This window comes from Candoia aspera, chromosome 2 (genome assembly GCF_035149785.1).
Source record: "Candoia aspera isolate rCanAsp1 chromosome 2, rCanAsp1.hap2, whole genome shotgun sequence".
NCBI lineage: Eukaryota > Metazoa > Chordata > Lepidosauria > Squamata > Boidae > Candoia > Candoia aspera.
In genome coordinates, this window is record NC_086154.1 from 17,690,435 (window position 1) to 17,762,156 (window position 71,722).

Consider the following 71,722-nt stretch of genomic DNA (forward strand, 5'->3'; position numbering starts at 1 on the left):
TTCAGTTGAATATTTGAGACCTGTCTCTAATCTGTCACCCACCTGGAAGGAGGTCTCCTGGCCCTGTAGGGCAAAGCTTGCTGCTTCATCAAAGTCACAAAAGTGGTAATGTTTATCACTTGCATACTGTAATGACACCTCCATAGATGACACACTCTCCAGTTGAACCAATAATTGCAGTGATGGTCACCCCTTCCCTCAATTGGTCTGTCAAATCAAAAATACTGAAAAAAGATTCCAGAGTGGTCCAGGTGCTCTATAGGTATCCTGTTTTTAAACTTTATTTCCAATATGCTTTATGTCTCTACCCCTGAGCCATGATAGCTCTTCATGGTAGTTCCATGTCTTTTTCATAGAAATTAAACACGTGATGGGATATTATTATGGTAGGTGGGATTGGATTTCTGGCTCTACAAACTATGCTTATCTTTTTTGTAGTCTCTCATCCTCCATGATTAATTTATATGAAAAAGAGATTCTCTTTTTCTGGAAATAGCACTCTTTTGCTTGTCCAAAGCACAAGGACAAAAATATGACAGAACATGGACCAGGATGTCACAGTACAAATCCTGCTGTTTTGTACTTGTGTGCTGACATCACGTGGTTCTGTTTTGTCATTTGCCACCTTTGCTGACTCCCACACCCACCCATCTCAAGTTGTCCTCTCCCCTCTTTGGAAATGTCTGGTTTCTTCTCTTCTTTGCTCATAGCTGGAAAATATACCTTGAGAAAGGGATAACATCTTCTACCAGAAGTCTCATGAACTCTGAAATGGTTTTGCTACTGCAGCTGCAAAAATGACAGCTATTCCCTGTGAGTGCATGGCATCAGAACCTTTGCCTTCCAGAATAGAACTCCAGGGCATTGCTTGGAGAGAGAGGTGGGCTTCAGTTCCAGAATGTGTGCTTGGGAGTGATAAGACCCACATGGGGGCAGGGAAAGAAGCCAATCACCCGGGGCGCTTAGTCCGTTTATGGAAGAAGGGGGTGGGAAGATGGGAGCCACAGGGTTGGACAGTTAAACATTGGCTGGTTTCATATTTAACCAGGATGTGGTTTGTTTAGTGGAGGTAGTTGTTAAACACACACCTTGTGTGACTCCAAGCTGTGTGGTTTGCAATTCACGACTTACAGCTTAATGCAAGGGTTCTTAACCTTCTTGTTCCATGGACCCCTTTGAGAGTTTGATGAAACCGACAGACATCTCAGAAAAATGGATCTACAGTAAATGCATAAATCGGTATTGTATTACAAAGAAAGCTAATCAGGTAAAATAGTAATATATGTGAAAATAAAGTTGTAATTTCTTCATAGACCCCCTGAAATCTATCCACAGAACCACAAAGTTAAGAACCCCTGGCTTAATGTGATGTATGAATTAACTGGGGTTAATTCAGAAGCCATAATTTAACCTGTTATATGAATATAGTCACAGTTTCATATGGGAAATATTGTGATGGGGGTCACATCAGACTTAATCCTATTACAGAATCTCAAATTTGAAAGAAGCTAGAAATTAATCCAGCCATTGTGGTCTATAAACCATGGATTACGTCTGTACTGTTGCAGTTTATAAACTATGGTTTATACAGTAGATTGTATTGTGGCTTAGTACAATGTGTGGGCCCAGCCACTCAAACAAAAAACCTTGAAACTGTATGAGAGCAGAAAGGAAAAAGGGAAATAGAATCATAGGGTTAGAAGGCTCAGCCCAATCCCAATTTACAGCCAGCCCAATTCCATCCTCCTTTGCTACTTACAGTTCCCACTAGAAAAAAGATGACTGAAGATCCTGCATTGAGACAGGCAGAAGTGATCCATCCAGTGAATGCTGAGATCTTCTCAGTTGCTCCATCACACAGAGCAGTGAGGTCAGCTAGTATTATTGCTACCATACAGGACTGAGATTGAGTGAACTCCACCCAACAAGTTGCATCCTCCAGAGCTCACATCCTACATCCTGGTCCTTGGAAAAAGAGTCCATGAATCAAAGGAAAACGATTCTCCTTGAAAGGACATTATAAGGGGAAACCACAGGGAGACATTCCAGAAGAGGCATCTAGGGCTTTCCATGCAATACTAATCAATCATGAACTAAACCTTTATAGCAAATGGATGATCCCAGAATCAGGAATGAATGTGGACTGGTTTTACTGTTTTGTTGAGATAGCCAGACTCAGAATGACTCCTTCATACAGATATATGCATAAGCATTTTTCATCCATAAGGCAGGGTTTCTCAGCCTTGGCAACTTGAAGATGTGTGGACTTCAACTCCCAGAATTCCCCAGCCAGCATAGTCCACACATCTTCAAGTTGCCAAGGTTGAGAAACCCTGCCATGAGGGTGCATTTGTCCTCAGTCTGGCACAAAATGAGGCATCACAAAAAGCCCTGCTTATAATTTAGGAGCAAATTTCTATTCTTCCTGATGTCAGTAAATTCTTCTGAACTAGAGTATACTGGGTATTCTAATCAGGGGAAGGAAAAAAACAGCATCATGCCCCTGCCTCGTTCTTGATTACCAGGGCTGCATGATTTTTGCTAAGTGCCTTTTTTTTTTGTTCAACTATAGAATGCTGAATCCTGGGAAACCTTTTATTTTAAAGCAGCCAAAAAATCTAGTCCGTACAATGGGATTGGCACGAAATCTTAGAAAAGACAGATTTCTCTACAAGTGGCACAAGAAACATTACATCAAGTTGAAGACACCATTACTCAGTTGTAACAAAATTAATTTTGTCCCTTAAATAAACCTGCATACATTGATTTACATATGAGAATAGTCTTAAAGGCACACTTTTCTTTTCTTTTTTAGGGAATGCTTTAGATTGCACCAGAAGAGGCATTCCTCTCCCGCAACATGATGCTTGGCACAATTTTGTACTAAATTTTTAGTTCTAATCCACTGACTGATTGGCCAGAATACTTTTTGAGTGGAGGCGTGCAAAATTTTTCAGTCCCCAAATGATCTGAGTTCAAAATAGGATGCTCTTGCTGCAGAGGAAGCCTTTTGAAACATTTCAGATTCAAAATATTTTGTGCACCTCTATTTATTTATTTTTCAAATTTCTACCACTGCCCAGGTCCCCCGAAAAGGGGGCTCTGAGCGGTTTACAATAAAATCTATATAAATAAATGCCAATTTAAAATGGAGGCTGCAAACCTGTGGTGCCTAGGAGGGTGTTCTAGCATTTGCCCAGATTCCTCTGAGTTGAGAGGAAGGGCACTGACCTCTAAGAGGGAAATCTAACTTCAAAAAGGGCAACAGAGGCTACAGTTGTCCTAGCTTGCAAAAAAGCCAAGAAGTTGTAGCACCACCCTCGTTTCAATGCTGCAATATTCATTGCAAACATGCCCCCCCACCCCCAGTCAACGGAGCTCTCAAATTCTCTGTCCATCCCCTAGCAGCAAATTGTGATCAGTTGCAGCCCTTAACAGACCAACTTGCATCGTTTTTTTTAATCCATTCAATCGTGTCTGATTCTTGGAGACTGCCTGGAAAGTCCCTGCAGTTTTCTTGGCAAGGTTTTTCAGACATGGTTTGCCATTGTCTCCTTCCTAGGGCTGTGTGTGTGTGACTGGCCCAAGGTCACCCAGCTGGCTTTTACAAAGTTTCAATCTTTTCAGCATGAATTTGGGTGATGGAGACATAGACTCATGTTTAAATTACATTTAATCTTCTGTGTTTTTTAAGCATACACAGTTCAGGATATAATTTCCCACCAGGTGCCTTTTTTAAAAAAACATTTCTGTGTCTTTCCTTGGTTCATCTCTTTTTTCTTTTCCTTGTGTTACAAGCCTGAATCAGGGAAGCTGAATAAATTTGAATGTACACAGTATGCTTGAGTTATAGGACTAGTTTTGATTGCAAACTTTCTGGCTTTCTAGAATGGAATTTTCAAATTATTTCCTCCTTTTAGGATTTAGTATACCTCACCCCACTATGACCTGTCCCTTCTCATTTGTTTTTATATGGCAAGGTTCCAAGTCTATTAACAAAGGATTAGTAATTGAGGAGTATCAGCTTTTCATACAAATGCTTCCTTGCTCGTATGTCTCTGAGAATAATTCCTCCTTTGCATCCATCAGCTTGTTAGACAAAGAAAATGCATGCAATAGGTGACCCAGGGAACTGTAGTATTAAAGAAAAGGGAGGAATTCAGTTTACTGACTTCTGCATTTCTGCATATTTACCAACTCAAAATCATGTGGGCAGCACTTTTTTGCCTCTGTGGGAACCTAAAAGAAATCCCGTTTTTCTCTCAGTCTGGTTTGGTGGGCAACGTACTGTAGTTGTGGTTCACAAACCATTACTTCTAGCTTTACATAATGTACTAGGCCCAAGCAAAGCACACCATATTTAGCTTCATGGGCAGATTTAGGACTGAATAACCAACCATAGGATCTTCTCTGAACATCCATGACACATTTTGCAGTGCTACGTATTGAAAACTGTGCAGACAGGTAGTCCTCACTTAATGACCTTTAATGGTGGTTCAGACTTACAACAGTGCTGAAAAATCTGACTTACAATTGGTGCTCACACTTACGACTGTCACAGCATCCCATGATCATGTGATCACCATTTTCAACCTTCCTGGCCAGCTTCTGGCAAGCAAAATTAATGGGGAACCATGTAATTTGCTTAACCGCGTGGTTCACTTAATGACCACAGTGATTTGCTTAATGACCATCGCAAAAAGGTCATAAAATCTGGTTGGATTCATTTAAAGACTGCCTTGCTTAGCAACCAAAATTCCAGTCTCAATTGTGGTCATTAAGTGAGGACTACCTGTACTCTCTCTCTACTATTCTCCTTGAAATATGCACAGATGTATTTTCACAATGGCTTTTTTAACTGGAACCTCAAATCGGAGGATTTTTCCACCTCTCCGCTCACGATCTTTCAGAAACTACTTCCTTGAAATTGTATTTCAAATTCTTGGGGCCTGAAAAGTAACTGCATTATCTGAGCTTTTTCTAGGATTGTTCTTTTATTTTCAAAGGTTTGGCCAGTCAGGTGAAGCATCTCTTGACACACACACAGAAGATCCATGGAATGGTTTAAAAGAGCAGCCCAAATAAATGTCAGAGTGCAACTGCCAATAGCGTATCACTTTTTCCTACATACACATGTGGATGTGCATCACTTTCCCAAAGGAACCAGTATTCCAACCATCAGCTCCCGCAGCCCCAAGCAGCATCACTGTTCTTTCCAGGTGCCAAGATAGCTGTATCCCAACAAATTGGGAAGGCTGGGGAAGGCAGTTTGATTCTGGCCCCACTCAAGCTTAGTTCACAACTTGATCTGACCCTCTATTAGCACATGGGTTGATTTTTAATATGGCTCTTATACAGACTTTGCTCTTTCAAGATGTTTGTCTATTTCTGCTTTGTTTGGCAGACTGTAAGCCAGTTATCCCAGTTACCGAATGGAAAGGCAGGGCACAGAGATTGTTGTAAGAAAAACCATTCAGGAACCTGACCATCCTTTGCCTCTGAGTCATCATTTTTCTCTCTTTGAAAAGAAAATGAACCAACCCCAAAATGAATAAACAGGCTGTAACTGCTGTAAATCCAGTTTTAGAGTCCGACTTGCTGTGGTTCCTAACCTAGCAATCAGTAGGGTAAGGAGCAGTCCCAACCCACCTGGAGAGTCCCAGGTTGGAGAAGTGGACTGAAGGGTAGACTAGGACTCAGTTGGTTATGAAGGCTCCAGAGCAGTGTTTCTCAACCTTGGCAACTTTAAGATGTGCAGACAACTCCCAGAATTCCCCAGCCAGCATGCTGGCTGGGGAATTCTGGGAGTTGAAGTTCGCACATCTTAAAGTTGCCACGGTTTAGAAACACTGTTCCAGAGGAAGCTCCAGTCTACCCCCTCAGCATAATTCACAGGGTTGTTCTGATGATTAAATGGCATTACACTGGTTCCCTTAAGAAATGTTCAGGGAGAGCTGGATTTTAAAAATTAATAAAAATCTTTCCATCATCCAGAGAGATTTAAGCACCACCCCCTATTTTTAACACACACCAACCACAGAAGGTGCAGCTTAACCTTAATGGCAGCCAAAGAGCTCTAAAGTTGAAGGAAGCCAGTTAGCTTTTAGAACCTCTAGGATCTCCCTTAAAATATTAAAAACTACCCGGGAACAGAATGTGGGTTAGCAGTTCAGCTCAGCAGGGTCTGGACCTTGTAAATTAGATACACTTTCCACCATGTTGTCCTTTTTAGGGTTTGGGGGGTTTTTTTTAGTGCTTGAAAATCTGATCCTGCAAACTTGGGAAGCAAACACTGTCTGGATGAGAAGTTGTCTACCCAAACTTACTGTTTTGAGTTTTAAAGATTTTTTTTTTCTGAGGTTGTCCTCCCATGCAGCCCCGAAGGACTGACCCAACTCAGGTGACCTCCCAGCACTGCTAAGACAGCCCCAACTTTACTCTTTCTCCCAGGTATTTTTTTTCAACCAGATTTTCTCACCAGGTTCAAAGTCTGAAGGAATGGCTGCCAACTTGGCTGGGAATGTACTTAAATCTCCTAATCTGCCATATGATTTAGCACAAGATCCCTGCTGGATCAGACCATAGTTCCAGCTAGACCAATTCCCCCATTCCCACAAGGAATACGCAGATGCTTCTGGAAAGCCCAGACATGAGGTACAAGGCAACACTACTCCATCACCCAATTCCCTCCATAACTTTGGGATTCAGCAAGATAAATGAGATGGCTTACAGCTTCCAATCCTCAGTGAAACTGTCTAGGTCATTTTAAAGCCACCAAAGGCTAGAGACCATCACACTGTATGGCAGCTGGTCTTGATTTTGCTGGTCTTGAATCTACAAGCCACTGGTTTGAACACAAGACTTTTGGTTTGAGGGGGGCAAAAGTCTGGGGAAGGACTCTTTCTCCCACCCTGTCCCATCTTATAAATCTTTTTCCATACCCCAATTAATTGTTTTCCTTTTCAATTAAAAAGCCATCTATCCTTTAGCCCAGCTGTTTGAACCTGATGCCTTCCATAAATGTCAGGACTACAGCTCCCTGAACAGGCCAGGCAACATGTTGGCTGGGATTTCTGGAAGTCCTAATTCCAAAAAGAAACTCCGATTTAACCAAAGTGAGCATTTTGGAGCTGGCTTCTAAACTCTGCATAGTAGTTACATTGCTGCGGGAACTCACCCTGGTATAAGCCAGGTGATACTATTCCTGTCCCGAATTTCCTCTGAAAACATCCAGCACAGCCTGCTGAAATGATAGAAGTAAACCTCAGAGTATAGCATATAGTGGAAAAACCAGACCTCCATAAACTACATTTTTTTTTACTTGATTACTCCTAACCATCAACAAAGAAAGTCAGAGATTAGAAACTCTTTTATCTCTATTAGTCAGTTGGGGAAAGGGGTCCTAAAACAGAAAGATGCTTGCTTACTTGAGACAAAAACAAGAAAGAGGTTTCAGGGGAAAGGGACAAGAACAAAATCAAGCATATGATATCAAACAGGTACCCCAAAGCAATAAAGCAAATAAACTTCTGAAGGAAACACGATAGCATAGCAAAGGAGATCAGTTGGGAACACAGGCAGACAGGGCGAGAAAGAAACTGGATTACAGAGACCTTATACTAAAACATCAGGGCTCATCCATCTACTTTAATCCTCTGATTTGGTGTTTCAAAGAGTGTGGTGGAAGCATGTTTACAGTAACGGTGAACTCTCCCCAAGGCCAGGCTTCCATTCCTCTGTGGGCATCTCTTCTGTAAGCGTGCCACGGAGGGTGAAGGGCAAGATGGGTTCTTCCACCCTGTCATCTGGAACATGGACCTGAGGTAGGATCTGAGGAAAGTACAACAGCTGGGCAAATAACAATTCATCACCTCAGCACCTGGGAAGACAACCCTCCCTTTCCTTTTCATCATAGCCTTACAGACTTAGGGTGGCCTTCACTGGCCATCAGAACTCAAGAGTGGATTTGGTTGAGCGCCCTCCAATCCATTCCCCGTGGCTATAATCCTCCCTGATGCACAGTTCAACTTTTCGTAGCCTCAGTGAGCAATAAGCACTCACCTACCTTCCCAAGCATGTTCTCTCAAACCCCAAACTGCTTCAGGTTTCAGCAAGGCCTTTTTCCGTATCTCCTCCTCAACTCCAGTGGTAAATCCTAGACCAGTGTTTCTCAACCTTGGCAACTTGAAGATGTGTGGACTTCAACTCCCAGAATTCCCCAGCCAGCATGGCTGGCTAGAGAATTCTGGGAGTTGAAGTCCACACATCTTCAAGTTGAGAAACACTGTCCTAGAGGTTAAACCCACACAGCCCAGTGGCTGTCCTCTTCCTCCCATTGAGTTTTGTGTCGCTTTCATTACATTTCTAGCCTGCTTTTCTCCAGATTAAACTCATGTTCTGCTTCTTTCCCCCTTTGACACTGGCATAATCCAAGATATCTGAGCATCCGTTTTCCTTTCCTTGTTATAGCACAAGGCGCTGTTTGTCAAGGTCTCCTGCATATGCCCTTCATAAAGTCACTCCTAATTCTGAAACAAAAATTACACAGCTGTCACAGGACCAGTTCCTGAAACCAGCTTCTAACCTTCTTGAAAAAGACTGGCACCTCTGAACTCTGACTTCTCCCACCATCCATAGACCGCCCACAAATGTGTTCCTCATTCCCATATCTGGATCTTTTTGGAACCTACCTATTTTCTATCCCTCCATACTTTGCACCCTTTGGCATTCCCATCCCCAACTGTACTGACTTCCCCCATGAATCCCTTGGTTAAGCAGATCCCACTTCCCTACATGTGCACCCTTGTGATCAATCTATCAAGAACTCCCAAGGTTAAAGCACCAAAACCAAGTGTATGCAAGTGGACTGGGGCTCATTAAGCCAACCCTCCCCATTTGCTAATGCAGGGTCGAGTGTTTCCATTCTCTAGTTAACGTTGGAAAGGAAATCCAGGTGTTTCTGGGTATAGATGACATCTTCTCTCCAAACTAGTTAAGCAGAAACTAAACAGCTAGGATTCCAAGAACCAAGAAAAAAATAGGGAGGGTTTTTACCCATGTAGCCCCCCACAGGGCATCAAGAATGCAATAGTCTGATATTAAGATAGTCTCTGGGTATTCAGGTACCACAGTACCATCTAATCTTTATGATATTCACTAAAATACAATTGGCCAGCACAGGGCCTCGGATGTTTAGGTTCTTTAAGGTAAGTCAATAAAGCTTTTTCTCCACATTCAAGAGGCTTTAAAAAAAGGTTCATTTTTCAGCCCCCGTGCAGACTTCCACAGCATTTACTAAAGTCTCAGTCAGGCCTATTAGGGTCTGGAGGTCAGTCTTCAGCATCTGTTAAAGCTTCATTATCCAGAGTTTCAAAATAAAAAGGATTGTGGGGGGAAAGAATTAGTCTATCTGAGGCAAGGCTTCCAATGTATAATGGAAAGATGAACAGTAAATAAAGCTCTTTCCCCAAACTCGGGGCATATTTATATGTACAGTATCAACTAAATGTGAAATAAAGTCATCTACATGGACTCTAAATCAGGATCCTCATTACCGATGGACATGGTTATTATGGTCACCTCAACAGATCTTCTTTCACGTGCTGGTGTCAGCCATACCTCTCCACCAAGACTTTCCCATGAGCTTCCTACTGTCCTGGGCGTTTCCTAAAACATTCCTCTCTCCTACCACGTTCATAGCCTCTGGTCCTGTCGCAAGAGCTGAGCAAGTACTGGAGTTTCCATAACCTCAGAACATTGCAACAGCCTTCTCCTGCATGGACTCTCGATTACTAAATACTGGAGAACCCATCCCTTCACATTTTGGTTCAATTAAATGTTCCTTAGGGGAGTCCTTCACATGGCTCCTTTGATGCTTGAGCAGGTTGGCTCGACGGGTGAACCCCTTCCCACAGCTGGAGCACCGGAAGGGCTTGGCCCCAAAGTGGGTCCGCTGATGGATGAGGACTTCCAGGGTGGTGCTGAAGCTGCGCCCACATTCGCTGCACTTGTAGGGCCTCTTGCCTAGGTGGCTGCGCTGATGCTTGAAGAGCTGGGATGTCTGGCTAAAGTGCTCAGGACAATCGGGGCATTTGTAGGGCTTCTCTCCTGTGTGGATACGCTGATGCCTTTCCAAGTGGGAGCTCCAGGCAAAGCTTTTGGAGCAATACTGGCACTTGTGGTTCTTCTCCATGGCATGGCCCCGCTGATGAGCTAGGAAAGCAGAGCTGTCCCCAAAGCATTTGTCACAGTCCCCACATTTATACGGCCGGGCATGAGAGTGAGTCTTGTTGTGATGAAGGAGATGGACCTTCTGGGCAAACTTCTCCCCGCAGATGGGGCAGGGGAACGGGCGCTCCCCAGTGTGCACGCGGCGGTGGCGCTCCAGGTGAGAAGCCCACACGAACCCCTTCCCACATTCTTCACAAAGATGGGTGCGTTCACGGTGGTGTCCCCGCTGGTGTCGCATCAGCGTCTGCCGACTCCGGTAGACCTTGCCGCAGTCCTCGCAGCCCAGGTGGGTCTTCTTGTGCTCCTCCAGCTCAGAGATCTGAGCGAAGCTTCTCCAGCAGGCAGGGCAGTTGTAAGGGCGCTCGCCCATGTGGTTACGCCGGTGCTTGGCCAAGTGCGCACTCTGGCTATACGACTCCCCACACTCAGGGCACTTGAAAGGCCTCTCTCCGGTATGGACCCGCCGGTGCCTCTCCAGGTGGGAAGCCCAGATGAAGCATTTCCCACAGTCCGAGCACTTGTGGGGCTTCTCCGCTGTGTGACCCTTCTGATGGTTCTCCAGGGCTGAGCTCTGGGCAAAGCGCTTCCCGCACTCAGGACACTTGAAGGGCTTTTCAATCAGCTGGGCGCAGCTGTGCTGCAGGAGGTGGAAGTTCTGGCTGTAGGCCTCCCCACAGTTGAGACATTTGAAGGGCTTTTCTCCAGTGTGCATCCGCCTGTGACGCTCCAGATGGGAGCTCCATATGAAGCATTTCCCGCAGTCGGTACACTGGAACGGCTTCTCCCGAGCAGCGTTTGCTTCGCTCCGCTGGCGGCCCCTGCCGGTGGAATGAAGGGTTCTCGTACAATCCGAGCAACGTCTCTCGAGGCTTTTCTTCAGGGCGTGACCACGCTGGGTGGCTTTGTCCTTCTTCACCACTGGGATGATTTTCGGCTGCTTGGGAGCTACCCGTCTCGTCAAGGGCTTGACCCTTCGGGGCGCGCTTTGAGACGTCCCTGGCCGCAACTCCTCCGGGCCTTCAGACTCCTCTTCATCTTCATCCTCATCCTCATGGTTACTGTTGTTTAGCAATTGATTAGCTGCTAAGACAAAGGCAACATAAATTAAAATTCTGGCCAACATCTCATCCAACCCATGTCACTCCAACTCTTTTAATTTGTTGTTTATTCATTTAGATATCCAAATTTCTGGCAAATGTAGTAAGTGTCACTTTATTTTTTTAAAAGCTGACTGTATTAGTTAGTCCTCGCTTAACGACCACAATTGGAACAGAAATTTAGGCTGCTGAACAATGCAGTCATTAAGTGAATCCCAACCAAATTTTAAAACTGTTTTTGCAGTAGTCATTAAGCGAACCACATGGTCATTAAGCAAACCACGTGGTTCCCTATTGATTTTGCTTACCAGAAGCCAGCTGGGAAGGTTGAAATGGAGATCACGTGACCGTGGGATACTGCAACCGTTGTAAATGCATGATGGTTGCCAAGCGCCCAAATCATGATCACATGACCATGGGGATGCTGCAGCAGTTGTACATGCAAGGAACATGTAAGTGTAAGTCAGTTTTTCCAGCACTGTCATAACTCCAGACAGTTGCTAAAGGAACGGTCATTAAGCAAAGACTACCTATTTGGTCCAATGTCTTTCTTTCAAAGCAGCTTCACTATTTCTGAAAGCAATGTATAAATGATAACTCTAAAAATTAACAGGTCAGAATATTTAAAATAAGAATATAGAAAACAGTCCCTCCTTTTATTCCCCCACCTACCCAGAAACCATTTGAAATTTACAAAGAGCAAAATGGCTGTTTTCAATTTTGCTTGTCATGGATTGACTTACAGTATTTTAGGAGCAACATCAAAAACGAACGGGCACATTTGGCAAATGCACACACCAGTCTTCCCCAACCTGGTGCTCTCCAGATGTGTTGGACTACAGTTTCTACCATATCCTTAGCAGGTCTCCCAAACTGGCTAGCGAATCACTGCTGTTATAGCCCAACACAACTAGAGGGCACTAAACTGGAGGAGGTTACCATAAGAATGGAGCAACATACCCAATGCCATGCTGGCCAACTACTGTAATACCTAATTACAATGACCACCATTATATCCTCCCCTCCCCCACTCAACACACACCCAGACCAGCCTTCCCTTTTACCCTTCATTTAACAAATGAGAGCGGTTTTGAATGCATATGGAGTAACTTTCCTGGACCCACAGAGTAGGAGTAAAATTTCTACCACCTCCAATCCCTTCCCACCAAGCAGCAGATACACCAACCAGACTAAAAATCAAGGGCCAAGTTCTTTGGATACTCCATACGAATTAAAAGGCTTGAAGCAAGGTGGCTGAAATGGGATTTGCGAGGAGAAAGAGAATCTGGAGAAATGGATTGAGAAGGAAACAGGGTTTGGGCAAACTCCAAGAATGAACCCTTAACATGGGGGGCAAAGAGGTGGAACGGGGGGAGCCAACCCAGAAGGGAGACTTAGGATGGTGGCAGAAAAAGAAAAGGGGCTTCTGGAGGAAGAAAGGAAAAAGATACAAGGGGGAAGATGGAAGGGGCAGGGCACAGGGAAGGCAATTTCAAAGCATCATTCTTGGGGCAGAAATATAGTAACAACGCAGGACTGGAGCAGCAAGCAGCTACTGGGGTGGAGGAAGTGAAGGTACCAGCAGAAAACCAAGGAGTAGCCTTTCCAAGAAAAAAAAGCACCTCTAATATAAGCTGTCCCACCTGTCCTACTTCTCTCCTTCCTTCCTTCCTTCTCTGACCAGGGATCCTGACCAGGATCAGTAAGCAGCCGGAAAAGAGCTTGCTGGGCAGCTATTCTCGCTCTCCTACTCTCTGCCATCAGATGAATCTTTATTCCCCTCTTCCCTGTAGGAAGGCAACCAAGGAAAGACCTTTAAAAGAGCCTTTAGGGCTGGAAAAGGCTACTGGTCTAGTGGGCGGAGCCCATCTGAGAGGGAGCCCCCTCCCTTGGAGGAAATGGGAGGAGTCCAAAACTCAGAGATGGAGGGAGGATGCAGGGGAGGAATGGAAGAGCTTTCAAGTTCCTTGTCCTACCCTACCACCCACCAAGGCAAGTTTTCCAAAATCTCTGCAGTTTTTTCAAAGAGTGCTTTGAGAGGATCCCAAGAATTTAAAACTCTACTGCTTTTTTGACCTCTGGAAAAAACCAAGACCTTTGCACTGCACTGTCAGAAGGAAAGCAAGTTAACTTTCCAGAAATGAGCCCAGCATTCAACTTCAATGAGAAACTTGCTTTCCTGCTACCAAGAGATGCTAATTGGCTCCAGGTGCAACAAGGGCCAGCCAAGGCTTTCCCATAAAGGGTTAAATGGCTTATCTTTTTTCCCCTGGCTTTCAGCACCCAAGGAGCAGCTCTACCTCTCTGTGTAAAGCTAAGTAAAGAATGCTTGGTTTAGTGTAGATTTTACTCAAATTCACTAAGCAATAAAACTCTTCCCAGCAACTTGTAAAAATATTAAAGTCTGCGTGAAAGCCAACATACTACAAAAGTTAAAGTCTTCCAACTGAAGTTCTGGGCAAAACACAAAGACTCTTTAAATGGAAAGTCTGGCTAATTCACAACTAGCCAACCAGACTTCTCCCTAGTGTGTTGTCAGAACCCAGCCTGTGCTTCAGTGTTAACTGAGTAAGTCGTGGTTTATTTCACCATGAATGAATCTGCCATAAGGTCACAGTCAGACTTTCTTAAGACTTGACCATGATGGGCCTGAAAAGCCCTAGGAAGAAGGCACTCCATAGGGGTGACTGTGGCAGTAAAGCCCCTCTCTCTTGATTTTGGCAGTTTAGCAGCCCTCAGAGGAAGGCAACAAAAAAGCACCTCTTTTCTAGATCTTCACAGGCAGCCAGGAGAATCTTTTTAAAGAGAACAAGATCATGGCAACAGTTTTAGACAGCGGGCTTGTGTTGTCTTGATCTGAAAGTATGTCCCTAAACCCATAAGCCATCTTTTGTCCTCATTTCCCAACCTGCAGCCTCTCATCAGCCATGCTGGCCGGGGATGATGGAAGTTGTAGTATAGGTTATCTGGAGGGTGCCATGTTGAGAAAAGATTAGCTTCTAGGCCAGTGTTTCTCAGCCTTGGCAACTTTAAGATGTGTGGACTTCAACTCCCAGAATTCCCCAGCCAGTCATGCTGGGTGTTGAAGTCTACACATCTTAAAAGTTGCCAAGGCTGAGAAACACTGCTCTAGACAATGTAGGTTTCCTAAGCCTAGCTTTTATTCCCCTCAAGTCAGTGCTCACATTTTCCCCTTCTAAAAAACAGTCCTACCCTACTTTGTAAGCTATGCCTACAACATGCTAAAGAAGTTAGGCTTGAGAAAGTTTGGGTTAAAAATTAGTGTAATTTTAATTTTTGTTTTCTAGCATTTGTATTCAGTTTCTTCGCCCTCTTGAATGCTTGCTTGAGTAGAAAGGTGGCGTGTAAATCAACAGATTAAATATAGAAATCAGTGGTACAGGAATTCAGTTCCATCTTTGTTTTGGCCAAACATCAATTACAGCTGCTAGTCCAAACACTGTTTGTTTGGAACCTACTTCCAAGTAAAGAAAGTGGCATCTGAACTGTAAAGGCAGGAGGAAGCTTCACTGCCTTACTTGCGAGAGTTCTCTGAATCTATTTGATCCACAAGTTCCTTTTCTATGGAGCACCAACTTTCCGTATGGGGGCTGAATGTGCAGACTGCTTGATAGATGGCCCTGCTTTCAGTAAAGTCCAACAAGTGTTTTTAGGCCTCCTTTTCAACCTTATTTACTCAAGCAAGTAGAGAAATTAGGGTGTAGCAGAAATCAAGAGAAATATAAATACATTATAGCATCCAATTTGCATTTATGTAGATCTTGCAACAACTTTTTGTCCAGTCTGATATTGCAATCAAGGGTTCCAGTATTTACAAATGTGAGCCCTGCTCAGGACAGGATTAGAAGTCTAGGCACTGAGAAACTGACAGTCCAAGGCTATACTGAGGGAGCTTATGTGACCGCAGTGCAGAAAACTGCCTTGTTCTCTGTAAAGTGGGATGTTAGATAGGGTAGAATGAAGGGAGCCAAGATCCATCTGGCTGTTTGCAAGAACTCTGTCCCGTCTCAGCTCCGGAACTAACCAGGCAAGGGATGGGCTGAACTCCAAACATTTAAGTTCCTCAACCTTCCTCCTCAGGAAAAACCTAGCAGCTGTAACTATAGGAGCTGGAACCTTGCATTTGGAAGGGAGGAACACAACCACACATAGCCAACATTACCCACCCAAGGAGAACACCTTGTATTTTACTGACCGCAGATTATGCAGACGAGACAGGATTAGGAGCTGCTGGTAAGATTCAGGGAAATTCCTGAACTGTGCGGCTTTAAAAGAAAAGTTAAAGCATCATGTTCTGAACCAATGAAATGGTCCACTTTTTCCCTAATTCACCATCATATTTTCTATCCTGTCCTTGCCACCTTCTCACAGCAAAGAGCAGTCAGGACAGAGGTCCATATATGGACACACTCCGCTATCACCAGGGCCAGGGCCTCACACCACCTGCCTGCTACTGCTGAGTTCATTTGGCACATGGAGGTATCAGGTACCTCCTCCAACACGTGATTGAAGAATGCTGGTACTCATAGGCATCTGATACAAACTATAGTGACAAAACAGGCGTTGTGACATTATGATGTAAATTCTAACCTTTCCTACTTGCATCCTGATGTTGTATGCAAGTGCAGAAGTTCATGGCAGGTATCACAGCAAACATTTCATCATTCCCCTCCCTCCCGGAACCTATGTTGGTTTGCTCAAATGCCCTCAGATTTCAGGCTTTGCCATAATGTAAGTACAAAATCTGTCAACCCTGGGGAAATCATCAGTGGGGCAAGAAGCTCTGGGAAGCTGGCAAGTGGGTCCTTCTGAACATCTGGATCTGCTAGCAGGTGACCTCATTACTCCAGGTCTGAAAAGTACTGAAGGTCACTCCATTGCCTCCAGAGTCTTCAGCACAACTTTCTCTTCTCCTGAGGAAATCTGCCCTTTCAAATGCTTGTGACCTTTTGGATCCATTTCCTTGCATGTACAGATTTACCCTGTATTAGACCACTTGCCTCATAATTTCAAACAAGCCCCCCAGAAATAGACAGATCTATAGCATGTCATGCTCAAAACATTGAGTGCTTATGGTGGGAAAGTCCAAAACCTTTAATTTGGACAGCAGAGGAATCTTGCAGGCACCTGCATTTACATTTTGAATGATGGGGGACACCTGAAAGGTTGGTGAGTATTACATCAACTCGGATTAAAGGTCAGTACATACATGAATCTCACTCACTCAACCCCATACACGTTTCATTAAACGCTATCCCTGCCTAATGCAGCTCAGCATCTTACCTTCCATCAGGAGCCACTCATATCCTCAGGAAATGTCTGAAGGCCAGTTCTTCTTTGCAATGGGCAATTTCTCCTCTCTGCTAGGGTCACCAGATCTAGGCTCAGAAATCCAGCTAACCAGAGATGGCAGTAAAGAAGCACACAAAACCTACTGCTGCTATCTAGTGGCAATCTGGATTTCTGCAGCCCAGATTAACAGCCCTACTTTCTGCTACTTCGGTGGAATAACTTTGTCTAACTTTACCTCCAGCTGTTCTAGAAGTACAACACTTGGAATTCCGCAGCCACCATGATCACATCTGAACACCAACACACCGAGGTAGATGATCTAAGTGGGGGAAGGAAGGACTACCAGATGTGAAGAGCTGGCCAACTCCCGTCTGAGTCATGAAAGGTACAAATTCTGTCATGAGTAAGGATGGCGAGCAGGGGGCTCCCATTCAGACTGTTAAGCGCATGCGTAGCACTGAGGAATTAGGTAGCCATTCAAAGAGACAGAGATCGGGACCGCCTTAACCTTTGGGGTTTATATGGCTGAGGTTTTCCCACGCTCCTTCAGTTTGTTAGGATTCCTGTTATGTACAAGCAATAAGACATTAGAGACCAGTTCCTTGTCTCAGCGTGGTTCCTGGCAGTTAGGACAAATTCTTTACCCTTCTCATTACTACCCCCAAGTAAACCAAACCCGATGTGCAGAAGCAATGTACACATATTTGGACTTAGGTTTCTTGCTCAACAGGTCTGAGAACTGCTTGGACTGCAACCTCTTCAGCACAGGCATCCTAAGACAGAATGGTGTACACAATGCTTTATGCATGCAAAAGAAGTACCCTGGATTCTGGCCAAAGCCTCAGACAAGACTGGAAAAATTCTGTCCAAAAGCCACTCCAGGACGTAGATATTTGATACTGGAATTGTCCAATTAAACCTTAGCTGTGCTGATGCTTAAGAAGTCTGATTCTTTTGGAAAGCATATGCGCTTGCTTCCTTTCAACCAGGCTCTTAACTATTCAGAGACTTGGGAATGTACATGTTCCTACCATGACTATACATAAAATTATGAAAATAAAGGTGATCCAAGACATAGATGGTTTACTGCTCTCCTCATAAGTCCACTAAGTGGGCAGAGCACAACCCCCATCACTCAGCTCATTCCCATCTAGGACATAGGGAGCTGAATAAAATAGATTTACTTCTTCAACATGTCTAAGAAAGCTCATAAAGAACTTCAGTACAGAAATTTAATGCATTATTATGATGTTGGCTGAGTTGATCCATGGGATCAACCGCCATTTTTTTCAGTTGCAGAAGAAGTGGGGAAGAAGAGACCTCTTATGTCATACTCCCAATGCAGTAGCTGTTTTAAGAAGCTGCCCTTTCTTCTGCAGAATCCTGAGACAAAGCGAAGCAACATTCGGCCTGAAGCCTTCTGATATACACAGAAGACTTGGAGGAATAGCCCTGGACAATTGGCTTGTCTGAAGCTATGCCATCCTTCAACACAAATATTAGGGCCTCTACCAAATCCCAGTTTTCTATGAGTCCCTCTTATTCTTGTAACATCCTTATGAGGCTAAACAGAGAGAGAGGCAAGATCATCCAGCTCGCTTTATACTGAGCAGAGATCTGAACCTGATTCTGTCCAATCCATTGACCATTGTGGGGGAGGGTGAGAGAGACTGTTTCTTTAAATACTTTCCTTGGGAGATCCACGCCACTTTTTGCCTTTTCTCAAGTACAGTGAAAAGACTCAGCCCGTTCCCTGAATGTCTCATCAGTTAAATGCTACTGATGGCAGATGAGAAGAGACTGCCTTTATTAGACCTAAGAAATCAAATACAAAAATAAGCAAGCAGAACATTGACCATGACACAGAAGAAACAGGAAGGCACGTTCTTACCAAGAGACATTAGTGTCTCATAGCTTTCTTGCATAACATCTCGATACAGAGCCTTCTGACGCTGGTCTAGATACACCCATGGCTCCATGATAGAGGGTCTTTTCGGAGGTTCACCAGCACCTGCCAACAACAAGTTAAATGCACTTGGTTTCACTGAAGTAGACTTCCCTTACCTGGAGCCCTCCAAGCATACTGGGGTTAGAGCTACAGAATCTCTGGTTAGCGGCATATAACTTACGTGTCATGCTAAGTCTAAAGCAGCAACAGTAGATTAAGGTCTCCTGCTAGACTTCTGGATTATTTGCAGTAGATCAACAAAGATTTTTAATCCCATTTTTTTAACAGTAGCAGCAACCAGCAAGTTCCCTTTCCTGACCTTCACAAAGGGTTTGGCTGCAGCAACGATCAACCAATGGCTTTGAAGAAAAAATAGGATTTGTGTGAGAAACTACTACAAAGCCCCATTACAGTTCAGTAAACCACTTTGAGATTTTTAAAATAGAAAGCAGTATGCAACTATCTGAAATAAGTCAGTAAAATAAATTCCTGAATGAGCATACGCTCAGAGGCATCCTTGTTCCATGTTTCCAAGGCTAAAATCTTAAACGTGTTACCGGGAACTTCCAAATAAATATTCCTAGGACACCGAATGATTCTCCCAGCTACTGCCTCAAGAAGCAGACTTGGGAAAGGTAATGAAAGGAAAAGCAGATCCTGTTAACTCAAGCTGCTCCCAATACAGGGCAAGGAAAAGATGGGGAGGAGGGCACTCAGGAGTTACCGTAGCCTGCTCCTTGAAGAAGTGCACAGCTCATTAACAAAATTGCAATACTGTCTATCAGGGCTTCTCAACCGGGGTTCCATGGCACCCTTGGGTTCCACAAGAGGTCACTAGGGGTTCCCTGGGAGATCACAATTTATTTATTTTTTTCAAATTCAGGCAACTTCACATTACAGAAGTCAGTTTCATTCTTTATTTTCAGTTTAAGAACACTGTCCATGCATATAGACAGGCCTACCCATGAAACGAATATAACGATTTTGTAACTTCTGGCCTGTATTTGAGCCTGAATGTGCAGGGGTTCCCTGAGGGCTGAAAAATATTTCAAGCGTTCTTCCAGGGTCAGAAGGTTGAGAATGGCTGCTGTATCTCTTTCTAGCCCTCATCATCAGACTGGATTAAAGATGATGTCATTCCCAGGCTAAATAAGATTTCCTGCTATATGGGAAGATTCCCTTGTTTCACAAAAATCTAAATTTCTACATTGGGAGAAGCAGTTTGTTAACTTTTTAATGTTATTATATAATACACCCAATTTGTTTTAAACCCACTATATTAATATTTGGATTCCCCAGCAACTGTAAGGACAAAAGGTCCCCTTTTCCAACTGAAATCAGAAAATTATTAGTCAACAGTCATTTAATGGACAACTGAGAAACGTGGACACGAATGGTGTTCAAATCGTGTTGAAAAATGCACTGTTGAATGATTTTTCAACACGATTTTCAGGGCCACAGACAAGGAGAAGCCATCCATTCCATCAGCTGTTTAGTTCTGCTGATAAAGGGACAGCATTATTGCCTTTTCAAACTGCACTTATCCATAGTCTAGTAAATAAGCCTGAATTGGCTGAAATCACACCAAATCAAACAAACTGGATTATAGCTTAGTACAGTGTCTGAACCCAGCCATTCCCACAATCAAAGCCTTTACCATTGGATTTCTTTTATAGGTTTGCAGCTTCTGTGGGTATGCTACAAACAGTGTTTCTCAACCCTGGCAACTTGATGTGTGGACTTCAACTCCCAGAATTCCCCAGCCAGCCATCTTAAAGTTGCCAAGGTTGAGAAACACTGTGCGACTGTTTAAACGTTCCTTCCTTCCTGAAGTGTGGTTCACCGTGCCATAGTGGATATAAATGCTATCAGTACAGTGTGTTCCAAGCAGCCCATTGAAGGACCAGAACCACTAGGAGTCTCCATAGTACAATGACAAAAATGGGCAAAATTCTTGCCAAGGTCTCTCCAATCTATGTATTTCTCATCATTAAAATCGAAATACACATTAATTTTTCCATAAAATCACAGAATTCCAGCACGGAAGCAAACCAAACTGGAGATGTACACCTCCATGAATTATCAGTCCCAAACATATGCAAAGTTCCTCATTTAAAAATTAACTTAATTTTATGCTTTCGTAACTTTGAACACATTACTTATTGCTCAATACATAACACTGTGATATTTGGCATAATTGCATTATTTCGTATATTCATTAAATTTGCTCAGAAGCAAGATGCGTTTTGTTCTGTCAAACTTATATCCAGGTAAGCATGCATAAGAATGAATCCGTAAGAACAAAGGTGTCTTTATTTTACAAACTGAATACACCCAATCTTAGACAGAGGAAGTGGTGCCTTGTACCATCAGGTATACGTATGCTTATTAGATCTGAATTTTTTACAACTGTACACAGGTATTATACCCCTCTAGAATTTTATTTTATTTTTGGTACACTTCACCTAATGAAAACACAATGAAGTTTTGCATCCCAGCTGCATTTTTTCACATCTTTGAACCAGTCTATCATACTTGTAGCCATGATTGCATCTGATCTGATTGATGGTAACAGAATATTCACGAGCATAAAGAATATTTTATCTGAGGGTGCAAGAGCTTCCAGCTTGTCTGATTTTAGGGCAGGACAGAAGGAATAATGGCCTCTCCATGCGAATCAAACTCACAATCATAAAGAAAGAGAGAGAATGAGAGCGAGCATGAGCTTTCCCTTACAACCAGAAGCAGCATTTCCCACACAAAGGCCCCAGGGCCAAAGCCCATTTGAAGTGCTTTTCAAGCACCAGCCTCTTGCAGGCATCTGGGGACCAGGCTGCTGCTCCTGGTTTCCATGGCTGCCAGTTTCAATACAGAAAAGGTTTCACAGGCCTTTAAGGATGTTTACCCTGGATGCTGTCCTTCCAAGGGCATAAGGGGGCGGACTCCCAAGAATCCTCAGGATTTTTGCAAAAGCAGGATCTGCTAGACTTTTCCAGGAGCGGGGAAGCTGAGCCAATCCTCTCAATTTGCCCAGGCAGTTTAGTGTAGTGATTAAGGCATCAGGCTAGAAACCGGGAGACCGTGAGTTCTAGTTCCACCTTAGGCACAAAGCCAGCTGGGTGACCTTGGGCCAGTCCCTCTCTCTCAGCCCTGGGAAGGAGGCAATGGCAAACCACTTCTGAAATCTTGCCAAGAAAACTGCAGGGACTAGTCCAGGAGTCAAAACTGACTTGAAGGCACAAAGCAAAATTCATTTCACTAGGACTACCACTGGTGATTTCTGATCTTTTTTTAACATTCATCACAACTTTCCTTTTTCAGCTTAGCTAATTTAATCTCTTGCCCCTCAGAGGCAGCTTAAGGAAATATTTATTTTACAAAATCTACCCAGCAGTTCAGTAGCAGCAGGATCTGCATCTCCCTCCTCGGAGAAAAGGAGCTCCGCTAATTATATATGTGAAGCTGATGGCTGTTTCAACCTGCCCTTCTGTCCTTGCAGATCCATGCAGCAGAGAAGCTGGCTTTGCGAGCCTTTTTCACAAGCTGCCTGACCAGCTCGTGGGCTGCAGTCAGCAGGTTCCCAAGCAATGCCTTGCTATAAACCTGAATTCTCCCATATCAAAGTTCATTCCCAAACCAATGCTAAATAATGGGTAAACTCAACTTGCCCTGTCTGATACACTCTGGAATGGTTTGGAAAGAGACAAAATCTAGAGTGCCATTCTGACTTTGAAATTGTACCTCTGGGCTTTTATAATCCTCTTGATACGGAACAGGTCCGCCTTTGTATCATAAACTGCTGCAAGAAAACCAGTAGCTTTGCAAGGGGGCTAAGAAATATATTTAAAAAGAAAGAAATTCATTCAGCCCTGGAAGGAAGCTTTAACTTTTTAAGCCATTCTGTACAATCTTATGCAAGTCTATTCAGAGATTAGTCCTATTGAATCCAGGGGTACTTAACCTCCAGATAAATGCACACAGAAATGCAGCCTCTTTGCAAGGCTTCTTTCATTATTAAACACAAAAGGTGTTTTTTTTTTACTGATCACACCTTACTGCGGTCATTTGTCCCAAACAAAGCCCTTTATTAACTCAGCTTCTTCAACATAGCCAGGTGACCCTGTCATTTTTAGAGCAGATCTGCGCAAGGGTAACTGTCCAATTTCATCAACAGTTGCAACGTTTGTACACGATGGTATTTGTAATCATTACAGCTCAGTTTATTGATTTGATAAGCCACCCAGATTTAAGCAGCAAGATGAAATATCTTCATACAAGAGATGGACATCCCCAGAAGCAGCAGGAAGATGAGAGAATAAGGGAGAAAACAAATGTTCTTCTGAACGCGATTAGTTCAAAAACAGGCCAATGCTGTTTATTTCATTTCACATTAAGCACCCCAAATAAGCAGCTATGGTCTGGAATATACACCGAAAGATACCACCGTCTTCTTGATCAAGAGGCGACCAGAATACGGACGCCCCGAAAATTAATTAGGGGGGTATGCGACTGCAACATATGACCCCCATCCGGAAGCAGCAAATCGGGCCCAAATCGGATCGGCCTATGCAAAAAGGCTCTGAAACCGGTCCTTTAACTGGGGGGACAATTCGATGCAGCGATTGATCTTTTAAAAAAAAGAAAAGTCTCCCGTCTCAGTGCAGCTCTTCCTCCGCCCCCCGCCTCAAGGGCCCATGTCACCCCGCCCTCGCCCCCTTCCCCATCCCACCGCCCCCTGCAGCCCAAGGGTGTCCCACCGAGACTCAATCGGCGCTCTCTTCCCTCCCACTCGCCCACCCCACCCCCCGGCCTGGCGTTAGCTTTATTTCGATCAATGGCTCCCTCCCCGCTCCCATTCAACAAAAAAACAAGGCGGGGGGAGGCGGGGGCACCAGGGCCAATTCATGCAAAAACGCCTCCAGGCCCAGATGCCAGCGGCCCCTCCCTCTCCTGCAGGGCTTGCCTTTAATCACCTACAATCAGCCCGCGGTGCGGCTCCAGCAAGTTTGCAGCTGGGGGGCGGGGGGGATCCCTCGACTGCGGGGATCGGCGGCGGCCACAGCAGCAACCACTTAAGATTAATCCGGATGTTCAGCGGCGACTGACTCGGGAAACTCCGCCTCTGTAGTCGGGGCTGCCGAGCGACGGCCGCGGCAGAGAAAGGAGTAGCTTCCCCTTCTGAACAGGAAGAGGAGCCCTCTGGCGGGCACAGCCCACCTCAGGGACCCCCGAAGGACGAGTCACCGCCGCGGCTCTGGAAGGGGCTGAAGCCCGGGTCGGGATTAATTGGTTGGGATTAGGAATACGGCCAGATATCCCAGATCCGCAAATCCACCGTAACCCGGGATTCTGGGTGCGCACGACTTGCTGCATCCTCAGCTGTCCACCCTGGTTAGGATTGTGACACGTTCCAGCCTAAAATGGGGTTGCTTTGGGGTTCAGCATGCCCTGCGGGTACAACCTTTAAGGCAGTGTTTCTCAACCTTGGCCGCCTGAAGATGTGTGGACTTCAACTCCCAGAATTCCCCAGCCAGCTTCAATTTCTGGGAGTTGAAGTCCACACATCTTCAGGCGGCCAAGGTTGAGAAACACTGCTTTAAGGATATGAATCTGCGTCCTTTCTTGGCAATAAATGAAACTGTTGTCAGCAGAATTGCTTCTTAGGCATATTGTACCTAAAGAGGATCAGAAGATGCAAATATTTGGAAATTTCACCCCGTGCATGTGGGTTCCCAAATGCATAAAAGCTACGAGGTGCAAAGGGGTGTCAGCCCCACACCCCTGTGTGCACCATGCCCACCCAAAGATGGTGGCTTTGGATTTACTTGAGTGCAAGAACCAGGGGATCTCTGCAGGGAGGGGGTAAAAAAAAACAACCATGGTGGTGACCACAGCGATACAATCAAGGCCCTGCCCTTTTTTAAAATGTGTTGCCACCTTGATTTTTTTGACCTCCAGGCCCCTTTTGACAAGGTCTCTGTGGGACTAAGATCCTTATAAAGCAGAGTTCCTGATCATATTGCTGGTTTGTGAATTTAGGATCCATTGCCAGGATGAATAAGAATAGAGTCTGGACTTTTTTGTGAAGGTAATGACATTATTCAAGACCAGAAAAAGAGGTAATTGGGACAAACAGTTTAAGAACCACTGAAAAGAGAGACAGAAGGCATTTCTATTCCCTACTTCCAGTTTTAAATTTTGCTCATTTAGCGGGTTGTGGATACTGTCTCTGGTTTAAGTACATTGCAAGTCACTGTTAACTATTTTCTTACCAGCAAATGCTTTGGCAATTGCAAGTTATTAAAAAAGATACATCAAATTGGTTAGCTGCTTAAATATTTTCCCCTCTGAAAAAGGAATGAATTTGGTAATACAAGGGAGAGAAATTTCAGACATAAAAAATATAAAGTCATCAATTTACAGACTTCTTTTGCTGCTTAATGGCAGACCCATTTCTTCTCAGCCAGTGGAATAAAAGTGGTTTAGGTGTTGCATTAGGAATATTGAGAGCCAGTTTGGTCTAGTGGTCAAGGTTCTGGGCTAGAAACCAGGAGTCAGAGTTCTAGTCCCACCTTAGGCACGAAAGCCAGCTGGGTGACCTTGGACTCGCTCAGCCCAGCTCGGTGCAATGTAGACTAGCCTCTTTGTGGTGCACACCGGGCAATGTGGCTTGTCATTGCTAAATAGTTTACGCATCTGGCTGCTGGATCTCACAAGGATTTCCCAGCAAGAAAAAAGCAGCATGAATACCAAACTGCTATGCCATATGATTTTAAAAAAAGTAGGTATATTAAAGCCAAATTCAAGTGTTCACTTCACCATGGAAGTTACTGGGACTCTCAGTCCAACCTACTTCACAGGGTTGTTGTGGGGACACAAAGATGGAAGACACTCCCTCCCACATGTAATGCTGTCTTGAGCAGCCAGAGGAAAAACACTGTATGCAGCAAATCACACAATTCTGGATACAAATGACTTTCTGGTAATAATGGTCTCTTTATTTTATTAATTGCAGGTTTATAAAAATTAAAACCTAGTTTCAGTCCTGTAAGTGTTTATTTTCATGGCTCCTTTTATGTAGTACCTTCTCATAGGTCATTTTTTAATCAAGTTTGGGGTGTTGCATTAGATTAGTGTTTCTCAACCTTGGTAACTTCAAGCTGTATGGACTTCAACTCCCAGGATTCCCTTCCATTCCCAGCATGGAAGTTGCCAAGGTTGAGAAACACAGCATTAGATCATATTTCAGTCTTTGCAGCATGCCTTTGAGCACTCTTTAGTAGATCTAATTATCTTTAATGAAGCAGTAGAAAAACTAGTAGAACATATACAGAGAATACAATATGCTTTCCTATAATTATGTTTATCTTTCCAAAAACAGTCCTCTATTACTCTTCAGACAAGCCTTGGCTTCCAGTACAATACTTCTACTCAATCTGGAATATTTTATTTCAAAAAATGGATTTCATCCTCCTGAAAACTACATCATTCCTTCAAAAACCTAAGTGACTAGACTGTTCTTGCAGTCTGCATTTGTAATGCAACTGAGTAGAGGAAAAAGCAGAGACAATTTAGTCCAACATGCTTTTTTCAACAAGGGCTGCATACTTTGAGACTGAAGTCATTTTAAAACAGGATTACATTGCAGTCAATGTCCTGATGAAAATGTTTAAGAATAAGGACAGATAGGAGGGAAACCTCCGCTAACTTGCAAATGGCATTTTCAGATCATAAAGAAACTTGGTTGCCTTAACTCATGCTGGAATTCAGTACCCAGTATCCACATGAAATCTGGCAAAATGTAGGGGGAAAAAAACAGCATTGTTCTACTTTTAATCTCTGCTTGGCACCTGCTTTAGTTTTCTCAGATCTCTCACAAAGAATTCCAGCTTTTTTTAAATAACCAACTAAACTTTATTGCAAAATCTATAAAGTGTACAAAGCTTGGTCAGAAGGATATGTGGTACTTTTTATATTGGCTAGCAGCATTGGCTTCTCCAGCAGAATCAATAGTTCAAAATAATAATAATAATAATAATAATAATAATAATAATAATAATAATGTGTCTCCCCCCACCCTTCCCTTTTCTGGACTGAAGTGAAGACTTTGAAACCAAATCCTTGGCCTATTTTTTCTCTTACCGCCCAGCAAGGTTCCAGTGATTAACCCCTTAGTCATCAGATTTTCTAGGATAAGATTGAGTAGAAAATACATTTGTACAAATTATCTTTTTCCCAAACACTTTCTCATTCATTTGTTGGGGGATCAGCTGACAAATCCCTCCTTAGCTTTTGGTTGAACCACACCTATACAAAATAGTCTTCCACACACCTGTATAGCTCTCCCTTCCTTTCAGAAAGGCACATATTAGGATTGTTGCCTAATTTTATTTTCTCAGCAGGCCTTACCTGATATAGGTAAAGTAGACATTGCATTACCAAGAAGAATTTAAGGAGGCTTAAGAATAGACTTTTAGTGTGCAATGATCCTGCTTCATTTGTGGAATTTTACAATGGCATCTTCCATTTGTACTACTGTCCCATCACAACTTTTGCCTTTTTTGCATAATATACAACAGTCTGTTTCACCATGCTCTGCTCTGTCTGGTGTATGGCTTCCTCACTTGTATATAGGTTTCACACGAGGACAGTGAGATGCTCTGGGATTCCCACTTTTCTAAGGACATGCCACAGCTTGACATGGTAGGTCTTTGACAGGCCTTTCTATAATGAAGGAAGTACACGCTGACTTGTCTTTCCCAATTTTCCAGCATGCATCAGCAATAATGTCCTTTGTTCCTCTGCCTTTTCTAAAGCCAGCTTGAAAACAACCCTCCTTGCTGTTGTCTCGAAAATCTATCTGCAGGCAAAAACAACGGAGCTTGGATTCCTAGAAGAGTCCAGAAATTGAGAAGGAAATAGGCTGTCTTCCTGTCCTTTCCTTTTTTCCTTCCCCAGCTCTTGATTTCACTAAGAAATTAGTTCTTGGAGGCTCAGCTGCCCTGCAATTGGGGGTGGGGGGTGGGGGTGGGAGCTGAGGCGAGAGTGGACTGTGATTTCAGAGGCTTGTCTGCTCGTGCAAGAATGAACATCTGGCTGAGTTGCTGAGAAGGCAAAGGCTTCTGGAGAGGCAGCCCTGCTTCAGAGCCAGGATTGGCTCAGCTCGTTCATGCACACCCCGTCCCAGCTGAGGTTCAGAATGGGGTGTAGGAAGAGAAGGAACTACACACTCACACCCCTACAAGTCATCTCAAGGTGCTTAAGAAATTCAAACTTAGCACTTCTTGCAAATGCATAGCTGTGTTACAGTATTACCTAAACAGGTTTGTGTAGCCCTGCTGGTCAACTCGAATGAGGAGTGGAGCACCTCACCCTCTGCTGTTTGAACAGAAGCCGCCAGCGACTAAGCCCTGGATTTACTCTATGCCGAACAGATAAGCAAACCAGGGGCCAACATTGCAAGCTGGCTGTAGACATGTTGAGCTGTTTTCAGAGATCAAGAGGGCTGGTGCGCTGAGCCAACCCATTGTTTCATCTTTCCCATTATGGTGTAATGCGGAACCCTATTCAGGTGCTGTGCTCAGGAGTGCGCCGCCAGCGTTCTTCAACCTGGTGGCTTCCAAGTGAGTTAGAACTAGCACACCCAGAATCCCCTGCCATGGCAGGACTTTTCAAAGACCCTTAGAGTCCCAGGACAGAGTGCTCATTTGAGTGACCTCCCCTTTCTTCTGCTTTGTACCTTCTGTCAACATAAATATCTCCTTTGCTTTATATCCACTGAAGTAAATGGCCCAGGAAATGGGAATGTGGGGGCAGAATAACATTTCAGAAATACTGAAAAAAATGCTTGGGATTATATTTTAATATGCTCATTTTAAGTATTTGGGTGGGTTTCGTTCTATGCAAGCAGCCTGTGGTGATTGCCCTATCATTTTGATTGGGAATTCTGGAAGGCTGATTCCCCATTAGTGACTTCATAACATCATCAGTTGTTGAGGTAATCAAAATCCTTGTTAATGTTATTTTGGCATCATGTTGGATGACTCCAAAAGATGCTACAACTTCCTGGTAAGGAATTATTATTGTTGTTTTTATTGTTACCCTTTGACTAAGGCACACTATATAACAAAAGGACAATAATTACAAATTAATCCAATAAAAAGTAACAGCAACCTAGGAAGCAAATTTTAACCTTAGAACAACCACAAAACTATCAGGAGTTCTAGTTCCAGCACATCTGGAGGACACCAAGTTGCAGCACAGAGCTATAAGTGTACAAAAGCAGGACTGTCCTCTCTTTTTCCTGCACTGATGAAGGGATTGGTCTTGATGGTGTAAAGCAGGATAACCCTTGTTATCTCCCATATAGACTACTGCAATGCGCTCTACATGGGGCTACCCTTGAAGAGTATCCGGAAGCTTCAGCTGGTCCAGAATGCGGCCACACGGGCTATTTTTGGCGCCCCTAGAAGGGCGCACGTAACACCTTTGCTACATGAGCTGCATTGGATACCAGTTTGCTTCCAGGTCCAATTCAAGGTGTTGGTTATCACCTTTAAAGCCCTACATGGCATGGGACCGGGTTACCTGAGGGACCGCCTCTTCCCCGTATCATCAGCCCATCCCACCCAATCATGCAGAGAGGGCATGCTACAGACCCCGTCGATAAGAGAATTCCATCTGGCGGGGTCCAGGAGGCGGGCCTTCTCGGCAGTAGCACCCGCCCTTTGGAACATCTTGCCCCTGGAGGTGAGATTAGCCCCATCACTCCTGGCCTTCTGGAGGAAGTTGAAGACCTGGCTCTGCCAGCTGGCCTGGGGAGGAGAGGAGTCATGCCTGGGTTGGCTAGTGCCTTGAAGCATCCCTTCCACATGAAGGCTGAATGAGATATAGCCATCTGGATTTTATTTTTATCTATATTATTAATAATATGTAATTTTATAATGTATTTTATATATTTATTGTTTTATTGAGGATTTTGTTGTAAACCGCCCAGAGTCCCTCCAGTGGGAGGAGTTGGGCGGTGACAAATTTGATAGATAGATAAACAAACAAACAAACAACCCACAGGATGAAAGGGGTTATTCAGCCTTAGCCCGATGCCGCCTTTGGATCTGCACTTCCAAGTACAAGGGACTCAGCCTCAGGCACAAGTTCTCCCTCAACAACCTCATGCAACCCAGCTAACCTGATCTCACCATGCTGAACTGAGGAATCATATACTTTTAACTGTGTTTATTTGAAAGTGAGATGCTTTGCACAGCTGAAAACTCAGAGAAAGGAAAATGATGCAGTGTTAAGAGCAAAGTAAGGATGTCAGTCGTGGAAATCTGAACTCAAGATAGAATTTTCCAGTGATAAGCTGCTAAAAGGAAGAGATTTAATTACTGGATTCACAGAACATACTAAGCCAAAACCTAACAAAGCATGGCAATCCTTTATTGCAGTTGTATGTTTCTAGCAAAACAAAGATATAGACCATGAAAGAAGGGGTGAAAAGGGAGAGACAACCCTTTAGCGGGCTCAGAAATAATTGTTCAAGGTTGCCCAGGGAGCTTTGAGTCTGAACAGGGATTTAAATTAAAATAATTCATTTATGCTCTTTTTGAGATAGTATTTAGGCATGAATGCTGCTGACTTAGGAACGTGGTTATTTATACATCTTTCCCAGAACTGTGTGTGCCATTGTGGTAATAGCTGTATAGATATTTTGTAGAGAGAGTTCACATTTCTACCCAAAATCATGGCTATTTTTGTAGGGTGTGTGCTTTTTGTGCTAATTAAAAACTGGATTTTGCTGGCAGCTGCAGGAAAACAGACGGCAATAGAAATGCAAGAGCCAACAGAGCTAATCACAAATGAAATACTGGAAAAAGGTGAAAGAGATCATCCTGTTCTTCCAGCTGAAATAACTCAAGAGGCTAAGCACAGCCTAGAAGAGACCATTCCACAAAAGATTTGGTAAAGCCCTGGTGCCACTGTCCAAAAGAGACTAGGCAGAGAGCTCACAAAGAATTACAGCCACAGGGTTTTCATAAAGCTGTGAAGTCTTTGCAGATTTCCATGGCTTCCTTTCACACTGGGGAAGAGAGTAGAGTGAAAGTAGTTCTTTGGCCAGCACCCCCAAAGTAAAGCTGCCCTCCCCATGAATAAAGTGCCCCCTGCCTTGCCCTGGGTATCCAGGGAAGGGGAAGGATAGCGATGGACAGTAGCTCTTTTAGGGCCAATTCTCCAATCCCATGGAGTGATCGCTGGCAGTAGAAAACTGACAGTAGGCCTACTTCCCCTTGTCTCCCCTCCCATAAAGCTTCCACCAGGATTAGACACTGGGCGTGTGTCAAAAAGTGCACCCGTCCAGCCCCGTAAGGCTGAATGGACAGCTTACTCTTGGGGGTGGCAGCTAGAGTTTCCTCCCCCATACTTCCTTTCTCCAACAGTTCTCCAATCCCATGAGAGAGAGAACCTCTGTGAGATAGAATAACCCTGGGATAGAAGAATGGCTGCTTTCCCCACACACACCCCATGTTGACCTTGCCAGGCTTCCAAGTTGGGATTAATTGACAGATGTGGTAGGGATTGGCAAGAGAAGCAGGAGAGCAGCCTCAAGTAAGAGACCCCTGACTTTCTTGCTCCAAATATGAATGACCCTGAAAAACTGGCCTGGGAGTAGGGGGTTTGTGCCCTCAGCTGGCTTAGGGAGCCAATAGAAGCAGGGCAGTTCTCCACCCCTAAACTTACCTTGCTATGAGAAACTGAATCATCCAAACTGCAAGGCTTGTGTTGACTGAAGGTGGGAAACACCACTTGAAAACTGGAGAGGAAAAGAAGAATGCTTGTTGCCTTCACAGTGGGTCAGAGGTGAATCTATTTATTATTTATTTATTATTCAAACTTTGCTACCGCCCATCTCCCCCAAAAGAGGGACTCTGGGTGGTTTACAATAAAATTGTAATTGTAAATTACATTTTGAAGATAACATCACCCAATTGTGTCTTCCTGGAGCAGTTAACAAGGCATCTTCTTGCTGTGGTTAGGCTTCATATAGGAATCTCGAAGTGTCAAGCCTGGAACTTTCACGTCGCTCTGCATTCCACATAATTTTGCATTATATTGGTAAACCTGCTTGGAAATGACTTGCAAAGAAAGCAGTGTCCGGCAACCCTCCACTGATAGTCTCATGGCATTCCCCACCCCCACCCCCTGGGTTTGCAGCCCACACTTAAGAAACGCTCTTAATGCAGTAAAAAAGGGTTGAGAAATAAATGAAGCTCAATATAAGAGCAGATTAAGTGTACTTTAAATGCTTCTACAACATAAGTAGCCAAGCTGCTTGAAATACTTCAAAGTTATACTGTTGAGGACGCCTCTTTTCTAAGGGGCCTGAATGTGAAACTTTTCTGCAGAGAGCTTTGCTCTGTATGAAAGCATATTCAAGAAGCCAAAGTAGGACATGTCATCAAAAATAGTTATGGAGGAAAATATAGCCACACCTGTGAATGCTAGAAGCCAACAGGTAGGAGTTAAAGTTCTTGATGCAAAATGTGAAAACTGGTGGAATGGAGAGATCAATGGTAAACAATTATTCCTGAATATAAATGCAAGACAGCGCAAGGAACAGCAGTTGTTAAGAAGTTGCCCTAGGACCATGAGACCCAGGTTTGTTTGCTTATTTTCTATCCCACCTTTATTATTTTTATAAATAACTCAAGGCAGGGAACATACCTAATACTCCTTCCTCCTCCTATTTTCCTCACAACAACAACCCCATGAGATGAGTTGGGCTGAGAGAGAGGGACTGGCCCAAGGTCACCCAGCTGGCTTTCATGCCTAAAGGGGGACTAGAACTCACATCCTCCCAGTTTCTAGCCCATTGCCTTAACCACTAGACCAAACTGGCTCTCAGTTTGAGTTTGAGAGCTCTCAGCTCTCTTAAGTTCAGAAGCTGCCTGGGTGACTTTAGGGCCAGTGACTTTCACCCAGCCCCACTGGGTGATCATTGTGAAGAATTACTGAAGAAGGGAATGCTATGAATGCCACCTTGAGGCCCTAGGCTGCTTCTAAAGGCCACCTGCTGAACAACCAGTGAGCTTCCTTGTGCAGTTGGTTGGCCACCTGAGAACAGACTAGATGAGCCAGGGGTCTGACCCAGCAGGACCCTGCTTACGTTCTTAGAGGAAATGCAGGATATAAATCTAATAAATAGTGGGTGTAGTGCAACTATGGTACATAAGACAAAACAATTCTCCTGCAATCCTATAAGATACCTGGATGTGTTTCTGACTAAACTCAGTGAAACTTACTTCTGGATAGAGATGCACAGGACTGTGCTGCAACAAGCCACTCCAAGAATTTGTGACATACAAACATCAGGCTCAGCTTCCGACATTTTGAAGGCCTCAGGTTAAGCCAGTGTGGAGGTTGCCTCTTGGGCAGCATCAAGGTCTTGCTGTGCGTATATGTGCAACCACTTCACAAATGCTTAGAGAGCAGAAAGTGCCAGAAACAATGAAAGCTGCTGCAAAGCAGTTCGTAGAAATCTTCAGCTTGCAATACTCCATTTAAATAAGAATTATTCCCAAAAATGAAATTGGATTCTCCCATATACACATGCAAAGCAGGGGCAGGACAGTGAGTTGCCCCTTGTGCCCTTGCCCCTTTCCTAACACCAAGGGACCCAAGAATAGGAACAGGCATCATTTTCATAATAAAGGACACATTTAGACCAGTCAAAGCTTTCCCCACCAGGTCTGCCCTATCCAGCCAGACTGCCTGGTGGGGGAGATGCAGTAATTATAGCAGTTTCTCTCAACCTTGGCAACTTTAAGGTGTGTGGACTTCAACTCCCAGAATTCCCTGAGCCAGCATGGCTGGTTAGGGAATCTTGGGAGCTGAAGTCCACACAGCTTGAAGTTGCCAAGGTTGAGAAACACTGAATTATAGCCTTCAGCTGGCATTTGTTGCCACCACCTTCTTTTCACCTCCTCAGTGGGAATTACAGAAGCAAGATTTACTTGCTGACATCCAGATACGGTAGTCCTAACCTGAATATCTGAGGTAGAGAGAAATGGCTCAAGAAATGGCATTAAGTAATCAGACTTGAGCATCAAGATAATGCCAGGTTTTTCCTACATTGGAAATTACTGGAAGCTGCTTCATTACACAGATTCCCTTCAGATACACATTCTCCAGGGGAATGGGGGGGGTCAATTTGCCCAAGGCTTTTGGGAAATTAATAATGAGTTTCTTCAGGTAATGCAAGTTTTAAAATTATGGAGTATCTCTTTCTATTGATTTTCTCTACAGCATGCAAAACTTTAAAACCCTTCATTATTTTTATGTCTCTCTAGAACTAAACACAGGAAACAACCATCACATTTCTACTCTGCTATGCTGTTAGAAATGTTTGTATAGATAAATTTTGAGTCCCCTAATGTTTGCAAGAACAGGATTTTTTTTTTTTTTTTGAAATAGTAGAAATTCTAAGAGTCTGTTCTAAGTACTTTCACATAATGATGAGTTAAGTTCTCCCATCTGGCAAGTGATGACGGGCGACCTGCAAGATGACAAGACTTCTCAACAGCAAATTCTAAATCGTATTATCCCTGAGGGGAGAAAACTCGGCAATCCTTACAAAGGAAAATCATTTGCTTCCTTTTTTTTTTTTTACCAGATTCTACTATAGTACGCATTTTAATGGCTGGGTTCATACATTGCGCTAAGCCTAAACATGGTTTGACTTCTGCTTCGTGTGGTATGTGAAGCCAGTCTGCTGAACAAACCATTTTTTTTAAATGCATGTGAATGTTGCCTGCTATTGACACACACGTGCCCGATGAAGGAATCTGCTGACACGTGAAGCGGCGATCTGCTTTTGGCAACTCCAGGACGTCCGTCCAGCTCCTTAAAATCAGTTACTTTTCTCTTCCCGGAGACTCGAGGCGCAGTTTAGCTGCCGGAGCGGAGATGGTTGCAGCCCGGCTTAGAAACGGTAAGGGCACAGGAAGGGGTTGGCTCAAGATCTCGGAGCTGTGCGTGGCCAGCAACGGCGGACGAATCCGGAGGAATAGATTCGGGGTGGGGAAAAGAAAGAACAAAAGGAGAGAGGCGGCCCGCCGATCCTGGATCCGCTCGTGCGTTCAGTTATGTATGTTCTAATTAACTCCCCTGAGTAACTTTGCCTTCGAAAGTGCGTCGCGAAAGCAGTTGCAGAGTCGCGCCCCTTGAGATTTAGGCCTGCCCAGCCCTGGATGGTCTGGGCTGGGGGTAGGCACTGATCGCAGCTTTTACTGGGAGCACGACCGGAGTGAAGACTGCCGCAGTTCGGAATCGTTGTCTTTCCTAGGGCGCTGCAGCCATTAACTCTTCAGCACCCACAGGTAATGATTTGGAAACGATGGCGGGGGAAATTCAGTAACATGACGGTAGTTTTGTTGTATTAAGTCACAGAGAGGAAGGGATGGGAGTGCATTGTTCGTAACGAAAACCGCATCAGCCCGCCAGGCCGCTTAGGCTCGGTTTCGTCGTAGTCTGCAGTCCTGACACGTTTGTCTTAGGTTAATTCCCGTTGAATGCCGGGAGACTTGCATTCGAATAAGCAGAACGAAGTGGCGGATATGTTACCTTGGATGTCAGGGCTCAATACCTGAATATGAGAGAAGGGGGAAAAATAGCATATGGAGAGAGAGCGCCTCTTTCCGTCACCATTGTGATGTCAACAGATGAGTTGCATGAAATGCTTTCAATCTTCATAGACATTTGCTCAGAATCAAAGTCCGTCTGTAGAATGTCTATGCAAGTGAATACAAATAGGATCCAAGGTGCAGGACGAGCTCATCATACCACGGATGAATGAAAGTGATCCTGCCATCTTAAACCAGCCACCTCTTGTCCTCCAGGAATTGTGGAACTGCAGCTCCCAGAATTCTCAGCCAGAAGAGTCTATGGCAGTGTTTCTCAAGCTTGGCAGCTTGAAGATGTGGGGCTTCAACTCCCATAATTCCCCAGCTAGCATATGCTGGCTGGGGAATTCTGGGAGTTGAAGTCCACACATCTTCAAATTGCCAAGGTTGAGAAACACTGGTCTAGGGTCATGTTAGCTGGGAACTACAATAACAACATTTCTGAAGGGCACCAGACTGAAAAATGTTATCCCATATTTGTATTTTAGGGGGTACAAAATCCTCTGACAATGGCGGCTAGAATTGCCCCTAAATGGTAATAGGAGAGTTCAAATAGGTTGGGATATATAATTTCTCTTTGATATGCCACACTTCAAGGAAATGTTGACAGAAGCACTTCCATGAGAATTCTTTTAGATTCCTTTCAAGGTCAAGGGACTGAACCACGTGACTTTCCTGCAAATGACCCTGTCACAAAATGAAGAGATAAATAAAATAAATAAATAAACTAGGGATCTGAGGGCAATATTCCCAAAGCATGTACTTTAAAAGCCAGAAAAGGCAGCTTTAGCGACCGGGGGCCCAGACTCATCAGCCCAACCAGCTAAGGGGTCAAGGAGGGCTTTGACATCATTGGAAGGAACGGGGTGAACATTGTTGGACCATTTTTTCATCATGTTTGGTCTTTTGAGGGTTTTAAGAATGAGGAGTCTTTCACCTTCCATAGGATGTGCCCTCCTATTTCCACCCTTATATCTGCATGTTTAAGCCAAATGTCATGTCATGGAAATCAGGTGATTTTGTTGCCAGGTTTCAGCAGCACAATCTCAGTATGCTCTGAGGTAGGCTGTTGAGGAGGGTCAGTGGAACAGTGGGTTGATTATCCCAGCTGCAAGTAGTAATTATTATAAACATACACTTAGGATCATTGTTGGTCACTCTAATCCTTAGAATAATCCTATAAAATATCTTGCCCTCAGAAGTGAGGCAGGCTCCTTCACTTCTGACCTTTAGGAGGGCCCTGAAAACCTGGTTCTGCCATCTTGCATGGGGCAGGCAGCCATTCATGGGGTTGGCTCGCACCTCAGAGCCCCTCCCACCTGATCAGAATTTTTAACCTCTTGGATTTTATACTTATTTATTGCATTTTATATCTGTAATTGTTTTTATACATATTGTTATTATTATAGTCTTGATTTTATTGTAAACCGCCCAGAGTCTCCCTTTTGGGGGAGATGGGTGGTAGCAAAATTTGAATAATAAATAAATAAATAAATAAAATTCATCAGGGAATTTCCATACTCACCAGCATGTTATTTGGAAGAGGAGGGTCTTGAGCATACCTCAAAATGCTCAGAAGTCAGTCCTATTTTTATGAAGCTTACAGTGACATTTAAGTGTTTACAAGATGATGCGTTTATGGCTTGTTTAAATTTGACTAAGGAATTTCCCAGCTCAATCTGAAATGCTATGCTTCATGAGATTGCCTTTATTTTGATTAGCCACTAGCTGCCCTGTAATAGCACAAACACACTCTCAAGCTCAACAGAGTACAGCCAGCTTTTCTAGTCAGATTGTGATCTTAGGCAAAATATTACCTGTCAGTTTTATCATTTGGAACAAAAGGCTCATCTTAAAAGGGCTGTTGTACCAATTACTGAGATAATTGTTGTTCTCAAGTGCTATACAGGTAGTCCTTGCTTAACAACCACAATTGGGATTGGAATTTTGGTTGCTAAGCAAAGCGGTCATTCAGTGTGTCCGACCTGATTTTATGACCTTTTTTGCGGCGGGCATTAAGCAAATCACTGCGGGCGTTAAGCTAACCATGTGGTCGTTAAGAGAATCATGCCGCTCCCCATTGATTTTGCTTGCCAGAAGCCAGCTGGGAAGGTCGAAAATGGTGATTGCATGACTGTGGGGATGCTGCGACAGTCGTAAGTGTGAGAACTGGTCACAAGTCAGTTTTTTCAGCACCATCGTAAGTCCGAGCCATCACTAAACAAATAGTTGTTAAGCGAGGACTGCCTCTATAATGCTATTGAATCATGTGACTGAGTCATAGGATTCTTAAGAAGAAGAAAATAGACTTGAACGGTGCCAAATCCTGCTTTAGATAGCATGTGTTTGGTTGAATCACAGGAGTGTGATTTCCTCGATATAGGAAATCTGGTTCCTTTTGCTTAGTTTGATCTTTTGTTTGCCATCTGTTTAATCTCCTTCCCACTTCTGCTACTGATTTCCTAAGTTCTACTTGCTGATGCACTGACTTGTATATTTCAGAAATCCCTTTGTTCGAGCAGGTTAAAGATGATGAGAGAAGAGGAGAACCTGGTGAAAGAGGAGGAAATACTGTCAGAGGAGGAGGAGGAGAACTTGGTAAAAGAGGAGGAAATATTCCCAGTTAAAGATGATGAGAAGAACCTGGTGAAAGAAGAGAAAATATTTCAGGAAGAAGAAGAGGAGAATCTGGTGAAAATAGAGGTGATTCTCCCAGAGGAAGAAGAGAACTTAGTAAAAGAGGAAGAACTTCTTCCAGAAGAAAGTTCCCTTCTGGAAGAATATGAAATCAATGTTTTTCAGATTCAAGGGGATGAAGAACCCTGTGACAGCGAACTTGGTCCTGAGATCCCAGGTTACATCCCAAAAAAGAGACATTGTAAAACTGTGCCACGCGGGGGAACTGTTGTGGAACCCAACCAAGCCACAGCTCGGAAGGGAGGAAGAATCTACAAGTGCCCTGACTGCGGAAAAATCTTTAAACGGTGCTCACCTCTTATCAGACACCGAAGAACCCATACTGGAGAAAAACCTTATGTTTGCCGCGAATGCTTGAAACGGTTCAGTGACAGCTCAGCCCTTGTGAAACACCAGAGGATCCACGCAGGAGAGAAACCTTACACGTGTCCTGAGTGCGGCAAGAGCTTTTCCCAAAGCTCGACCTTGATCGCTCATCAGAGAATACACACTGGAGAGAAACCATACAAGTGCCCTGACTGTGGGAAGAGTTTTAGCGTGAGCTCTAATCTTGTTGCTCACCAAAGAATTCACACTGGAGAAAAGCCTTTTGGGTGTCCTGTCTGCTTAAAAGGTTTTCTGGTCAGCTCCCATCTCATCAGACACTTGAGAATACATACCGCCGAGAAACCTTACATCTGCAGAGAATGTGGTGAATGCTTTACTCAAAGCTCTCACCTTGTTGTTCATAAGAGAATCCACACAGGAGAAAAACCCTATCTGTGTTCCGAGTGTGGGAAGAATTACCGCGGGATCTCCGATCTGATCCAGCATCAAAGGATTCACACAGGAGAGAAGCCCTACAAATGCTCAGAGTGTGGCAAATGCTTCAGCCAAAGCTCCTGTCTCAAGAAGCATCAGCGAATCCACACAGGCGAGAAACCTTACATGTGCCTCAGGTGCGGGAAGAGATTTAACCGGAATTCACATCTGACTAGGCATCAGAAAACCCACATGGGGTGATTTCTAAAGAATAGTTGTCTGGAAATTCCTCTCTATCACAGCCACTGAAGAAGTAAAGATGGCTGTCTCAAACATTGATCCATTCCCCATCTCCTGAAGCATCATTTGTCCAATCCTCTGAACTCAAATTGCAGGAGCGTAAAAAGATTTTGGATATGTTACCAGGATGCCTTTACGTTTTCTTCTCTGGCTCTGGTTAAGATCTCCTTTACAGATACCCCCCTCTCCATCCAAGATTCTAACAGGATGTTAGAATCTTCCCTGGATAATCCATACCTTTCCTTGTTATGATTTTGAAAATGACATCCCATTTCAGATAGGATTTTGAGAATCTCCTAACCTTCAAGTACACCTCAGGTTTCCACAGTGAAAGAACTGGAAGCTGTGAAAGGTTGTGTTGATGGCAGAGGAGGGGAACAAAGACCATAGTCAATCAGCACTCACATCAAACTCTGTGATGATGCCAACCTCTTCCCTTTTATTTTTAATGCAGTAGCACATGAAAATAGCATATATCACATGAAATTTACACATATCGTCCATTGGACTGCTTTATGGTTCCATGCTGCCACTGTCTAAAGCCAATAGAAAACCGCATGTGAGAAAAATCTGCTTTACTTTGTCCATTGTGGGGTTTGTCACAAGGCAGAGAAGGGGCCAGGATTTAGCATACCTCCTTGCCTCTGTCCCACCCACCCCCTTTCTTTTTTTAATAGTAGACTATAGAAACTTCACTGCTTGGAATCTGAGTTATAAGCTTGATCACTCTATGCTATTGTGACTCTTCATTATGGATGTTCCCAAAGCTGGCAGGTGGGATAAAATACTTGTTGAGAGCACATTCTTGTATGCAGCCATCCTGGATTTAATCCCTTGCTTTTCCAGTTTAAAGCATCTTGGGTAACATGAGTGAGAAAGATTGTTGCTATAGAGCAGTACTGCTAATCAGAATAAAAGTACTGGGTAAAGCAGCTGAATGATCTGGTATAAACTCCAGTTCTTGGCATCTGTCTCCACGGATGTCCCGTTGTACCCTAAGAAGCAAGAAAAGCAGATGGCCCTCCTTGGTATTTGTGAAGAGCAGTCTGGGATCTTATGCAGCTTGGTCACTGCCATGCATTTGTAGTGACAATATCAGAGGTTTAAATTATCAGCGGTTATTTTCCTAATTTTTTTTTTTTTTACTTTTAGTGGAGTTTATTGAAAATTTTGGAGTAGATTTCTCTGTTTCTCAAGTGACAATAGGATAGTGGCTAAAAGACTGAACTATGCATCGGAAAGACTTTGGTTTTAGTCTCACCACTGATGTTCTTGCTTGGTGGCCTTCGGCAAGTATTTCCTTGGCGTAAGTCTGCCCTGTGAAATTTGGAGTGTGGGGATAATAGCCCTGACCTAGCTTATCAAGCTGTTGTAAGGGCTATACAGCTTGAACAGTCTAAAGGTGCTCCATAAGTGCACTGTTCTTGTGTTTCTCCTTGGGTCTGGGATAATTTTAAGAGCCCTTGATGGGAAAATGCAAGTGAGTTCTACTAATATTCCTGTGTGTGTATTGCCCTATTTAGAAAGGTCTTTCCACACATAAAGATACCCATAAATCAGGGTTTCTCAACCTCAGCAACTTGAAGCTGTGTGGACTTCAACTCCCAGAATTCCCCAGCCCCTAGATGATTAGAACCAGGTAACGCAGCCTTCCACATATTGGAGAGAGAACTTTGGCAACAGAGAATCTTCTGTTTTCAGTTCTTTTCCTGAAAGAAGCCGACTGGAATAAGAGAGGGCTTCCCACTATGGAAATCTTCCTTTGGTACTTATAAAAGTATGCTGAGAGAGGAGTGAGGAGCCAGGAAAAGGGATGTAGGTTTGATTGGGGCTTGTCCCTAATCTCCTCTTTATGTGAGGAAAATCACAGGGAAGGAGGAAAAAGCTTCAGAATAGTATCTGAATCTGTGCTGAAGATGAGCAGGAGAAGTTCTTGCCTTCCCCCGAGGCAACTGTGAATGCTTCACGATGGAGAATAGAGCAGAACAAATGGAATTCCTGGTCAAGGAAAACTGGAGAGGACTGGAAGTAGAGAAGCTGACCCTAGTCTCAGCTGAAGAGTAGATGGAAGGCTGAGAGATGCCTTCAAGCTCTTTTTCTATGGAACAAGGAGAAAAAAAGACTGATGCCTTAATTTGCATGGCTGCAGAATATCTAACTTAGTATTGGAATGTTTCTCTCCATTGCCCTTTCAAGACCTGTTCCGTTTTATATCAGAACAACCTCCGTCCCATTATGGTTAAGATAGACTCTCCTGCTTGTTCTTTGCAAAAGAGTACCTGATAGTTTTCTACTCCTGGTCTAGAGAACTGTGTTGTGGCTTTTGTTTTCTTTGGTTCTTGAACACCAAAATAAGATGGTGTGTTACACTTCTAAAATACACACATGCCATATGCTTACTGGTGATTTGTACTGTGCAGTGCGTGCCCATCCATGCTTCCTCAGAATAAGTTCATTGTATTTGCAGAGGCTTTCTCTAAGGTATGTGTATATGGGAAGGCAGGCTACAGTATTTCAAACGTAACAAATAGAATGGTTTTAGATTTAAAAAATAGTTGAGGCTTCCAAATCCTATATTTGTACTTCTGATGTATTGCAGAAAATGTTCCATAGTATAAAGAGTTAGTTTTTTTTAAAAAAAAATTGAAAGAGGGAAATCATCTTAGTCTTGTTTGCACTGCATTAATTAGGTTGATGTTGACAAGGAAAGGAAAAATGGAGGGTGCATCATGTAATAGTAACATAAAATAGTATGTATTTAATCTCTTGAGTAAATTGTACCAGGAATGGGCAAGGGACATAGTGAACTGTATGAAATATGTGTTGTATGGGTCAGGGTTCAAGCCATCTTCCTGTTGTCTTGTATTTCCTGCAACACAATCTTGAGTCTCATTCTTTGGACACTCCAATTCCCAACTTTCTCCAAAATGAAGTATGCCTTTAATGACTAATTCAAGCACTGGTTAGAAGAATGCTGTAAAAGCTTCGTAAGGTGGATTTTGTATTTAATGATCATTCAAGCACTTGAAATAACTAGTCAAGCACAGTGTTGGAAAGATTCACTTCAGATACTGTATTATCTATTTTTGCATTGTTTGCCACCTCTGCAGAATAACTAGAGGATCCAAAAGGGTATGTAAATTTAAATGGAGGCCTATGTGGTAAATGTACATAGCAAATTTCATTATCATTTCTGTACTATATAAGAAAAGTTATCACACTGTGCTGTACTTTATCCTGGCTTAAAGCTGAGCAAAGAAATCAAGCTAAGGTTTGAAATTTACACATGCACAACAATGCTTTAATTCTGGTATCAGTTTTGACCAAAAGTATCAAAGGACAGGATATCTTATTTTTCCTTCCTTCTCTTTTGAAAATAGATGGAGGATGGAATGCCCACTTAGCATTAAAACTGGATATACAGTGTAGTAGACCGAATGGCTGGGTCCATACAACATGCTAGACTAGGCTACAGTAGTTGAGGGGAAATCATGATTCAGCATCTTGTGGAAATCCAGACATAGTCTTAACATCCTATGAACCACATCACCACTTTAAACAATTTGTTTTTTTTAAAGAAACTTGTTGGGCATAGCTTGTTATGTGAACACAACAACTGTATTTTTAACCCAGTTTTAAAGTACTCCATCAAGCCATTGTATATACCAGATTTCATTCTGATAGCTCGTTGATCAAGATAATTCATCTACCCCAAACTGCTTAATTGAGGTGTGTTATAAAATGTTTAAATAAATAAAAAATTGATACAAACTAGCAGAATGCCAAATCAACTGTCCCTGAAGGCCCCTTCTTTCAACTAGCTTTCTGTAATGCTGTTTTTATCCTTTCAAGCACTATTTCTGTTCTGAATAGCAGACAGTAGGAAAGCCTTGCCAGAGGAGGTAGCATCTGCCAATTTCTTAATGAAATGGGCTATTACTTCAATTCCCTGGAAGCAAATTCAGACAGTGAAGTCCAGAGAAGGAGGTGGGTTAGGGACACTGAGTGAAAAGATAAACCTGGGAACATTCAGTGCTCAGAAGTTGAGCCTTACTATGGAAAACATTCAAAGTTGTAACAAACCATGCCTTAGAATAAACCTTGGTGGGTTCTATAGATATTATCTTTCATTATCTCAAAAAGTAGCTTAGGCCCACCTCCTATTTTATCTTCACATCTATTCTGTAAGTTAGAGTAGGTTGAGAGATGGTAATTACCTCAGCATCCTCTAGTAAGCTTTGTAATGGAGTAGTAGTTTGGATTCCTTGTTCGCAGAACATACTAAGTCACTCAGACTAGTAACCAGGATAGTTCATACTACTATATGAACAAGAATGTCTTGTCTCATGCAAGTTCTTAATTACGGTCAGTGGTTTCCACATAGCCCTACATGCTGTCTGAACCTGGAGCAGCTGACATTTCCAGTTAACACTCACCTGAATCTGGAACTAACAATTGATTTCAGATGCTGTGAACCAAAACTGGCAGCTGCCCTGAATTCTGATGTTACAGGTATGGGAAAACTACCAACCATGGTTAAGGAGCTGTGCAGGATGGAGATAAAGAAGGTAGCATGTCTGTTCCCCTTAACCAAGCTAAGTGGCTTTGCATTTGATGTGAACCATTAAATCTTCTTAGTTCAAGCCTAATTGCCATTATGAATGCACGATATTCTCTGTTTGGCACATGTTCTGGATTCTCTGTTGAAGACTTGGCTCCAATGCTGCTCTGAGATGAAAACACTGACATGTAACACAGGGGTGGATAAACGTTTGAAGGATCTGCACACGGCCTCCTGAGCTTCCCCAGGCTGCAGGAGACCATCCAGAGATATTGTCTGGAAGGGATGGTAGCATTTTGGGGAGAGAAATTTAGAGTGGACATTGGAGCAGGAAGCTTCTAAGAGGCACACCATTCCCATTCCCCACTGAAGTCTCTGGAAAGCGGCTTCAAGGAGGATCAAATCCCTGTATTTGCAGGCTAATTCAGAGGCGAGAGGATTAGGGATGGGAATGGCTTGTCTTCCGGAGACCTCCTGCAGTGCCCCATTCACCCTCATAATTTTGGAAAAAAATAATAGCAATTCTAGAATGTTGTCATTTTGTTGCGTGACTTTTGGCTGTGGGCTGTCTGTCCCTGCTCTAGCATCTCCTGACCACTCTTACCAGCCATAGCACTACTAGGCATTTCTGATGGCTGGTGGATATGAGCAAGATAAGATACTGCTGTACCCCAGTTCCTACCATATTGTTGCAGACTAGGAAGAACACGAGATCCCTTTCTATCCTTCACTTTTTCTGGAAAAAAAGCCCCTTCCGTTTTAAAACCTAGTATTTTCTGACCACAGGAAGAAACCAAAAAGTGACACCTTTTCCCCTAGGTATAGTATAGTAGTGAACATGACAGCACGGATGGCATAGTAACAAGCAGAATTCAAAGGATTCAGAAAGATTACTGCGTTTGTACATACTGATTTTATTGATGCACACATCACATGGAACCATGAGCTAATCAAACAGGTTTGTACAACTTAAAAAGGCTCTGTCCCCCAAATACATAATAAAAATTAATAATAAAGTGCAGCTGCTACCTTTTCAATTGACCTGGCTAAGCGTATTAGGCAAATGAGAGCCAGTATGGTGTAGTGGCTAAGGTGCTGGACTAGAAACCAGGAGACTGAATTCTAGTCCACCCTTAGGCATGGAAGCCAGCTGAGGGATTTTGGGCCAGTGACTCTCTCAGCCCAACCCATCTTTACAGGATGGTTGTGGGGAAAACAGAAGATAGGAACATCAGGTATGTATGCTGCTTTGAGTTGATCAAAAATAAAGGTTGGATAAATAAGTATAATAGGTAACACAACACAGCCAAAAGGTCACTTTCTACCCTATTTGTTTACATTCAGATTGAAGGTTGGATTCCCACGGACCTCCTGGCAAAGCAGATTTCTTCTTCACCAATTGCCCCCCCCCCAAAAAAAAAGACTATAAAAGTTACTCAAGACTCCAGTCCAGCATGGCATGGCAGGAAATCAACCATCCCAAACCATACTGCTTCTCAGTGGCTATAACAGCAACCTCTCTGGCTGTTCTGCTTCAATGCTCTATTCTTTCTTCCAAGTATTTTCTTGATCTTTCCCTGCTTTGCCAAAAACGAACGCTGAATTCAATTCTCTTTCCAAATCAGCTGTCAGCTGGTCAGCAGCACAGTACAACAGTAACTCAGCTATTTAGTGGGCCCTTAGCACAGCAATGCATTAGCTCTTAAGCCCACTAAGAACCCAACACTCAAGTATCTAGTTTTCTGGGACACCTCCCCACTGACTGAAAATAACAGGTTTTCAGACTTCAATATCTGCACATAAGAGTAAACAGTAGTACATTCTGCACACAGCTGCATATATTCTCTGATGCATCTGAACCAGCAAATATCCCACTTGCCTCAATTCAGCCTGCACTCAGTCAAGTATTCCCTGAACTTTCGATGATATTTACAACATAGGTTCTCCATGCTTGGCTTTCTGCTCCTAGAAATACTGTCAACTCGCATTAGATCAAGAAGCTGTTTGAACACCATTGTAACTTTTATGAGAAGTTAAAGCATAGTTTAATATACTGTATAAGGTCATATATAATCTATATATCCCTTTATAGTATGTAATATATAACATAAAACATACTACATATGTAATAGGATTAATATACTTCATGGCATGGGCTATGAAAGTCACAGAGTAAGAATACTATGACCAAAGAACAAATACAGATAGTGAAGATAGTACATAACAAGTTGCAGTCAATAGCAGCCTTGCTTGCTTTTATTAGATTTATACCCTGGCCTACTCCCTGATGATGTTCAGGCTGGCTTCCATCAATAAAATCACAAAACAGCAATTGAATTTTAAACGTTGATAGTCCTTATATCTCAGGCCAAATTTAATTCATGGTTCAGGGAATGCCAAGGTAAACAAGAGGCAATCTGAACTGTGGTAGAGAAGGCTTGCTGAGGGTCCTGCCTTGCAATCCTCATTTTGGATTTGGCTAAAGTGAAGGGCCATCTGTCAGGTTCTTTTCAAAGGTCTGGTGCTGTTGTGGAGAAGGCCACTAATGGCCTTATGCCCTACAGCCTCTTGCAAGACAGGACCCTCCCTCAGAAAGCCTTCCCTACCACAGTTCAGGTTGCCTCACTTAGTACTGATGACATCGCAATCTCTCAGATGCTGATGTTCAGAACCAATTAGGGCTTTATAGGTGGGTGACCAGCATTATAAATGGGGCCTGTTATAGTAGCAACAATGTCCCTATCTTCAGAAATTGGTTTCAGTCTATTAGCTATTTAATTTGCTGAGTCGCTTTTCTAGATCTACTGTAATATGCCAGCAGCTTCATACAGCTATTAAACAGGGTGGGTGACCAGATTAGAACTCCAGTTTGATACTACAGGGTTAGTATTGCCCAGAGCTACTTTTGGGGGAATGGCCCCACAGGTAGGAATGGAACCAATGCAACACAGTGCCACCAATTTCTAACTCATCAACCCCACTTGATAAGATACTGTGGGTCTACTGTATCAAAAGCTACTGAGAAGTCTGAAAATGCTTAAGTGTCTTTATTCTAATTGCAATATTCTTAAATCCTTAACAGATTTTCAGGATATTTTCAGACAGATGGAAAATGAAATACAGCGGTTGCCTTTCAAAATAAGTAACAGAATATGAAGCCCACAAAATAATGATTAGTTTCCCCAAATCAGACTAAAGTACTACATTTGGTGAGCTAATGGGAAAGCAAAGCCTCCTATAAAGAAATCTGTTGCTTAACCAATCATAGTATGTGATGCTCAAAGCAGCTGAAATATATATTCAGAAATGTTTCACAATCTGCAAAGGCAAAGAAAGGCTTGTATGTTCAAATGCAGCAATAAAAATCCCAGTGGAACAAGCAGATCAGAGAACTTTAACACTCAATATCCTGGTGATGTAAGCTAATGCAGAAAATGGAGGCGGGTGGAAGGACATTGTATTAAAATAGCAGAGCAGGGGAAGATCAAGACGATAAAACCTCATGTTCTTTTAGTATATCTTACAAGGTAGACAACCCACACTTCTCTGAAATGCCACTTTTTTTGTAGCAATTAAAATACGTAAATGAAGAAAACTAGAAAGGGCAACATTTCACAAAACAAATTGCATACATTCTAGTCTTTGCTGTTTGACCATCCTGGTAGCTTGAACAGGAACACATGCTCCACTTGGGCAACTGCAAGCAAATGGACAAGACGTGGTTGAAATATTCAACTTTGGCAGACAATTTACCTCACAGTATTTCCACTCTTTAGCATCCTCATGTCTGGTCCTAAAACTGAAGCCATTTTCTAAGCAAGGACTGGTAGGATTTTAGAACTGTTTGAATTGCCTTTTTACATTTTAAAACTAAATCATGACCAGTAACTAATTGGTGACAAGTAGAATGAACAAAAAATCAGTTCTGATGTCATATTTTCAACGTTCACTCTCCTAGCAGATTACCAGTGTGTGTTCTTAATTCATCAACCTGTTTTCTAAGCTTGTTTTCCAGTTTACCCAAGGCTTCAGATGATGTTGCACAAGAGTGAGCTGTTTCACAGACAGCTTACCAAATTAATGAAATCTTCCTCTGCTATATGTGATGATAGATTACAGCCTATGACCAACCTGTGGAATCTCTGAAACCATCACACAGTTTTTACTACGTTCTGTTACTTACACCACCCACTACATTTCCTTCAACAATCCAAAGACCATTTATGGAGCGTCCAATTTGCTATTCGGTGTGCTTTTCCTGTGTGGGTCAGATGATGCAGTAATTGCTTTTTATAGTAACTTTCCCTCACTAAGTCTTGCACAATTTAGCTATCTCTCTGAAATTACGATACAGAACATTCTGTCCTCGTAGTGGTTCTTGACTTTACAAAATTTCAACTGGAATGAAGGGAAATTCCGCTTTGCAAAAGCAGGGCGAAGTCGTTGTCGAATGTTCCAGCCATACTTTCTGCAAGAGTGTAACTTCCAAATTCTCCTTTTAGCAATTCTTCATGCGCTTAGCTTTCCAAGTGCACGCTAGGAGGATTTGGGCACCGCAGGCTCTCCTTTCCCCCACTCCCAGGAGGACTCTAGAACAGGCGCTGCCCCCACCCTTGCGCTCCCAGCCCCGCGGGCCACCCAGCCAGGACGCATACTAGGGGCACCTCCTCTCCCCCCGCCCCCGGGTCACACCTGGGAGGGTGGAGCGAGGAGAGCCATTGCCCGTCATTGGCTTGTTTCCGGTGGGGTGAGCGGGGTGGATCCCGCCGCCAAGCTACGCCGGGAGGTGGGGATCGTCCCTGCTTTGCAAGACGGGAAATGGTAGGCAAGATGGTCTTCTTTGGCCCGTCGGGTTACTACGCTTCCCTGCATGCTTCTGGGCCGCAGAACGCTGGGGGAAAGGGGTGGAATCGCTCGGTGCACTCTGGGAGCTGTAGGAGCGGCGGACGGGGCTGCGCTTGCGTCCCGTCGGCCCTTGCGCGGATCCCGTGCTTGCTGCCAGGGGTGGCGGAGGAGGAGGAGGAGGAGGCGGAGGCGGGGGGTGGCGGCGTTGCGGCATCCAGCGGCAGACCGTCGGCCGGGGTCACTCGGAGCCGCGGGTCTACTCAGCCGGAGGCCCTTCCCGCCGCCGTCGATGTGAGCAGGCGGCCCTGAGGGGAGGATAGAGCCGGCGGGTGGGAGGGCGGGCGGGGCCGTGTGTGGGTGGGGCCGGCTCGGTGGGGACCCTGCCTTCTTCCCGCTCGGCTCCAGAGGGACGGCGCGACCTACGCGCTGCTTCCCGGAGAGGGGTGGCTGTGCCAACGGTACCCCGGCCTCTACCCAGCCTGACCCGGGCCGCCGCCGCCTCCTCCCTCGCCTCCCAGCGCCTCCCTTTGAGCGGTTGGTGTCAGGCCGGCTCGCGCGCGCCACCTCGGTCGCCTGCCGGCACGCGCCGACCCCACAGGCGGCGAAGCCGACCCGCCCGCACCTTGAGCCGGAGCAGGCTCGTAGCCTCTCCTCCTCCTCCTCCTCCCGAGTAACATCGAAACACGAAAGCCTGCGCCCGAGCGAAGTTTCCCACGCGAACGCAACTGCGGAGACATGAAGATCAAAGATGCCAAGAAACCATGTAAGAGCCTTTTTCGCGTTAGGGGAGGTCGTGCCTTTGAATTTTGCTTTTAAAAAGAAATGGGTGTCTCTAATAAATATCGGCTGTTTCGATGTAGCTTCTGGATAGGGCTTTCGCCTCTATCGCCTTTTCTTAAAAATGACTGGGGTTGTGAAAATCAAAACGTATTTTTTAAAAAAATAATGCAAATGACATTATGGGCAACTGTAGTGGCTTTGTAGGCTTCTGGAGGGATTTTAATAACAGACAAGATTGTCATCGACCCTGTTGTGGAAATTAGCATTAAGTTGTAGCTCAGCAAGTGGTGTATTTACCTTTTCTTATCTAGTGACAGCAGCATAGGCATTTACTAGTACTTAAGCAAAAGCTCATCCAGCTCATACATGCATTCTTGAAAGGAAGTCCCAATGATTCCAATGTAACTTAATAATCAGAAAAAGTTTTTTTATAGCCAAAGCAGAAGTAAGTAGTGCCCTCCAATTATAATAGTGCATTTTCAATAAAATCAATATTGTATTATTTTGACTAGTTGCATGGATGTAGAAACCTAAATTCTGGATAGAGAGGAATGGATAGTATGCATCTTACAAGAGTTTATAATGCCAGAATAGCAGAGATGATGAAGGGGAAATATAATTTCCAAAATAAAAGTTTGCTTTTGCAGAACACCTGTAGAAGTGACATGTCTCTTGGCCTTGGTCTTGGCAGGAAAATATTTATATAAGTCTGAAATTTAAGCTAAAACAAAGTATTGCATTAAGTAATGTAATAAGAACATGCTCTCTCTCTAAACAATTCCTTTGTTTTTATTGTTGTTGGCTAACCCAATACTCGTTAATTTGAAAACATACTGCTTATACTTTTTCATTTGTATAGCTGGAGTGTAGTATTAATAACTGAAGTGCCAAAACGAGAAGTGGTTAATTTACAGTAACCTTTTCAGTTGCTCCTTTTGAGTATTCTTCCATTACCAAGCTGCTGCCCACATGTTCATAAAGAAAATGGCAAGCAAAAAAAATTGCTTGCATGCTGGGTATTGTAATGAAAGTTAATAGAGTTCTACATTAACCTAAGCCACAGCACATTGTAATCAAGTGTTTAATCAAATGAGCAAGTTTATTCCTATATGCACAATCCTTCATCTTGATAAAGTTGTCATGAATGCAATTCTGCGTTTTTCAAAAGCAAATTATTCTTTTTGTATATTTTAGGTTTATCCTTGAAGTCATTTAATATAAAATAACATCACTATATAGAAAACATGTATAAATCCTTTAACATTTATAGAAAATATTGTATTTGAAATCATATTGCTCAGTTTTGGATGCAGTGCAGTGCATTCCTGTGGTCATATTTGCATGGAAAAAAATTGATGAAACAATGCGTATAAAATGGCTGAAAAACTTGCTATACATGCAAGAAATGTTTTTAACAAGACAGCTTTTGTATTAAGATACACCTACCATATTATGGAATATTCCTCCTTGGTTACAGTGTGCCTGCTCTATCTGAGGTCTGGGAACAAAATGTTGATGGCCAGCTTCAAGGTTACTGCTTTCCTTTCTTAATGATTAAAATGAAATTAACACAGGACTCCTTCACATCCAGATCTGTGAAAGAAAGAAATAATGCCTCTCTGAAATTGTATTAATGAAAATTCTACTTCCATAAAAGCAAAATGATACTGTGGAAGATTGGAGACCTTCAACTGAACATGTACCTAAAGAAAGTTTTCTGAAACTAGGACAGCTAACTTGCTTCTGTTAACCATATTTAGAGTGATTCAAAGTCATGTTCCCCCAACAGGTCCATAAAATCGAACTTCAGATAAGCAGCTGAAGTTTAAGTTTAAGGCTGAAAATTATTACTGTTCTGTTGGAAGAAAGAATGTTCAAAGTTTTCATAGTTCATTTAACTTTGTTACATGGTAATAAAGAGTTATAAACAGGTGACTTATGTTCCAGTATTTGCTTCAAGTATGGATTGTAACATAATAATTGCAACTTGAGGCCCAAGCTATGTAAAAAGCTTCAAAAGCAGGGATTCCTAAACTTTTTGCCATCACACCTCCCTTTAGTGTAATCTTAAGGTACATACCTTCCCTAAAAATCCATATACCAAAACGAACACAAGTGAACTTGGGAAAGGTGGATTTATTGTGACCATGTACAACTAAAAGGTTATTCGCACCTCCCCTGGACTCTGTCTCCACCTCCCCAAGGGAGGTACATCTCACAGTTTGGGAACCCTGTTCTACGGCCTCTTCAGATGAAAAATATACATTGTCCTATTGCAAAGTACTGTTTTAAAAGCAGTATCAAATCTATGCCCTAACATTTTCGTCTAATGTTTTCAAGTGCTTAAACTATTCTGAAAGTATTGTGGCTAACCCTAGCTTCAACTTACACTTCCTGACTAGTATAAATAAATATACACACAAATATTTACATAAGCATACTTGAACAAGCCATTGACGATAACTCTGAGTTACTTAAATGAAGCTGTCACATGCTGTGTACTGTGTAACAAAATCCTTATGATACATGGTAACAAATGGAAATACATAGGAGTGAACTTGTGCCCTGCTCTTATGAAAACCTTTACTAACACCAAACCATTTTCATTAATCTTTTAATAAGAATAAAGAGGCCTGGCAAATAAAATAATATTTGGTATTTCTTTCTAACAGTAAGGCTTTTTTCCTCTTTCTCTTCACAGCTTTTCCGTGGTTTGGAATGGATATTGGTGGAACTCTAGTGAAACTTGCATATTTTGAACCTATAGATATTACTGCAGAAGAAGAGCAGGAAGAAGTTGAAAGTCTGAAGAGTATTCGCAAATACTTAACATCAAACGTGGCCTATGGGTCCACTGGCATTCGGGATGTCCACCTTGAACTTAAGGACTTGATACTCTTTGGGCGGAAGGGAAATTTGCACTTTATCAGATTCCCAACGCATGACTTGCCTACTTTTATTCAAATGGGAAGAAATAAAAACTTTTCCACGCTACATACGGTGCTTTGTGCCACTGGTGGCGGTGCTTATAAATTTGAAGAAGATTTTCGCACGGTAGGTAGTTTAGTTGCATGTTCTTCCACTCTGATGGTCAGTCAAAGTATGCTATTGCCTGTGGTGATAAAGTAATAAATCTGTGTGGCAATTGCCTCCTTTTCATAAGGCAAGGGTCTGATAAGGGCAAAGAAATCCCTGGATTTGTACTTTGGAATCCGACTCCTGAAGAATCATTGTCTGCGTGGCGCTAATTGTATGTATAGGGAGCAATACCTTTGCCTGAATAGCACCTAAATACTTTTCTTTGCAATCCTGCACAAAAGCAAGAGCTGGCAAGATTTCTCCTGATTGTTCTTTTAAGTCTTACAGCAAAAAATTGTGATAAGGTGGCATAGATGGAATTAGTAGCATGTGGGTATATTGGACCTTGCCCTGTTCAGGCACTTTTGTCTTTTCCTTTGTTTAGCAGCCAACCATTCCCAATATAACCTGCACAGCTGGAAGGCAATCACACAGATTTCAGATACTTGCTGGAGTAGCACGTGCTTATCTGACCTCTCTTAGCAATTGCCACCTTCTTCTCCAGGCTGCTGCAATATAATAATTTTGTCAGCTTCAGCAATCTGAAGTCTTTTTTTTTTTTTTAAGAAATGGTAGAAACATCATCTTTACAAAAGGATTTGGTGAGCTCAAGATAGTGTTAGTGAAGCAGTGGAAATGAAACTTGACATCCATACTTTGATAGTGAATATATCATGAGGCTCTCCAATATATCAATATATATCAATATATCCAAATATATCAATATATCGATCACACACTCCAAATGTTGAGCTACAGCTTCCAGTGTTACTCACCTTTATCAGTGCTGTGATTGAAACTACGATGAACTGTAGTTCAACTTCTGGAAGATCACAAGATTCCCCTCATCTGGTGTGGGTGGAGCCTTATAGCTGACTTAAAATTTACAACATTGCTAGAAGATGGTCTGGAATGAAAGATCAGGCGCATGTAGCTTGCTGAGTTGTGTTCAGAAATGCGTTATGCTAATAAATACCTCTCTTCTTCTTTTTGGAGATTGGAGACCTCCAGCTGCACAAACTGGATGAACTTGATTGTCTCGTCAAAGGCTTGTTATATATAGATTCTGTCAGTTTTAATGGCCAGGCAGAGTGCTACTATTTTGAAAACGCATCCGAACCTGAAAGATGCCAAAAGATGCCTTTTAACCTAGATGACCCGTACCCGTTGCTCGTTGTAAACATTGGCTCGGGAGTCAGTATTTTAGCAGTTCATTCCAAAGACAACTACAAGAGGGTGACTGGAACAAGGTATAGATATGAACACATGCCAAGTTTAGTAATGCATGAGTCAGTAATACTGTGCTTGCTTAACAGTCTTTCAGGTAATATGTCAGTGCAGAGCTTTGTCTTTTTAACATATCTCTTGATTTCACAATATGTGAATTCACAGTTTATGAGACTGGGAGTTCTAGTCCCACCTAGGCACAAAGCCGGCTGGGTGACCTTGGGCCGGCCCCTCCCTCTCAGCCCTAGGAAGGGGACAGTGGCAAACCACTTCTGAAAAACCTTGCCGAGGAAACTGCAGGGACTGGTCCAGGCAGTCTCTGAGAATTGGACATGATTGAACGAATTTTTTAAAAAATGAAATGCATTGAATGGTCATCCTCAGGTTTATTTTTAAGAACATTGTGGACTGATAATTAGAAAAATGATTTTTAAATAATTATAGGGTAAAAAATGAATAGTTGTATCAAAGGAAAGGAAGCTATCAGGATTAAGAAAATGTGGAAATCCCAATTGCTGATGATCAATTAACTGCAGTCATTTAATTGTGGTCTGAGCTGACAGGTTATTTGATTATCTTTAACCACTGTTCAAGCATAGAGAAGCATCTTAAAGGCTTGCAGTGATTTGGTTTCCAAATAGAAGTCTTAAGCTGGGCTTGCTTGGAGTTGTGCCTGTTACATTCAAAATAATGTCCATCAAGCACCTTGTGGAGTGGCAGACTAACATGAACTAAAGCATATATGATATATTGGTCCTTCAAATGCACTTCCTGTTTTATATCTTTACAAATGTTTTTCTCAGCTCTTAGTTGATCTTACGAGATCTCTCCTTATTTTAAATAGGTAAGACATGATTATCATTGCATTGTTTAGGAGTATAATTTTACAAATAGGTCTTTTTTATATTTCATGTTCAGTCTAGGTGGTGGGACCTTTCTTGGTTTATGCAGTTTACTGACTGGGTGTGAAAGTTTTGAAGAAGCTCTAGAAATGGCATCCAAAGGCAACAGCACACAAGCTGACAAGCTAGTCCGGGATATTTATGGGGGAGACTATGAACGGTTTGGCTTACCAGGATGGGCTGTGGCATCTAGGTAGGTATTGCAAAGTAACACAGATCATGAATTCCTGACATGTGATGTATTAATAATGTATCAATTATATTATATTTATATTATATTATTATAGTTTTATAAATATCTGAGAAAAATATAGAACCGTAATAAGTTTTTGAAATGGAAACTATGTTGGTGACATGGAAAGACTAGCTTTAATAATACTCTTCACCCATTAGATTATATATAATCTTTTAGTATTTTCCTTTAATAAAGATTTGTAGAGCAAAATTGAATAAGGCATTCAGGTGAATTTTCTTCCTCATGCCCCATAGTCTCTGGGAAAGGCTCCAATGCTGGGAAAGGTGGAAGGAAAGAGGAGAAAAGGACAACCAGCAGCAAGGGAGATGGACTCAGTTACAGTGGTGATGGGTACACATTGGGAGACATGAAAGAACAGGTTAGGGATGAATCGTCATGGAGAAAATACGTCTCGCGAGGAGTTGAAAATGACTTGATGGCACAAAATCAAATCATGCCCCATAGAGTAATCTCATTAAAATTCTTATTAACTGCCTAGAACCAATAGTTGCCATGAAACTCTTGTAAACAACTGTCTTCTACCACCAAGCCTGTAAGTAGTCCTTGCCCACTGAAATTTGCTGTTCAAATATGTATTTTGGCTGAAGAGTCCCCAGAACAATGTTCATTAAACAATGAGATCTCTCTTGGTAGCTTGAAATGCCATTGTAATCATGACCATTATAACATGATAGGGGAGATTTTTGGCTGTGTCTGCTTAGAAAACAGCAAAAGATTGATTTACAGTTTTGGTGCTTAACAGATTGATGTTTCGTTGCTCAGAAGAACATTTTGTTCTTTTCCATTGATAATTAGTTTCCATTCCTAATCTCTAGTTTGTAAATCTGCTTTTTCCTTGACAAAAATACTACAGAATTAACTTATTTATACGGTGTTGGGTTTTGCCTTAGACAACAATGATAGGTGACTGCTTGATGGTAAATAGAAGAATTATACAGTTGAAAGGGGCCTTTAAGCCCAACCCTTAGCTCAGTATAGGAATCTGAATTAAACCATTCCAAACAATTGGATTTCAGGCCTCTGCCTGAATGCATGCAAGTGAAGGGGATCTCACCACCTCTCTGAACTCGTCTTATTAGGATGTTTTTTCTAACATTCAATGAATCTGCATATCAGTATCTAATATCCAGGATTCTGTGTCCTGCACTTTGAAACAAGAGAGAACACCTACTCCGTAACATTCTTTCAGGTACATAAAGGATACTATCATATCTTGTTACGGACCCCGTCCATAAGAGAATTTCATCTGGTGGGGTCCAGGAAACGGGCCTTTTTAGTGGCCCCTGCCCCCTGGAACATCTTTCCCCCGGAGGTGAGGCAGGCCCCTTCACTCCTGACCTTCCGGAAGGCCCTGAAGACTTGGTTCTGCCATCTCGCCTGGGGCGGGAAACCATTCTTGGGGGTGGCTCGCACCCTAGAGGCCCTCCCACCAGCTTGGAATTTTACACCGTCTTGGATTTTACACTTATTTATTACATTTTATAATAATTGTAATGGGTCCGGTTTTATGAGATTTTAACATTTCTGATTGGAGTTTGATTTTATTGTAAACCGCCCAGAGTCCCTCTTTTGGGGGAGATGGGCGGTAATTAATAATAAATAAAATAAATAAATAAATATCTGCCCTCAGACACCTTTTCTCAAGATTAAACGTACCAAACTCCTTCAGTCTCTCTTCATTGGTCTCAGCTTCTAGTCTGCAGATCATCTGAACCTTAGCCTTAGCCTTTCTCCAAACCTCTTCCAGTTTCTTTGAGCCTTTCTTAAAGTGCGATGCCCAAATTTGAGCTAAGAGACTTGAGGAGAATAAAATAGAACGATTAGTACTTGTGAACTGGACATTCGTTATGCTTCTCTTGAGACAGCCTAAAATTGCATTTGTTTTATTTGCAGCCATATCACACTGGTGGCTCATACTCAGTTTTTAATTAACGACTACTCAGTTTTTTTCACAGATATCTAGCCATTTATTCTCAATCCTAAACCTGTTTCATAAGTGAAGAACATTTCACTTGTCTCTGTTAAATATCATTCTGTTATTTGCATTCTTGATTATCTTGGAAGCTATTACTGCCTTGCAGGGCATCAGGTCTCCCACCAAATATTGTAGAGAATGTATCTGATAAGCATTCTCTTCATCCGTTCATCCAATTAAAATATTGAGGAGGAGGAATTCTTGTGGCAACCCTATCATTACTTGTCTCTAATTACTTGATAAGAATGTTGAACATAACATTTTACAGCCAACGGCATCCCCATAATTGTCATGCCATCCAGTACGTACTTAACTAGATTGCTAACCTGCCTCTGATTGAACACTTTGCCAAATGCTTTCTTTGCTGAAGTCAAAAGTACATTCTGCCTACAAGATTCCCACAATTTACATTAAGGATGTTACCTAAATAAGATAAAAATTGGTCTGGCAAGACTTGTTCCTGACAGATTCATGCTGACTTCAGATAATTACTGCTTTGTTTTCAAAAGGCATTCAGGTTGATCTCTATGTAATTTCCTTAGCCTCTTCGTATGTCAGATCGATTAGTCTATAGTTTGCTGGATTTTTCCCCCTTTTTGAAGATAAGGGTAATATTTGCTTTCCTCCTGTCTTCTGATACTTTCACCTGTTCTCCAGGATTTCTCAGATACAATTATAGGCATTTGGCCAGACCATCAGTTAATTGCTTCAGTGCCCCAAGATGCAATTAATCTGGTCCTGAAGAATTAAACTCAATTAATTTAACTAGTTCTTGATCATGTTTCTACTACTCAGGTTTCAGCACTGCCCAATCGACCTGCCTTTCACAGTTTCCACAACACAGGAGTTTTTGGTTTCAGAAGACTCAGAATAGTAGCTCTTCCTTTATTTGATACATGGTAACATTTTTGTCCTTCCCAGAGTAGTTAACAAAGTCTAAAATATATATATGTGACTGCACTCAGTTGTTCTTTCCCTTAAATCAAGAATGCCCGCTTACATTCACTGTCTCCCAATCTCCTGTTACTTCCAGAGGGGAAAAACAAAATTAGGTGGAAAATTAAATTGATTAATCAGTAAGAGTGATTTGGAAGCCTGGGCACAAGATCTGCTATCTTTACTTAAATATTATCAAGCGTTTAATGGCCCTGGGATGCTTCCAGTCTTTCCCATCTACAGCCCTTCAGATGGGCTAGACTTGGATCTTGTCATTCTGACATAGCCATTGAACATTCTTGATCTCCCAGAGGGTAAACCATTTATACAGGTACATAGCTGTAATTGGAAGAATATAAATCAGCAGGTTCTCTCTAATTGGGGAATTTTGCAAGGTTAAGTACACAAGTGCTTTCTCTGCCCTACTGTATAATGATCGATTGATTATATGCTGACTCTTAGAGACCACATAGATTTTCTCCATGACAATCTGTCCCTAACCTGGTCTTTCAGGTCTTCACAAAAGCTTCCATCTGTCAAAAGAGATAATGATTTCTCCCAGCACACCATCTAGCTTAACTGGATTGAGCCTCAAATTTGAGGGCTGCTGAGCAATTTTTGTTGCTTGCTTATAGCTTGATAAGAGTCCTTTCAAACTTTGTAAGCAGCTTTTATAAGTGAAAGAAGTATGCCTTATCACAGGTAAGGGGAGATATTATTATATACTTTTTGATTAACATTAACATTGTAATTTTTTCCAGCTTTGGGAATATGATCTACAAAGAAAAACGGGAATCTGTCAGCAAAGAAGACCTGGCTAGAGCAACCTTGGTTACTATCACCAATAACATTGGATCTATAGCACGAATGTGTGCTGTAAATGAGGTAAACATTGTTAAGGGAGGGATGTAGAATCTTTGTGTTGCCTGAAATGCAGATGAGTACAATTCCTTTATTAAGAGTAAGCAAGTTTCTTCTTTTTCACTGGAATTTGCTATTCAAAATTTGCCCTTTTCCTCTCCTTGAGTTTAAAAACTCCAGAGCCATCCTGAAGTTGGGTAGAACCTAAATCAAATACCTTCATTCATTCATCCATTCATTCATTTAATAATTCAATTTAGTGGCTGCCCAACTCCAAATGACTCTGGGTGGCGTAACCAAAAAGAAAAAAAGAACAATTAAAAAATCACCGGTGTCCAGAAGGCAAACTCTCTATAACAACAAAAACATCCTGCAGGGATCAGTCACAACCCTGCCCGAAGGCCTGGGAGAAAGCCAAATTTTCAGTGACTTCCTGAATGTCATCAGGATGGGAGCTCTACAGATCAGAGTAGGTGCTGTGATGGAGAAGACATGCTTCCTAGGTCCTGATAAGATTAGAGTTTTATTGAATGACCAGGAATGTATCCACTCTGATCTCACCAGTGGGGAGAAACAATTGAGATGGGTGTTCACTCAAACAGCCAGTCCCTACGCCATTAAGGGCTTTATAGGTGATAATCAGACCTTGAATTGCATCCAGAGGCTGGCTGATAGCCAGTGCAGCTTGTGGAGCAGTGGTGTCAGCATGCCACCATTGCCTGTGCCACCTCATTCTGGTCTGCTGTAGCTTCCAAGTGGCTTTCAAGGGCAGCCCTGTGTACAGCACATTGCAATAATCCATTCAACTACATTAGCCAACTTATATTGACGTTGGGTTTGGCATCTGGGGGAAAGGTAGCTTTGTTTTTAACTATGGTTTATGGATTGTTATGAGCTGCCTAGAGTCACTGTATGAGATAGGCAGCCATGTAAGTCCTGTGAATCAATCAATAAATTTGATCCAATATATGTATGTTCTGTGGAGTCCTTGGTGCTCCCTGAGCTTGGTTGTTTTCCTGCAGACGTTTCATTGCCTGACTGGGCAACGTCTTCAGTGCTTTGCACTGAACTCTGCGCCGAACAGGGTGCTCAGCATTGAAGATGTTGCCGAGTCAGACAACGAAGCGTCTGCAAGCAAGCAACCAAGCTCAGAGAGCACCAAGGACTCCATAGTTCAACCCTGAGTTACAGAGATTCTCTTCGATTGGTAATACATTTGTTCCTCAGGAAGCTTGTGTAGAGAACACATTTCTACCTTTGCTGCTTTCTGAAGCACCGCATCTGTTTTTATGCATGGAAAACGTAAGACAACCAATTTTCTCCGATAGGAGGAAGAATTAGTTGCTCATCTGGAATATTTCTTGCTGTCTTCGGCTTCTTTACAGTGCTGCCTTGTTGCATATGGATCAAGCAGCATTGTACAGGGCTATGAAGACAGCGAGTCCTGCTTCACTGTTAAGAGAGGTTGGGTTGTATTACACTTAATGCATAAGAATCTGAGGAATGTTTCCAGTAGTATTTCTGTGTGTGCAAGACTAAGACTACAGCGACGTACGAAAACCATCTGTTTGCGGTCTGTTTCTTGTTTGCCACTTGCCACTTCCTACTTGTGATGTCATTGCCTGAAGCTTACTGTGATTATCCATTGTCGGTATACTTACACTTAATAAAATTCAACCAACATTTATAAAGCAATTTCAAATTAAAAACACCCAGATGAGTTGTCAGAGGCCTGAGCAAATTAAAATGCCTTTGCATTGTGTGAGAAAGACATGGAATACGGGCACCAGGTAAACTTGCCTGGGAATAAATAGTGTTCCACATGACCAGACCCTTTTTCTGGACAAATTCCAGAAGGATTTAAGTAGGAAGCAGACCTTTTGCCATATTCATACTGATTCAAATTGGATCCAAACTGTGTTTTTACCAGGAGAAGCACCCCTGAGTAGAGTTCTATTCAGAGAGTACTTAAAGTGCCAAAAGATTTGGATGGTTCAGTTTCCCTGCAGCCCATTATACCAACTGCAGATCTACTGTGGATATTGGGGGAACCTCTAGAAGAGGGTAGGATATGGTCTGGGAGATGGAGAATTGGCAGAAATCTCCCATTTCTCCACTGAATCAGAAGATTTCTGAGAAAGAAATTACTGCTTTCGTTCAAATAAGAGAATGTCTGAGTCCAACTCATTGGCAGGTCCATATAGAGCTTTAAGAGCATGGTTATTTGTATAAATTGATAAATTAGTACAGTTAAATAAAATGTAGGCTGTCCTGGAATACACCTGACAAAGGGCAGCACATAATGATTTTAAGTAAAATAATGCTACAGATCAGAACTTAAGTAACTTACGTAATTTGTATAAACACCGGGACTGTGATCCTATGCACATTTATTTAGGAATAAATCCAGAGGAAATTACTTCTGAGAATTGTAGTTTTAACCTTTTTCTTCCATTTCAGATTTGCTTTTGATTAAATACAAGTGTAGAAATATCTATTGCTTTTTTTTCCTTTAGAAAATAAACCGAGTTGTCTTTGTTGGTAACTTTTTACGTGTGAATACTTTGTCAATGAAGCTTTTGGCATATGCACTGGATTACTGGTCCAAAGGCCAGTTGAAAGCTTTGTTCCTTGAACACGAGGTATGTATCAATCAAATGTCTTTACAGACATATCAGTGTTTAGCATCCTATAGTTATTTTCACTCCTGATTTGATACAAATATATGTATAAAGGATGTGTGCTTGAATTATCAGAGACAAATCTAAATGCTGAGTTTTATACATTACTATTATTTGAGGGCGGGGGGAGACACTTCTGAAGAGATCAGTAGGCTCCATTCCAGAGTTTTAGTAAACTTCCTTACTAGCATTATGTTTGGGAACGCGTATTCATTTATTTGATAGATTTACATCGCACCTTTCCTTCAGGTGTTCAAGGCAGTGTACCCAGCACTCCTTCCATTTTCCCCCCATGTAACAACAGCCTTGTAAAAGAGGTTGGGCCAAATGACTGGACTGGCCTGAAGTTACCCAGTGAGCTTAGGATATGGATCTCCCCAGTGCCGGTCCAACACCTTCACCACTGTACCACATTGGCTTTCTAGGATTGTGCCCTTCAGAATCCCGTTGGGTACAACCCAGTCACCGTTGAGCCCTTTTAAGTATCTCTTGTGTCCACTTTAAGTGGAGGCTCAAATCCAGTAATTTAATAATATTAAAAGTGATTGATTTTGATTGGCTTATACTCAGCATGTTTCAGTGGCTTGAAAAAAATACATGTTGAATTGTATCTTTTAACATAAGAAGCATATAGTAAACAGAATGGCATTGCTGTGCAGTGACACTATCGTTACTGTTTTGGAAAAAATAGTAGATGAAGTAGCTGTTTCATTTGCTAAATGGCAAAGGAGAATGATATGAGAACCCACAGAACTCAGGTTGGTCCCTTCTGCCTGGAAATGCCTGAAATCAGTGCCACTTCAGAATTAGCAGCTGGAGAAGGAGAATGGAGAAGGAAACATCCCCTTTGCCACAATAATCATTGGCAGGTTGACAGTATCTATAGCATTACCCTTTTTGAGACAGAAAAGGTTACAAGACTCAAGCAGTGTCCTTCAGCGTTTCAAAACTAGAGCAGAGAGTGGATGCAACCTTGTTTTATTTATTTATTTATCCCATTTCTTCACCGCCCATCTTGACAAATGACTCTGGGTGGTTATAAAGCCTTGTCCAGCCGAACACAGCCCAAAGAGCTAGTGCACAAGGATTTGATTTCCATATAGCCTTATGTGCAGCTTCTTAAGTTGATAGAGAAGCCAACAGTATACTGAGCCCAGTCTCCATCATGATAGCCTGTGAGCTATATCGTAGCAGGCTGGAAGGGAATTCAGGATGGACAGTAAGGAGGCTTCCAGGCAGAATTCCTTGCATTGCCCATCAGAGAAGTCCTGGGCAATTCGTTTGTATTTCTTCCCTTAACAGATTATCTCTGGTAGGAAAAAAGATGGAAGTAGCTGTGGAAATATACAGGAGAGTTCTAAATGGAAGATGATGTCCTTTGGAGCTCTCATACAGTTCTGTGAATCAGGCAGGTTGATTACAAATACTGGGTCTTAGAAGTATCTTAGTCATGACAGAACAGACAGTGTTCAGAGGATAGAGAAGTCACAACTGTCCCAAAATATTTATACAAGGGAAATAAAAGAGATTTTGTCATCTACATCTATGTATTTTTTCAAATTGCCATGTATAATATGTTACCAAAAACTGAATTGTGCAAAATCTTCTTTTAAATGCAGGGGTACTTTGGAGCAGTTGGTGCCCTCCTTGGATTGCCAAATTTCAGCTGAAGTTCAAAGCATCACAATACTGAATTATTCTCTACCTTTCTGGCATTATTACGTATTGTTTTTATATCAACTGGAATCAAAGGGCAAAAGGGCTGCAATCTTTCTATAAATGTCTTTAATCGAAGGATAAAACTATCTCATTGGGACTCTGTTGACATCTGGGTGCTCCTATAAGAAGCTCTTAGTAGTGGGGCTGGTGTGGCATCCTCTAATCTACTGAACCAGTGTTCCCCAACTTGGTGCCCCTCCTAATTTCTCAGCTGATGTAGCTGTTAGTTGTGCCAGTTAGAGACAATGCCATACACAGATAAAGGGGAGCAGGCTGGGGAATGCTGTAATAAACATTTAGTACTCGGCATATGTCTCAAGCTCAGACATAAACTGTCCAAACCCTACAATACTAACCCTGTTTTGCTTCAAAACTATTCTTAAGCAATTGGATTGCGTCTAGTTGCACAAAGTTTGTTGTGGCTTTGTGCTCAGTGTTCATGTAGATTTCCAGTCAGCTCCAGAACTGATTGTAGCCACAAATGAAAGAAAGATCTTTGATGCAAGGTGTTGTCTTTCTGTGCAAGTGCAAGGAAGTAACAGCATGTTGAAATCCTTAATTCAGGCATCAGTGTTAAAGCTTCCAAACATTAAACGTAAAAACATCAGCAACGGTTTTGTACAGTTGATTTAATGAATTAAGCAATCAAGTACACGTGTACACCAACAGTATAAGCCAGACGTTACTTTCAGCGGTTTCAGAAGACTGACCATTTAAAGAAAATGATCTCAGAACCACTCACTGCTATAAACAGTGCCAGCAGATATGACTGAGATCAAAGCAGCAGCGGTGTGGCAAAGGCTGGAAAGACAGATCTAATAAGATGCCTCTAGTGTGACTTCCCAAATCTAGGAAAGTGAGTTGATCTCACGGAACCTGTATTGAGCTAGAATATTAAGTTGGGACGAGGTTGTGTCCTTAAACCATTATGGCAGCTATAAAGGTTGAACTGCAGAGTCAGCAGTGCCAGTGTTCATTGTGCCCTGATGAACTATTCCAGCTGCGCAACAGTGTGGCCTTGAGATAAACACCTGTATTTTTACTGCCTGCCACTTCCGATATGATTGTAAAAGTTTACAACAGTGGCATATTTAGTAGCCTGCTGCAGCGAAGCTTACCGTAAGACCTCAGAAAAATAGAATAATTTCAGAAAAACTTTCTATGCACAGGGATGTTATCATTGTATCCTGAAGGATTATGCAGTTGCCCAATCCATGAACTAAATTTTCTAGAAGGGAATCTACCACTGACTAGCATTCATTGAGTTTTTGGTACTGCTTATTTTACTTGATCAAGGTGATAACACAATTTTGGCACATTAATATTTCATACAGCAATATATATATATATATATATATATATATATATATATATATAACATGACATATATATGTATATATGAAAAATAACTTCAGCAATCTTGGAGGTTTGGTTAGTTTAGGTTTTTTTTTTTTTAATTTAATCCTCTATAATTATATTTCAATGCTTAGAAGTAGTAACTGGTTTGTAGCATGTAGCAATCACCTAAACGGTTTTCTGTTTTTAGAACTTGGAAATGAATTATCTCTTTATAGCACAGGGCGACATCCAGAGATTTGTATGTACCTCACTGGTTTGAGGAAGTCAGAAAATACAACTTCAGTAAAAAGTCTCATCACAGAAACATTATACTTGATTATTTTAACCCCAACCCATTTTACATAGTGGAATGATTAATTCCTAACTCATGACTTGAAAGTCACCTCTAAAAAATGATGGCTTCTCATCTTGTGTTTTGAAACAACAAACGTGAACAGTTACTGTCTGCCTTGCCTTTCAGGAAGGCACTTTCGGCACTACTGAAGCAAAGTGATTTATCATACAATGTATGTTACTTCAACAGGTTTACATGGTAATATCATAGATTTGGAATAAGCCCCATAAACGAGTGCATTGGCAGTTTTTATGTTGGACAATTTCTATTTTTATTTTTGCATTATGTAATTGCATTTGTAAGAATAGTGCTTTTACAAAAATGCCATTGCAGTGTTGCAAACTTCTGCCATTCATGTAAATTCACACTGCTAGCAGCTTTGTTTAGCACTGAAAGCTTTCTTGGTTTGGGTGCAGCAGAGGTTTCTCATGAAAAGATCCAGAAATTGAGGAACACTCAGCTTTCTGGGGAGAGAAAAAAATGTCTGGCAAGCTAAAGGGAGAGAGATTTACTTCTCCTTTCCTTGAGAAGTTCTGAATGTGAAGGCTCTTCAATCCAACAGTCACGTGAGTGCCTTAAAGTTCCTTTTAAAGTTTCAACTACATATTGGGCTAAGATTTTCCCTGGCTTTGGATACTGGCAGCTTTCATACAAAAATCACCCGCGGGGTAGCTAGAAGGTTTTTGTTTTTCTCCCATATTATTGTCAATTCTAACATAGTCCCAGTGTCCTTTCTGGTGGTTACAATGTTCTACCTGCAGCCTTAGGGCATGGATGGATGGATTGATAAACACAATCTCAAAAGAATGCTGACTGTTAAGGAGAGAGTTTTATTTCTTAAGCCAGATCATGTTTGTAATGTGCTGTTCGAGCTGATAAAAATGTTCAAGGGCCATTCCGTTAAGGTATGGCTAGAGAAGACTTCTAATACGACCATCCCTTCTTAACTACTGAATTAAGGCATTAAGGGACCAGATTTTCCCCCCCTACATTCCTTGAATTATGGCTCATTTTTATATTGCCTTTTATATTTTTAAGCATCATTCCATGAAAAACACAAGATTGTATAAAGACCAGATCACTCTTCTCATTTTAGCCATTTCAAAATATAATGCCAGTGGTCCTATTGATATGTTATAAGGCTGCAGTATAAGTTGATTGCACAGTCTTGTTGAATCTTACTGATCAAATGAATTAAGACTAGCGTGTTGGTCCTTTTCATTGTATGCTCCTTATATCTTCAATAGCAAGATTGTATTGTGACTGTTTGCAAATTCTGTTTATTGTTTTGCCAACCCCAAACATTATATAACTTATACTTTGACAAAATGCATATAAGACCCAACTGTGCATTTAATCAATGTTCCTTATGTCTTTGGGAGTTGGTTTGTAGACTGCAACAGAAATTATTCAAGTTTAGCATGATGTAATTCGGAGTGAGTGCTCACCACCTCCAAAACATGCACTATTTATTAGTATCAGCTATGGATTTTTAGCCGTATGCTTTCATGGAATAGATGTATTGGAAGGGAAAGTATCATGGCTGTTTTAGGATTGAACCAGCAACATGCTAAATTTGATGTGTGTGCACTTCTATTATACTGTCTGGGCTTTAAAGTTAAGTCTTTGGATTTTTTTAAAATGCTTTTACTTAAGAGCCAATTGACTTATCAGTCTCCTAAATACCAATGACTTACTTTGTAAATAGTATATTTATAATTAAAACCCTAAATTCAGTATGTGTTTTATTAGGTAGATTACATAATTTAGAATTTTTAGCCTTCTAAAAATTCAACCTTCTTTTAGGACCCAGTATTTTTTATCTTAAATGGAAATTAAATAGTGCTGAATGGGTGGCAGAATATTGAAAAGTAGAAAATTCAGGGATAATGAATAAAAAGTAACGTGCCATTAAAAAAGTAACACCTTTCACTACTATTCTAATGAGCTACAATAAATCTTGCTTTACCTTACGTATAGAATTTTGATATAACATAATGAAGGTTGATAATTCTTTGATCAATACCTCCCCTTCTCCCTCCCCCATCCCCAGTCCTTAAAGCCCACATGTTAAACAATGCCCAGAGTCCCCCAATGGGAGGAGACGGGCGAGGACAAATTGGATAAATAAATAAACAATAGCATCAACTTATTTATGCCTGTTGTAAATTAAAAGTAAAGCAAGACTTTGTTGCAAGACTTCTGTTTTAGGGAAACAAAGACGCCTCCTTGATTCAGAAGTGATCTCCATTTAAGTGTTCTCAACAGTATGTTTTAGAATGCATTGCAGTACAGTACAAGTGTTCTTATTCCAAATAATATACTTCATATTCTAAACTGTTACAGGAAATTGGTAGGAAGCCTGCAGGCAAGCATTCTTCTAGGTCAACACCTTAGTACTTTTTCCCTTAAAAATTAAGATTTGGGGACACGTTTGTGAGATGCAGAAAGTATGCCTTTTGGTCGGTTGTTAGTCACATGACTCTGACATGCATTAGTTGATCTATTTATAAAGATTTTGCCAAATACATGTTGGACACATGCCTTATTTCTACGAAAAGATGACGATTCACACCTCTTACTAGCTCTACTGTGTATTTTGTGCAGAGGGGACAAATAGAGAGGAACCTAGAAGCTGCTGCCTTTTATTAATTCAGAATGTCCTCCATCTTGTCCAGTCCAGTATTACCAACACTGACTGGCAGTGATTCCTCACGGTGTCAGGCAGGTGTCCCTAGCCGTTCTACCGGAGGTTCCGGGGAATGAACCTGGGACTTTGGCAAATTGTATAAAGCAGCTCCTCGGCCCTTGAGCTGCCGCCTCTGAGTTACTTGAAAATGAACTAGAAAAGGAGTGCCTCAGATTACTGAACCACACTAGAACATCTCATGAAACTTAAGACTTAAGAACCTTGTGGCTTTGTGCTCCCACATCGTGGGAAGGTTAGACCAGTTCAGCTGTACAGTATTTTTACCCTCCATATGATGAAGGCCAATCTGAGATAGGGCCAAACTAGCGCTGCCTTAGCAAACGAAGAGCATGGCAGTCTGGAACCCCCTTCTCAGTCCCACCATTTGAATTGCATTGGAGTGGCTTATGAGAAAGCAGAATTCAGCTTTGGATTGTGTGCCATTGCCCAAGCAGCTGCTTTTAACACCTGGAGTTTGGGAGGGAGACAAAGCCATGGGAAGGAATTCTGGTTAGTTTAAAGCAGTCTTTAAAGATGTGTTAGACTGTGACTCCCCTCATCTCCAAGGTTTGAACTCTGGGTTATAAACAAAGAGTATTAAAGATACTCTAGTAAGCTCCAATTCAGACAACCTAGTCAGAGGAAGTGTGTGTGTGTGTGTGTGTGTGTGTACACGCATGTGAGTCCTGTTCCTTGTTTGCTTAGTACTAAATCATATTCAACCGTTAAAACAGAAAACCTGCGGCAGTGCCGGAATTGTTCCTTAGACCTATATTTAACTCTGAACAGTTAAGGGTCCTTCACAATGAAATAACTATTATTTTAAAGTATTAGCCAATAACCAAGGGAGAAGAGGCAATCTCTCCTCTTCCCTCTGTCCCCCTCACCTTGTCTGCTTCCTTTCCACTTTGTCAGGCTAGAAAGGGGAGGCAAATGTGTGTGCAAGATATGGCAGCAAGGTGGGAAGGACCAGGACCAGGTGGCTTCCTGGAGGGAGTGCAGAGCACCATGTCCACACCTGCTCACAGCCTTGCTGCCTCCCTTTGGACGGGAGGAGGTTCCCTGCAGAAGGGCAGTTCCCTACTCAGCTACCCCAAATTCTCCCTTGTGCTGCTTTCGGCACAGAGACCCAAAGTCACTGAAGGGCAGCAAGTAAATGCAAGGGGGCAGCTATCCTTTGGCAGATGTTGCTGCTGCTGCTCTTTCTTAATAGCTCTCACCTGCTGATTCATCCCAGTCATTTGGCCATGCAGCAAGCAAGGCTTTCAGAGGGAGGGAGGGATGGAAAGGGGAACAGTTGCTTGCTCATCCAGCCTGCCCACCCCCCCGGCCCAGTTTTGAGAAAGACTGACCTACTTGGGCCTGGTCACCACCACCACCACCACCACCACCAGGCCACGGAGCGAATGAGATGATGCGGCTGCTCCTCTGATGGTGAAATCTCCTTTGCGTATTCTGCGCACGCTCAGTTATCTTAGCCAAGGTGTCCTGAAGGGAGGTAGAAGTAAACTAAAAATGTCACAAGCACACTTTTTCAAATGTTTGTTTAAAGTCAGGTGTAGGTAAGACCCGTAGTGGCACTGGGTGAGGGGAGTGGCGGGAAACTTTAAAAACAATCACAAGTTAGTCTAATATAAAACTAATTATTCCTCATGGTCTGTCTTCAAGCTGTGCATTTTGTAGTTGAGAGTTCATCATAAAACACTAATTAGTACACATACAATAAATACAGAACTTTATTTCCAGAGTTTCAAAAAGTTGTTCCTGAGTTCATCAATCATTAGCAGTGTGTTCGTGTAAAGGCCATGATTTAATCAAAGTATCCTATGTTTATTGCTTCCATTGCTATGCTATTATTTTTAGTGCGAAAAGAATTTTCAAAATTTCTGTCGTATTTTGGTTAAACCTACCATTCCATAAGATTTACTAAAAGTTGTAGACAGAGTTTTTCTGGAATCGGAATGAATTTAACATTTCAGCAGTGGAAAGAAATGCATTTTAAGCAATAGTTAACATGCTGCAGCTTATTACTGATAATTACTAAGCGGGTTTGTTTTTTTTAAAAAAATAAGGTTTTATAGATGGCCACGTTTCAGTGTTCAGGACATTTTAATATCCACATTAGGAAATAGAGAAGATAGCATTCATACTTTCCCAGCAGGTTTGGCATTTTAACTTCAAAAAAAGAAACATCTACATGACTCAAATTGTACCTAGAAACTCCTTAGCAAGCTCTTATGTCCCCAATGTGTATGTACTATACTGTGAGAACCATTTCTCATGTATTGCCTTATTCTGTTGCAGTGAACTTGGTGTCTTGGCTATTTACAGTTCTGGCAATGGTGTAAAAATGTATGTTTTGCAAATTTAAATCATAGTCACTAAATTATTTAACGTATCTTTTGTAAATTGTTTAATTTATTTTTAATGTCAGTGCTTTTCTGTATTGTTTTCATGCAACCAAATGATGGAAACCTATATTGCATTCATTCCCATCAGAATTGTATAAAAACTCCTGACAGCTTGCATGAGTAAATGTGAAATCTAATGATGGGCTTTTGTGTGTGTTTTCCTAGTTTTAGTGTTCTGTAAACAGAATTTTGATTTGTTTTTCCTAAATAAAGTCCAGTGGATGGTTCCCTCTCCTATACTTGATTTAAATTTTTTAAAGATATAATAAAAGGGTGAGAAACTTCGCTTATGTTTCAGAACAAAATAAACTCACTTTGGTACATAAACTCAGCAACAATGAAGTGTCCCTGCTGGGTGAAAGAATAATTAAACAATCACTGACAAAGAATTGTTTGGTGCTGTAATGTTTGTAGCCATTTTTCTTTCTTTAGTCATACTTTATGAGTGGCTCTTGGAAAGAGTGAGTAGAAGCAGGTGGTGAAAACTGATAGAAGGATTACAGCAGTGGTGTGGTTTTTGCACCTTTGGATTTTGGCATATGACTTTCAGTTCTTGCAGTTGCAAGTCCCTGTAAACCCAACTCCCTCTTGGCCCAGTGTGGTTCCATAACGAATCAGGTATGGTAACTAGGCTTTCCCCTCTATGCTTTTTTTTTTAATGCGTAGAAACACATTCTGGCTAACCAGTGACCCTGATGTTCCTGCGAGCAGGAAATCAGGTCAGTAATGAGTAGTCGTAGTCATTAACCTGCCTGCACCCTTAAATAGAGCTCAAAAGAATGTGCTCAAGGGCTGAGCATGAAACTGAGCGTTCCACTAGCATGGAATTCTAAAAAAACTATTTGGTACATTCAAGTATAGATGCCCCTAATGACAGACTGAAATCCAGTGAGGGAACTAGTAAGTATAGGCAGTCCTTGAGTTGAAGATCAACCTTTGTCTGCATTTTTACCACGGGCTCTAACACTAACCTCTCATTAGAAGCAGATCTGTCTGATTTTCTCTGAGTCAAAATCATTTTTAAGAATAAAGTGGTCTGCTTCCTTGGGTAGAAAGCTGGCTTAATTGGTGTCTTCTTTTGGAAGACTCTCTCCTGCTTCTGATTTTGTACTGGATGGAAAGAAAACCCTGTTGCTCTGGGAACACGTGGAGCTAAGGTAATGCCTTTCTGTAGGGTGTACGTCTGCTTAAGAGGGCTTGGCCGCCAGTATCTCTATCAGTAGGCGTCAAGTATGCCCCCTTTGAAGGGTCATCCTCAATCCCTGACTTCTTCATGTAGGCAAGAAAAAAATTACCTGAAATTGTGTTGAGCCATTGCTGGTGTTAGCGGTGTTGCGCTAAAAGGTAAAGGGTCACATGTAGCCTCAACAATCCTTTGCAAACATGGGTTGCAAACATGGGCAACTTTCAAACAGCAGCTTCCTGTGATTAGGCAGGAACCAGCAAGATGAATTTCAACAGGGACAAATGCAAAGTCCAACATCTGGATAGGGAAAATGAAAGCCATGCATACAGTATAGGACATGCATGGGGGTTGGTGTGGGACAGGAAGCCATAACAGTACACGCAAAAAGGATTTGGATATCTTGGTGGATCACAAACTAGACATGAGTGAAGAGTGGGATGCAGCAGGAAGAAAAGGGGAATGCAGTTCTAGGCTGCATCAATGGAACAATAGTATTACCATAATCATAGCATCAAGATTATTCTGTGTTGATAAAATTGCATCTACAATATTATGCCAGTTCTAGGCACTGCACTTTAAGGACATTGATAATCTCCGGGAAGAGCAACAAGATGAAAAAAAAGCATCAAAGACCTGGGAGACATCATAGCTATGTTCAGAGATCTGAAAACTGTTGTGTAGAAGACAGAATTGCTCAAGAGTGGTTCAAGAAGACAGGACAGGAAACTGGGTTTAAATTGTACGAAGTAGATTCCACTTGGCCATCAGGACAAAATTTCTAAAACAGCTGTCTGATAGTGAAACAATCTCAAGAAGGGGTAGACTGACCTTCACTGGAGGTGTTTAAGCGGAGTCTGTTCAGTCATCTATTGGGGAAACTATACAAATGGATTCCTGCACTGGGCAGGGGATCAGAC

At 42.3% G+C, this 71,722-nt stretch overlaps 3 protein-coding genes across 4 annotated transcripts; 2 read left to right on the forward strand and 1 right to left on the reverse strand.

Moving 5' to 3' along the window:
* Positions 1 to 9,093: 9,093 nt before the first annotated feature.
* LOC134489001 (zinc finger protein CKR1-like) lies at positions 9,094 to 18,630 on the reverse strand. Of its 2 annotated transcripts, none has more exons than XM_063291390.1 (2): positions 18,532 to 18,630; positions 9,094 to 11,310 (listed from the first exon to the last, which is right to left on the reverse strand). In XM_063291390.1, exons 1-2 carry the CDS (start codon positions 18,617 to 18,619, stop codon positions 9,749 to 9,751), a joined length of 1,650 nt encoding a protein of 549 aa, XP_063147460.1. In that variant the 5' UTR covers positions 18,620 to 18,630; the 3' UTR covers positions 9,094 to 9,748. The 2 variants fall into 2 exon arrangements, with proteins under 2 accessions (XP_063147460.1, XP_063147459.1); XM_063291389.1 differs by having other exon boundaries at positions 9,094 to 11,313.
* A 15,940-nt stretch (positions 18,631 to 34,570) lies between these two features.
* On the forward strand, positions 34,571 to 42,792 carry LOC134489007 (zinc finger protein 501-like). Its single transcript, XM_063291397.1, has 2 exons — positions 34,571 to 34,964; positions 37,770 to 42,792. Exon 2 carries the CDS (start codon positions 37,797 to 37,799, stop codon positions 38,964 to 38,966), a length of 1,170 nt encoding a protein of 389 aa, XP_063147467.1. The 5' UTR covers positions 34,571 to 34,964; positions 37,770 to 37,796; the 3' UTR covers positions 38,967 to 42,792.
* Positions 42,793 to 48,923: 6,131 nt separating this feature from the next.
* Positions 48,924 to 69,856, forward strand: LOC134489010 (pantothenate kinase 3). The gene is made up of 7 exons (XM_063291400.1): positions 48,924 to 49,174; positions 51,893 to 52,245; positions 53,266 to 53,519; positions 54,415 to 54,591; positions 58,327 to 58,450; positions 60,943 to 61,068; positions 62,727 to 69,856. Exons 1-7 carry the CDS (start codon positions 49,147 to 49,149, stop codon positions 62,775 to 62,777), a joined length of 1,113 nt encoding a protein of 370 aa, XP_063147470.1. The 5' UTR covers positions 48,924 to 49,146; the 3' UTR covers positions 62,778 to 69,856.
* The last annotated feature ends 1,866 nt before the right edge of the window (positions 69,857 to 71,722 follow it).

Bases quoted from the DNA above. Each gene is read 5' to 3' on its own strand.
- LOC134489001 (XM_063291389.1), bottom strand. From the start codon at position 18,619: ATGGAGCCATGGGTGTATCTAGACCAGCGTCAGAAGGCTCTGTATCGA. The intron at 11,314-18,531 runs GTAAGAACGTGC...CCTTTGTCTTAG, and splicing joins TGAGACACTAATGTCTCTTG to CAGCTAATCAATTGCTAAAC.
- LOC134489007 (XM_063291397.1), top strand. From the start codon at position 37,797: ATGATGAGAGAAGAGGAGAACCTGGTGAAAGAGGAGGAAATACTGTCA.
- LOC134489010 (XM_063291400.1), top strand. From the start codon at position 49,147: ATGAAGATCAAAGATGCCAAGAAACCAT. The intron at 52,246-53,265 runs GTAGGTAGTTTA...TTCTTTTTGGAG, and splicing joins TTGAAGAAGATTTTCGCACG to ATTGGAGACCTCCAGCTGCA. The intron at 58,451-60,942 runs GTAAACATTGTT...TTTTTCCTTTAG, and splicing joins GAATGTGTGCTGTAAATGAG to AAAATAAACCGAGTTGTCTT.